Source organism: Lycium barbarum, chromosome 10 (assembly GCF_019175385.1).
Source record: "Lycium barbarum isolate Lr01 chromosome 10, ASM1917538v2, whole genome shotgun sequence".
NCBI classification, from domain to species: Eukaryota; Viridiplantae; Streptophyta; class Magnoliopsida; order Solanales; family Solanaceae; genus Lycium; species Lycium barbarum.
Genome location: NC_083346.1, coordinates 35,465,691 through 35,537,779, shown reverse-complemented (window position 1 = coordinate 35,537,779; position 72,089 = coordinate 35,465,691). Strand labels below are relative to the sequence as shown.

At 38.8% G+C, this 72,089-nt stretch overlaps 1 protein-coding gene across 1 annotated transcript; it reads right to left on the bottom strand.

The window, feature by feature from the left end:
* Nucleotides 1-21,456: 21,456 nt before the first annotated feature.
* LOC132616045 (cytochrome P450 CYP736A12-like) lies at nt 21,457-38,130 on the bottom strand. Its single transcript, XM_060330651.1, has 3 exons — nt 37,861-38,130; nt 25,124-25,653; nt 21,457-22,420 (listed from the first exon to the last, which is right to left on the bottom strand). The coding sequence occupies exons 1-3, from the start codon at nt 38,015-38,017 to the stop codon at nt 21,623-21,625; spliced, it is 1,485 nt and encodes a 494-aa protein (XP_060186634.1). The 5' UTR covers nt 38,018-38,130; the 3' UTR covers nt 21,457-21,622.
* Between the last annotated feature and the right edge of the window lie 33,959 nt (nt 38,131-72,089).

The window sequence follows — 72,089 nt, the reverse complement described above, 5'->3', positions numbered from 1 at the left end:
TTCATGGCAATACTAAAGTATGTATAATTACCGATGATACACAACATATACCATCCTTTATACACATAGGTGTATACAAGTTGGGTATATCTTGTATATCCCATGCATGTACAAGAATACTTATACAATATAAGCTCATAAATGATAAAAGGAACACGAGGGAAACATATATAGACTGGTCATCAAGAAGACTTGTGCATATGGACATGATAGAACACCAACATAGCATATAAAAGTAGTTATTTGGTCTGGATCGTCAATATAGGACTATAGAACATGTATGAACAACTCAAATAAGCATACAAGCTAATCTAAATGATCTAAATTAACACTTGTGTATTTAGAAACACATGGGAATACTAAGTAAACACACAGACCAACATTAACAAAGCACATGATCATTTGTGAGGCACCACACAACATAAGTTCAACTTTTAAGGCAGTCCATGAACTAGTCCTAGCTAGGTCAATATTGTGGGATTCCCAAATCATCATAAGTGTATGTAGTAACTAGACAACGACAACCGTGTAAACAGCAAACTAACAAAACTAACACTTCATCATATTTAACTAAAAAATTCATGATAATTATTCGATTGAGCAGCAAACAGCAACATTAACACTTGTCATTTTCAACTAAACAACTTACCACAACTAGCGATGAATGCAGTAAACGAATAAAGTTAAAGTTAATCGCATTTCAACCAGATAAGTTATCACAGCTATTTAAATAGACAGCAGACTAACAGGATTAATAGCAGGATAACAATTTACCCTTTTTTTGGCGCAGTGAACAGGACGCGGGGCCTCGAATCTACTCTCGTATTGACGGATTCGAAACAACAATAGAGTAAAATAGAGTAAATGTTTTGTATTTTAAAATCGATGTCCAGAAATAAAGTGAAACTGTTTTTTGTATTTCCTTCGAAAAGTTTCAACTGCTCCAGAAAAAGAAACCCGAAACAGACTCGAATTAGAACAAGGCTAAAACTTCAAGTAGTAGTGGAAGGTGGAAATGTCGAATAGGGTAAAGTGTTCCGTGGTTCTCCAAAAAAAAAACCCCTTTTGGCTGAGAACTTAAAGTCATTTTATAGGTGGAAGAAAGTGCTAGGGTTTCTGTTTGGGCGGGATTTGAAGTTGAAATCCTTTCAAATCCGAACGTTAGAGTTTGTACAAAATTGTTTGTTTGTGATCCTTTTCCGTGACCTTCTGAAAAGCAACAGATTTCATGGAAATGGAAAGGCACGGTCTGAGTTGGAGAGAAAAGCTTGGTTTCTCGCTAAAAATAGAAGAAGCGAGCAGCGTTGCACGAAAATGGTGGCACAGATCTGAGATAATGAAAGAGGGTTTGTTTCTTGGTTAGAAATGGCAAGGGAAATAAAGAGAAGAGAGCAGAGGGGTATGGGAAAACTTATTCAAAAATGGAGAAGACCAAAGCTCATTTCGGGTCACATTTTTGACAAGTTCTGAATAAAGGAAATGGAGAAGGAGAGAGATGACATGGAAGAGAGATGAGGCGAAAATGGTGCGGATGGTTGAAGAGGAAAGAGAGAGTAGGTTTCATCCGATGGAGATTTTTTAAGGATAAGTGGGTCAGGTCAGTAATTTCGGTTGGGCTGGTCTGTTGGGTAGTGAAATGGGTAATGGGCTGGTCCGTTTGGGCCATTAATTGGCTGAAACATGTTGATCTTTTCTCCTCTACTTTAATTATTCTTTGGGCTTCTAATTTAATAACTAGTACCATATATACTATGTGAAGAAAATTAATAATTAATATGTAGAAAAATAAGGATTTAACAAAGTGTTGTCTTGTAATTAATTTAACGAGTACAAATCCTAAAATGAAACGATGACGAACCATTTAAAATTTGTAATAAAGTAATACTAGTAATGTTGAAAATGAAAGTAATGATATTAATAGTAGTAGAAATAGAACAAAATATTTAGCCTGTTAATAAATTTAGAAACCCAAGGAAATAAATTGGAATAAAGGAGGGACAAAATTGGGTGTCAACAGATGCCCCTCTTCAACCGGAGACGATGTAAGAGTTTTCGGGCGAAGAAGTTGACATAGTAGCCAATTTTGTTACGACCAACAAGTATGAACTCGGAAGAACTTGAGAAAATATGGATTAGGAAAACTGGTGGAAAATATTATGGGGGCAGAAGGAATTATGGCCGACCCAGTCTCGAGTTGCCTACATATTTCAGGTTCTATGAGAATCAAGTTGTATGAAGTTTGAAAGATGTGGGTCGATACTGACGCTACGCTTTTTGTCCTAGTGTTGAATTATGGTAAGACTGGGATATAGTAAAACTACAAGATTGTGACAGGATTTGATTGAGTAGAGTTTTAGCGGTGGATATGAAAGAGAATTAACCATACGTATACGTGTTTGTGGACGTAGGCGGAATTGAGTTCGAGAGTAGATCCATGACCTTTGCTTGTGAGTTTGATATTCCTCTTCGGCATGTTTGCCCCAGTTCACTGCGTAAGATAAAGTTTCACGTTGCGCTGCGTCTCTGTATGTAGATTGTACTTTCTGTCAAAACTGAAATTCATGTCAAAATTAGTAATAAAGTTGAAAGTGTAAAATTATAAAGAGTGTAAAATGATAGTAAATATTAGTGTGAGAGTGAGGACGAAGCCGTGTGGCTTGTAATGAGGCAGTGGGACCAAATGTTGTCTCTGGTTGTCTTCAGGGACTCGAATGAATGTGTGACGTGTATGCCGAGGATGTAATAATATCTCCAGTTGTATTTGGAGACTTTAATGATAATAATAAGGCCTCCGGTTGTCTTCCGGGACTCGATGATAAACGATGTCTGTGGAATTTTAAGGTAAAGTCGTTAAGGTAGGTAAAGTGGGTGGTAAAGTAAAGTAATAAAGTAGAGAGTAAAGTAAAAGTGTAGCAGTTTGGCTTATGTGATGTCTCCGGTTGTTTTCGGGGACTTGATGAAGATTCCCGTAAAGTCCGGGGTAAAGTCGTAAAGTGAATGATGTTTCCGGTTGTCTTTAATGATAATTCCTGTAAAGTTCAGGGTAAAGTCGTTAAAGTTGGTAAAGTGAATGACAAAGTAGAGAGTAAAGTCATAGTGTAGCCGTCTGGCTTATGCATATAAGGTTGTATAGTCGAATGATGCCCCCGGTTGTCTTCAGAGACTTAATGATAATTCCTGTAAAGTTCAGGATAAAGTCATTAAAGTTGGTAAAGTAAATGATAAAGTAATTGGTAAAGTAAAGTGATAGTGTAGCCGTTTGGCTAATGCGGAAGAGGCTGAATAGCCAAATGATGCCTCCGGTTGTCTTCGGGGACTTAACGCTGATTCCTGTAAAGTTCAGGGTAAAGTGGTTAAAGTAGGTAAAGTGAATGATAAAATAATTGATAAAGTATGGAGTAAAGTGGTAGCATAGTCGTTTGGCTGATGATGTTGACGGTATCGTGACAGGCCAAACTAACGTAATCATGATTTAATTCGTCTTCAATCTCGACAACCTACAGAACAGGCATATTTGTTAATAAAGTCATAAAGTTATTGTGATAAAAATAAAATTAAAGATAAAGTTGGAAATAAAGCCGTTTGGCTTTGAGGCGAGGCCATAATGAGCCAAATGATGCTTTTCGGCCATGATTGATAGACTTGACTGTTGATCTCGCGGTCTTTTGTTCCTGCACTCAAAGAAAGATTCTTAGTTTGGGAGGGGGAAGTTGATTCGTGTTGACTCGAAGCTTGACGTTGTTGGCGCTCCATTTGTCTTGTTTGTTTGGATCTTGTGATCTCCGTTCAAACCTCGGTAGATGAACAGTAGTGAAACAATTGAAAGAAAGTGTTTCATTTGAAAGGTATGTATGTAAGTATATGTATAAGGAAATGTAACTATATGTATATAAGTTGTGAAATATATATATATATATATATATATATGTAAATGTATGTATGTAAGGAAAGAAATATATGTAAATTGTAAAATATTTCTGCCAATTTCAGATTGTGACACTTCTGAAACGATTGAAAAGTCATTTGTCTATGCTATTTCCTGTCTAGTAGCCTTAATCCTATCGATGTCCAACTCTTCTCTTGTCTAGTCTTTCAAAATATGCCCTAATTTTGATGTAGAAGGGTGTACTAAACCTATGTTATGGTGTGACCGAACCTTATATAGGTTGCCTACGTATCCCGTCAAGGGAATCAGGTCAAAACGTAGTTCGGAAGGTACATGAAATGGTTTGAAATTTCTGATAAAGGGACCGAACCCGATGTGGATTGCCTACGTATCCCACCAAGGGAATCAGGTCAGTGTAGTTCTGTTATGTAAATGGTAAAATGTTTGTTGGATTTCTAACTAAATACGACCGTCCCGTATGTTGATAGTCTACGAATCCCACCGAGGGAATCAGGCCCTGTGTAGTTCTCAAATAATAAGGCTTTTTGGATTTTTTGTTATAAATGAAACCGAACCCTATGTGGGCTGCCTACGTATCCCACCACGGGAATCAGGTCAGCGTAGTTCGTACGGTATTTAAAGGAAAGGTTGCAAACTAGGCTGTCTAACCTAATGTCGTCCTTTGTTTTCTCCTTGAATAATAGCTTTCATGTTTGTGTCGTTATCTATTGGCTGTTTCAAATTTTCCGAGGGGAATACTGTCTTGTCCTCTAATTTCTTTTGTTACTCTCTCGAGATGTATGTTGTCTATTCGTTCATTTTATGTCACAGTCATAGAGTTGGCAGATTTGACAATTTATATATTAAATAAAGTAGAAAATAACAAATAATAGACAGTTAAGGAAAATCATAAATGCATTCATAGTTTTTGCAATTTAAGCTTCCAAAATATGAGGCAAGCAACAAAAGTTTTGGGGCACGATTTAAGCCTCAATTTTAAGATCGTGCTATCACAAAAGGTTTACTACATGTTCATCTACCAAGACTCCCGGCGAACCAGGGACGGAGTAAAAGTTCAATTCCTTAAAGTCTCTCCTGGTTCGGCACCCCGGATGGTCGGTGTCTCGGTGTTGCGAGTAGCTGTAGCAGTAATCTTCATTGTTGCTTGTCTTTGGACTGTTTCCACGGGAGTAGTGAAAGTTGATGACATGCCCTTTTTAATTGGCATAATGTCTCTTTTTGAATCCCTATCCTCTTCAACAGTTTTCATGTTCACGTTAGCATTGTCGTGAGTAGGTAAAGGATTGTTGTCCACATTGGGCCGAGCTCCAGTGAGCTGGATCGCTCCTTCTTTAATCAGGGCTTCGATTTTATTTTTGAGCCCGTAGCAATCCTCAGTGTCATGCCCAGCAACTCCAGAATGGTATGCACAACGTTTGGAGCCATCAAACCATCTTGGAATAGGATCGGGAATTTTCCCTTTAATTGGCTGTATCACGCCTGCAGCTTTCAGTCTTTCGAACAATTGAGCCAAGGGTTCAGCGAACCGAGTGTAATTTCGGGTATTTTTGATGTCAGGGTTTGGACGGGCTTTATGTGTGGTATGTGGTCGATTTTGGTGAGTTGGAGCTTGAACGGATTGGTAAGGACGTGGGTTTTGATAGTGAGGTGCTCGGGGATGGTAGTGATTTTCTTGGGCGTTGTAGACAGGGTAAGGAGATAGTGGAGCTTGGTAGGGTTCAGCGTAGTGGTAAGGGTAGAAAGGTTGTTGTGGATGGTTAAAGTATGTAATGGCTTGGCTTGGCTTATGTCCTGGGAAATTCATGACTGCAGCGACGTCTTCTTTCTTCTTTTTAACCCCACTGATAGAACCAGATTGAATAACCTTGTTTACAGCTTGCAAAGCCGTAAGATCCTGGATTTTTCCTGATTTGATTCCTTCTTCTATGGCTTCTCCCATTCTGACAACTTCTGTGAATTTCTGCCCCATCATGCCTATCATTTTCTCATAAAATATGCCAGCTTGACATTCAATGAAGGTGGCAGTCATTTCTCTATCGCTCATCGGGGGTTGAACCCTAGCTGCTTCTGACCTCCAACGCATCGCATATTAGCGGAACGACTCAGTTGACTTCTTGTTTAACTTGGTCATGTAGACCCTGTCTGGTGTGATGTCGGTGTTGAAACTGAATCGATCCATAAAGTCTTGGGCCATGTCACTCCAACCACGCCATTTACGGACGTCCTGTTGTGTATACCAAGTAAGAGCTTCACCAGATAAGCTTCTTATGAACAACTTCATCCTTATGTTCTGATCTCTACCTACTCCAACCAGTTTGTCACAGTAAGCCTTTAAGTGTGTATGGGGGTCGCCGGTTCCATTGAAAGTATCAAATTTCGGCGGTTTGTAGCCTGCGGGTAAGTCAACGTCAGGCTGAACACACAGATCCCCATATTCTACACTCTTGCTTCCTCTGGCAACTTGAAGGTTTCTCATTGCCTCTTTGAGACTGTGGATCTCTTTTAGCAATATGTTATCTGCCCCTGCTTTCGCATCCTTTTCCATTTCCTCGTATTGATCTACCTCGGGTTGGAACCTGACCGTTACTGGGTTGGTATAGGCTTGTGTTTTCGCTGCATATACCGGAGGAACATATTGTGCATTAGGAGTGACAAAATGTACCTCTTGTATATGCTGGGTTGGGTAAGTCTGGACAGTGGGAGTGTTTTGGACTGGAGGTGGTGTGTTATAAGTGGTGTTTGTAGGTAGTTGGTTTGGTGGGTTTAGAAGATTAGTTGTAGGTGGCGGATTACTGTTGGTGGGCTAAGGAATATAAGGAGTATGAACTTGTGATTGGTTTGGTGGGTTGACATGTGGTGGATTAGGAGTAGCGTAGGTGGTGTAGGTGGGTGGTTGACTCTGTTGAGGAGTATAGACGTGTGATGGATTTGGTGGATTTGCGAGGGTGATTGGAGGAAGGTTGTTGTTGGCAGGTGCATTGTTTTGTGGAGGAAAATGTTCAGGAAGGAGATTCGAGTGATGGAAAACGAGGTGGATTTGGTGTGATAGTTCTGGGTTCAGGAGGTGGACTTTGGAGTGTAACAGATAAGTTGGTCAGGTCCCTAACCCGATTTAGTTCGCCACATAGGTCCTCAATCTCTTGAGTCAGGCGGGCGATATGTTCGTCATGTTGAATAGTGGTTCTATGCTCGGAAGTCTGGGGGGATCACTAGAGATTACGATGTTTTCCAATCCAGTGGAAACAGGTGCGGCTGGATCAGACATAATGATTTCCTTTCCTTGAACAGCCCAACTGCGTCGAGGTAATGATGACGTCTTTGACCTTGTGAGGTAAGGGTGATCGGCCAGCTCGAAGGTCAACACGAATCAACTCTTTTGGGAATAAAAATAAAAGAAAAAGGAAACATAAAAAATGCAAATGATATTAGTTTCATTAGCACATCTAGGCAAAGTCATGATCACGTAAAGTCAAGTAAGTCATGTAGCAAATAAGTCATCAAGTAAAGTCAAACAAATTGTCAAACGAGTATATCAAACAATAACGCGTCCTAATATGCATGTGACCTCTTTGTGCCAGAGGTAGGCCTAACGTTTGTTTGAAGGGTAAAATGTGCCATAATATGTCATCCCATTGCTTTTGGCTAATTAAACAAGTTCTAATTCCCGAAATAAAGTACAAAAGTAATGTAATTTTATTACATACCAAACGAATGCAACGTAAAGTATTTCCTAATCTAAGTAAAGTAAATACAATTTCCTATGTCTAAATGTACAGCTCCATTTTGTGGTGTCCTTGGTCTTCGTGGATTTTGTATCACGGACGTACTCCAATGTAGATTCATACCTGTCACAGAAACGTTAGTCATTCCCTCCTCCCTAAAGTTTAATTAGTTAAAGCAAATAGTCCATATTTAGGCACAGTTATCCTTCAAACATGCACATAAAGTATGATTAGTGTCACTCGGGGTCGTGAACCCACTTGGACGTTTGGGTAAAGTCATCTAATGGGTTTAATACACCAAGGGTATTAAACCTCCTAGGTCATGAAATATATGCTCCTAATAAAGGTGTTGGTTTAGCTCTATCTTAGGTTGACTAAGAGTTGGCTTCCTATGACACAAGGTTCCCCCAAGTGGACAACTTGGGAGTGGAAAGTCCGTGGCTGTCGACTGCACCGCCGATCGACTAAATCCACAAGATCAATCCAACTAAAGGGTGATTTTGTAGTGCACGGCCGCGAACCGCGAAACCGCTTTAAGAGTGTGAATTTGTGTGAATTTTTCAGGAGTGGAGGAAAGTGATACGGAATGACAGTTTACCAAAGTAGTAACATTTAAACAGTTTATATCAAACAAACAGTTAATCACGCAAACATGTAAAACAGTTTAGGCAAATAAAGTAACTAAGTTAACACACAAAGCCTAATTAAAAAAAAACTAAGTCTGTTATGGTTAAAACCTAAGTGGTCCCCAGCAGAGTCGCCAAGCTGTTATACCCTATTTTAACCGGGGTCAAAATAGTTTACAACATCCCGATAATTCCGGGGTTTAATTAAAGTCAAGGAGTCGCCACCTAATTATTTACGGTGAATTAGGACACCTAAAGTTTAATTAAAGTAATTATCTAAAGTTGATTTTATTTTAAAGTCTACGAAACCAAAAAGATTCTAGGTACAGGTTCAACTAACCTAGAGGGAAGGTATTAGGCATCCTCTAAATTCCATTAATAATGGTTAACCGACCGGACTCAGGTGAATTAATTAGGCTAAGTGTAAGTGGTAAAAAGTATGTATTAACCTATAAGGTTATTGATTTAAACTAAGAGGAGTGGGAATTAGTGGATTAGTTTTGAATTAAAATATTAAGAATGAAATAATTTTCCTTTTTGAAAATAGAAGAGCGGCCAAAAGCTGAACTCATTTAGTTTTAACTCTGTTGAATCGGGTCATGCTTCGCTCCTTTCTTTTAAGTAGAAAAACAATGAGACTTAGGAACAACTCAAATTCTTGATTTATTTTAAACAACAAGTTCACCAACTAAGCGCTATCCAACGTTGATATTAAAGTAAATGTATCAACCTCTTCTAACAAACAGTAAACATATGGCTGAAAATAAGCAGTTAGTCACAAAGACAAAGAAAGATTAACAAACAAAATCCACGGCAATAACTAGAAGGCCAGCAAATATATAATTATGGATGGATAACCAAAAGGAAGAGTGTGGCTAAATGTTATCATTTCTTTCCCGAATCTTCAGTTCTGTCCGGATGAATTTCGAGGAACCGAGAGGCGTGAAGGAAGATGTGGATGCACATTTCGAGCCTTTGCGGGGTGACGTCGAGTCTTAAAGTAAGACTCTTCGACTCCGGTGTGCCATGCAAAAGAAAAGAAAAGAAAAAGTATCCTTTATACACATAGATGTATACAAGTTGGGTATATCTTGTATATCCCATGCATGTACAAGAATACTTATACAATATAAGCTCATAAATGATAAAAGGAACACGAGGGAAACATATATAGACTGGTCATCAAGAAGACTTGTGCATATGGACATGATAGAACACCAACATAGCATATAAAAGTAGTTATTTGGTCTGGATCGTCAATATAGGACTATAGAACATGTATGAACAGCTCAAATAAGCATACAAGCTAATCTAAATGATCTAAATTAACACTTGTGTATTTAGGAACACATGGGAATACTAAGTAAACACACAGACCAACATTAACAAAGCACATGATCATTTGTGAGGCACTACACAACATAAGTTCAACTTTTAAGGCAGTCCATGAACTAGTCCTAGTTGGGTCAATATTGTGGGATTCCCAAATCCTCATAGGTGTATGTAGTAACTAGACAACGACAACCGTGTAAACAGCAAACTAACAAAACTAACACTTCATCATATTTAACTAAACAATTCATGATAAGTATTCGATTAAGCAGCAAACAGCAACATTAACACTTGTCATATTTCAACTAAACAACTTACCACAACTAGCGATGAATGCAGTAAACGAATAAAGTTAACGTTAATCACATTTCAACCAGATAAGTTATCACAGCTATTTAAATAGACAGCAGACTAACAGGATTAATAGCAGGATAAAAATTTACCCTTTTTTGGCGCAATGAATAGGACGCGGGGCCTCGAATCTACTCTCGTATTGAAGGATTCGAAACAAAAATAGAGTAAAACAGAGTAAATGTTTTGTATTTTAAAATCGATGTCCAGAAATAAAGAGAAACAGTTTTTTGTATTTCCTTCGAAAAGTTTCAACTGCTCCAGAAAAAGAAACCCGAAACAGACTCGAATTAGAACAAGGCTAAAACTTCAAGTAGTAGTGGAAGGTGGAAATGTCGAATAGGGTAAAGTGTTCCGTGGTTCTCCAAAAAAAAAAAAAAACCCTTTTGGCTGAGAACTTAAAGTCATTTTATAGGTGGAAGAAAGTGCTAGGGTTTCTATTTGGGCGGGATTTGAAGTTGAAATCCTTTCAAATCCGAACGTTAGAGTTTGTACAAAATTGTTTGTTTGTGATCCTTTTCCGTGACCTTCTGAAAAGCAACAGATTTCATGGAAATGGAAAGGCACGGTCTGAGTTGGAGAGAAAAGCTTGGTTTCTCGCTTAAAATAGAAGAAGCGAGCAGCGTTGCACGAAAATGGTGGCACAGATCTGAGATAGTGAAAGAGGGTTTGTTTCTTGGCTAGAAATGGCAAGGGAAATAAAGAGAAGAGAGCAGAGGGGTATGGGAAAATTTATTCAAAAATGGAGAAGACCAAAGCTCATTTCGGGTCACATTTTTGACAAGTTCTAAAAAAAGGAAATGGAGAAGGAGAGAGATGACAGGGAAGAGAGATGAGGCGAAAATGGTGCGGCTAGTTGAAGAGGAGAGAGAGAGTAGGTTTCATCCGATGGAGATTTTTTAAGGATAAGTGGGCCGGGTCAGTAATTTCGGTTGGGCTGGTCTGTTGGGTAGTGAAATGGGTAATGGGCTGGTCCGTTTGGGCCATTAATTGGCTGAAACATGTTGATCTTTTCTCCTCTACTTTAATTATTCTTTAGGATTCTAATTTAATAACTAGTACCATATATACTATGTGAAGACAATTAATAATTAATATGTAGAAAAATAAGGATTTAACAAAGTATTGTCTTGTAATTAATTTAACGAGTACAAATCCTAAAATGAAACGACGACGAACCATTTAAAATTTGTAATAAAGTAATACTAGTAATGTTGAAAATGAAAGTAATGAATTAATAGTAGTAGAAATAGAACAAAATATTTAGCCTGTTAATAAATTTAGAAACCCAAGGAAATAAATTGGAATAAAGGAGGGACAAAATTGGGTGTCAACATAACTCACAGGAAGTAATTGGGATTGCTAAGAACAGTGTATACAATGGAAAAAGGAGACATATTCGCATCAGACATGGTGCAGTTAAACAGTTGTTGAAACATGGTGTTATCTTCTTGGAATATGTAAGGTCCAAAAGAAATTTGGCGGATCATTTAACCAAGGGTTTAGCAAGGAAAATGATCCTTGAAATGTCGAGGAGGATGGGGATAAAGCCTATAGATTGAGGTAATATGGTGTATACCCGTTTGTGGTCAAACGAAGCCATATAGGCTATCAATAAACCCTAAATTTCCTATCCCTATGCCATGTAGTAGTGTTTATAAGGTTGAGCATTTTGCTCTTAATGATTCCATAGCCTTAAGGTGGTCTATGAGATAGACTGGATGGAATCACCTACATAAGTGTAAAGACGTGGTCGCCTTTTATGGAAGACTTAGGCCATCTTTCCAAAGCACTCATTAGACCCAAGGTGTGTACATGACCATAAAAGCACTTTTGTGAGTATCGCGGAGTTTGCATAAAACTAAGGATATAGTATGTGTTCAGGGGGACTCAACTCATGTCCATTTAGTTCAAGAGTACTTCACTTTTTGGATATTTGTTGTTGCCTCATTTCACTACGTGTTAATTCAAATCGAAAGATATTGAAACTTAGGTACATGTTCCTTCTTTTGCCCAGAAATTATTCCTATTTTTTATCTTTGCATTAGTGAGGGATTGTGAGAGTTATGTATTGCTATTCTAGTCCATTCTTTGTTGGTAATGCAAAGCCAAAGTTTCTTTGTGGTTCATCTTTTCCTTACTCATCTTTTCTCCTCTATAAAGTGCAAATGTCCCGCATAGGTGGAGGAAAGTCTTTCTTTTCTCCTTATATTGAATGGTGTGTTGTTGGGTTAGTAAATGGGCTAGAACAAGAGATGGGCCTCACGCACATGAGAATTTGGCTCCGTAGGCAAAAGTAATGAATTTACACCCCCCCCCCCCTACGCGTGAGGTAGACGTCAGGCCCAAATTAATTCTGGTTTTGCAAAATATTATTTTTTGATATTTTGGGCTTATCCGAGATTGTCCAAATACATCCTTACCAGAAATTACCCAAATATGTCCAGATTCATTCTATGGAATTTATTGTGCAGATTTGTAACCTATGAATTAAGTGACCCGTTATTCAAAAGTTAACTCCTTTATTCAGATTTATTGGCATAATTATTTTCTGAACATTAACAAACGTTTCTGTTTCTTGACTCTATCTTCATCTAACAATAAAACGAGGTTTATAGATTTCTTGAAAATATACCGATTTCTCTTCTACACAAAAGCCAATATTCTTCTTCGTTTCTGGGCAACTGTTTGTGCAAGCTCTATTCTTCCAACCACCAGTGCAGGTGTTCGGGAGTTGTTGTGGAACCTTGGGGAGCGCACCGGGCTAAACGATTTGCACCGTGATCGGTCTGGAAATCGCTTTCAAGGCAGTGGCTCGCCACCACACAACTGTGGTTTCATAATTGGTTTTCTTGTTTTCCTAGTAAATGATCTATATTGTTCTCTAGTTAGGTCGAATCTTGTGTAACAACCAATTGCAGCTACAGTATGTTGCCATGGTGAACTCATAAGGGCTGAAATGTTAAGGCCAAACGCATCGACAATCCATTGTGGTCTTCAAGATTTTTCACTTAAATACTTCAACTAAATCTTGTTTCATTTAGACACCTGAGGTAAAGCTCGACTGTGCCATTTAAACACTTTTCGCTTACTTAGTCAAATATGTAAAAGTGTGTAACACACTCGCCGATGACGTGGCAAAGTAGCCAATTAACTGATCATGTGGCATTTGGGTTCGAAATAATAGTTAAAAATGAATTATGAGAGAAAGAAAAGAAATATTTTTCAGCAAAAATAAAAAGAATTATTTTCTAAACAAAGTCCACATACCTTTCGCCAGAAAATGAATAGCTTTTTCCATCCGATGAACGTTTTTTAGAATTTTCAAATCTGTTTCTTTTTTAGGCTAAAAATTTTAGATTTATTTTACCTTTTTAGGCTGAAATTTCGAAAATGGGGAGGGGTTAGTGGGAAGAAGATGAGGTGTGTGTGGGGTCGTCGGAGAAGAAGACGAACAGGGAGTGGGTGATTTTTTTTTCTTTTTTGGCTGTTTTTTTTTTCTTTTTTGGCTGATTTTTTTTAAACCTAAAATTCATTTCTGATTTTGATTTTATACAATGTTCTCAGAGAATGGTGGCGGTCTTCATTTTTTCCGGTGAGCAATATAGCAATGGTGGAAGGTTTGTTAGTGGTAGAATATTAAGTGGAGAAGAAAGAGAAAAAGATAAAAGATGAAAAAGAAGGAGGAGGAAATAAAAAGAATTAAAAAAATAAAAAGTTTGTTTTTTTAGCCTTCCCACGCGCCTGTTTTGTGTGAAAATCACGCAACTTGCCAAGTCAGCGAAAAATGTCTAAATGACACAGTCGGACCCTGCCTCATGAGGTGTCTAAATGGAATATGATTTAATTGAGATGTCTAAGTGAAAAATCTTAACGACCACAAGGAGCTGTCTATGGGTTAATTAGGTTTTGTGCATGTGATTATTAAATATCATGAGATCTCGTAAATACCTTTTACTTAATAGTTGGACAGTCCAACTTAGTTTTGTTTGTAATTGTATACCTTTTTTTTTTATATATATATATTATAAAGGTGGTAAGTGGATCAGTTGGTATGCATTTATACTATTCTATCCATTTAGCTACTTCTCATCAGCACAGACATCAAATAATTCTATCACTACTGTAGAGTTGGAATTAGAATTTTTAGTTTATTATGAGTTCTGGACCATAATTTCTTTTACTTATTGGATTTTGAATAGATTATTTGTACATATTAAATAAAATTTTAACTTAAATATAACAGTTGAACCAAAGCTACTGAATTTTATCGAACCCGTAATTAAAATTGTGGCTCCACCACTGCTCACTAGGACTCAGGCAGAAGGAAGAAAATCATATGATTATTTTTGGTCTATGCTTAAATTTAAACCTCGACATCGTTTAATTTTCACTCACTTCAATAATACCTAAAAGGATCCCGTTGAAAACATCTGATGAAACTAAGAAGAAAAAAAAAAGACCTCCCATAGATTACAAAGAAAGAAATGTTGTTCTTACCAAGATTGCGGATCCAATTGGCCCATTTTCACGTTTATGTTCTTCTTGAACACTTACCCTCTGTTTGGATGGTTGTTTCCCATGGTTCATTAATGTATAGTACGGTATGTTACAGTATGGTGTTGTATTGTATTGTACTGTATTAGTGAACACAACGTTTGGATAGACTATATCGTTTGTTGTGGTTTGATAACATTTGTATTGTTTAGTTTGACTGTATGGTACTGTATAATAAGGCCCCGTTTGTCCATAGAAACAAAAAAAAATTCACTTTTTTTGGAATTTTGGAGTTGGAGTTGGAGTTGTGTTTGGCCATAGTTTTTGAAATTGTAGTTTTTGGTGAAATGTAGTTGTAAAAAAGTGAAATTTTTTGAAAAATAAGTTTTTTGAGTTTTTGGTATTCCGGAATACAACTTCAAGTTGTATTCGGAATTCTTATGGCCAAACGCTTAAAAGTGAAAAAAGTGAAAAAAAAATCCAGAATAAAGTGAATAATTCTTATGGCCAAACGCCTACTAACTTGTAAGTTTATTAAAATACCCTTTAACTCTTAATTACAAATTAGTTTATATATATTAATAAAACTCAGGTAAAGAATAAAATAGTAACTTTAAAAAATAAGTAGGTAGTGGGTGGGGTGCGTGGGCGGTAGGGTGGGGGTGAGTGGTTGTGGGGTGGGGTTGGGCGGTGGTGAGAGGTAGTGGGGTTGGTTGGGGTGGTGTGGGGTAGTTGGGGTGGGGGTGGGGGTGAGTGGTAGGGTGGGGTGGGGTGGATGGTGGGGGTTGGGGTGGGGTATAATGGAGAAATGAAATACATAACCACGGAAAAACCACCAAATCCGTAGTTACAAAAATTAGGACTTTTCATTATTATATAACCATGGGATGAACCACGAGTTTACAACATCATACCTCATAATTTTAAAAATAATGGAATCAAACATAGTTTCATAGAAAACCATACATTAATGAACCACGGGAAACCACCATCCAAACGGGGGTTAAAAACAAATCGATTTATCATTGAGGATCCATCTAATCTATTTCTCTCCTTTTTTTTTTTTTCTTCTTCTTCTTCCAGCTATTAATAGAATATAGAAGATTATACTGATAAATACCTGAAATCTTCACCTTAAATTATCTACCAATGTTATATCATCTAAAAGTATGCAGGTTTCATCAAACAATCCAAAATATTATGTAGAGACCAAACTATGAAACAGAAAAACATTTGTCTGGTCATCTATATGCCCAAAGTGGTAATTAGGCTGAATATTTTGGAATATCTAGTACAACAGGTAAATGACTATTAATTTGCTTTAGCTACCGTTTGGGAGAAATTGGTACGGTATGATAAGTGCGTCCAATCATTGACATAAAAAAAGCTCATTTTGGCATACGGTATTTGGAAAACTACGTATATATACATATTAAGGAGAAATATTTACGAAACGTGATGATAATTTTCCTTATTTACAAAACATAAAGAATAATTACAAAACTTGATAGTGTATGAATACTGTATGAAGTCAAGTATATTGAGTCCAAAATTTTTTATTTTTCTGCAGAGTGTATGATTAGTGTATGAATACAGTACGCATATTCATACAACTTTCATACATGATTCACACATATTATTCAAGCTCACCGAAAAATAGTCAGATCTGGCCGGAGCAACGAAGAAGACGAAGGGGACAGTCTGCACTCTGCAGAGAAAAAAAAAATCGCTTGATTAATGTCGCTTTTCAACTGATTACTCTATCCTTGACTTGCTCTTTTTGTTTTACTTGTGTAATGGAAATCACTGATCTCATTGACGTTTTATCTGCTGCAGCAACATGATGAGGCTGTGGTGCTCCGGCGCCGTTTCACCGGTGAAGCAACGCCCTCTTCCCTCCGCCACCAGATCTGGCCGGCGGGAAGACCATTACCGGTTGTTGGAATTGGGTGTTGGAATGGGTTTTTTTTTTTGGTAGAATGTGTATGTGTATAGATATTGTAATGTTATGTTTAGTAAATAAAAAAATATCATCACGTTTCGTAAATATTCTCCCTAAATACGTATATATATGTAAATTACCCGTTGGTATTCGGTCGCGTATAAGTATCTAAAAAGAATGGCGTCCAATAATTAAATTAGTTTTCTTAAAATCTGTAACTAAAGATTTCAACCACAATCTTTTTAGTATCATCTTTGTCTTCCCCTTTCCACCTAAATTGGTTGAAGCACAATCCGGCAAATTCCTTGGTGGAACTTCTTTTGAGTTGTAATTTTAACCGATAACTGAATGTCGATAATCTCTCAATTAAGATTTTACGAAGAAATTTGTCATACCACACGGAGTTGCAAGGCTTCAAGTACATTCTGATAAATTTTACTTCTTTAAGAAAGCAAGATCAATTCTTAAGTGAAGGTTGAGGGTTCGAAAATTAAAATCCAAAAGTGTTATCAAATCGAATGGATGATGTTGCAATAGTTTCTTTTGGGAAGCTAAATCTGAAATTTAAGCTCATTTGGAGAAGATTTGTAGTTATGGTGGTTTTCTATTTGTTTATCTTTTTGTGTATATCAATGTATTTCATATGTATATCAGTGCATGTTCCCTCGTATATCTATATATCTCATGTATATCATGCATATCTTTTCTATATTCATGAAAATCTGTATGATATACATCGATATATGTAATATACCGTATTGCATGTGTTGTCTATTACGAGTGTAACAATGATATACATGGGTATAAACTGATATGCAAGGAGACATACATTCTAAAGTATCAAGTCCATAAACGTCACTCAAATCAACAACTAAAGTATCAAATTCTGCAAAATTGTGAGTTAAAAAGGTATGCTCCAATTTAAAATGGATAAAAGAGGGGCCTTAGTACGGCGATTTCGGAGAAGAAGAAATCATTGAATTCGCCTTGTTATGGATGAGAAAATCAATGATGACAAGTTTGTAGTTGGTCTTTCACCCTGCCACTGTGGAGAAGCTTCAATTTTTTTGTGTGACATTATTTTAGGCAAGGGATCCCCTCGAGTACATTTTCATGCAGTAATGTTTAATAGACTGATGGATAGTAGCCTCTAGCCACATGTACACTAAGAAAACAAAGGTTTGGATTCATTTGCATTAATATTACTCCTCAATTAAGTCTTTTATTGATTTTAATATCCAAAAAAGGAAAAGATTAAAAAACTCCGAGTATTTTCATGGGAAAAGCTCTTTTTTAAGGTTGACTTCGTCTAAAATATTTGGGTTTCAATTAATCATCTCTTAAGCCTAATTTAGGAATATACAAATCAAGAATTACTAAAAAATCACAATTAACAAGGAAGTTAGGTTGACTGGTTAGTGCTTTAGAGGACAAAGAAAAGATAAATAACTATACTACGTGAACAATTAAAGTCTAAAATCTCAAGAATTTATTAATCAGAAGGGTTTAATGGAGTTCTTTAAAATGGAGAATCAAACCATCTATACGTCGATGAGAACATTCAAGCCGTTTAAATGATAAAAAAGAAATCCAATCACCTCACGCTTGAGTAAATATCAGGATTTATTCTTAATGTACGACCTAAATTATCATCTGGATTTAAGTTATATCATATATATATATGTATTAGTAATATGGTCTGAGAATTTGTATAATCAACTTCAACTTATTTGAAATTAAAGCATATTTATTATTATTGGTGTATACTAGTTGTGTAAAGTTTTTATTAAACAGTTAATGTAATTTAACATGTAATTATAAGAAAGTTATCATTTTTATTAAGTTACATATTGACTAAGCCAATATGAAGCCAATATGTATAGGATTTTATGCTCGTACTCTGTCAAATTCTAGTATAGTTTATGATATCATCCCACAGAGATTGGAAAATCTATGCTACAGACTTATAATATTTTGAATACTATTTGAGAGAATCAAATTGATTAAAGTTGAGTTTGGAATTCTAAACTACTTAAATTGAAACAAATTACTTTCGGAAGATTTATATTTTAGAAAGAGTTGGGAATCGTTGAATTCACTTGATAATACTATTATAATAAAATCTTAATTTTCACACATATTTCTCTAAAGAATAATTGCTTATTACTAATACAATTATATTTTTCTCATTAAGAAATAAATACTTAATTAACACTCCGTGAGGTTATGTCAATTAATTGATATATTACTAGTGACAATTAAACTGAAATATTTTCTTGCTTGAATTGTGCTAAGAGGTGTAAAGACCTCTTGCGATTAACCTTTAAATCAATAAACTTATTTGATTCAATCCCTCCGTGAGAATAGGAGTAAAAGAAATAAGACAAAGACCCCTCAAATCGATACAACTATTTGATTTAATCCCTCCGTGAGAATAGGACTGAAAGAAATAAGATAACTATCTCTCAAATCAATAAACTATTTGATTCAATCCCTCCGTGAGAATAGGAGTAAAAGAAATAAGATAAAGACCCCTCAAATCGATACAACTATTTGATTTAATCCCTCCGTGAGAATAGGACTGAAAGAAATAAGATAACTATCTCGCAAATCAATAAACTATTTGATTCAATCCCTCCGTGAGAATATGATTGAAAGAAAGAAGATAAAGATTTGTAATAATAGATAACTAAAATTTACTATCACTCTACTATTCTACTTGTTAGTTATAAATATTAATTTGCTCCGCGAGAATACAAAATTAATATAATTATAACTTAGAGATAAAATATATAGGCGTGATAATAATGATTAATTAAAAACTATCATTCTTGCACAGTTTGAAATATAAATAGAAAATTTCAAGCCAAGGATATATTAAACGGAAAAGGGTCAGATTTGCCCTTGTACTTTCACAAATGAGCTATATTTGCCTTTCGTTATACTTAATCAATATATTTGCCCTTGTCATCCAATTTTAGGGCCATATTTGCCCTTGTACTCTAAAAAAAAGTCATATTTACCGCTACTCCACTAAATCCTCATGTCTCACCTTAATTTTCCAACATGACATATATTTTTTTCAAATTAAATCTGATCACCATTTTAATCCTCATCAAACCCGACCACTTCATTATCCTGCAAAGAGTGACGACCCTTTTTCAGAATAATAAAATGTATCGCATCAACAAACAGAGTGAATAGTCTTCTTAAATTTTGTAACCCTTATATATAAATATAAACATTCTAAACTTCGTGCAATGGAACGATAAGATGTAACTCTTCGCGAACACGATAATCAGCAAAAGTGACATAGAAAAAGATTATAGTCTACGTTTTTTAACTACACATTTTGTCTCCTCTTTTTGCAGATTGCCAACTTTCATTCTAGTTGCTGAAACACATTTACGTTTGAGCTTTAAATATTTTTAATTACTTTACCAATTAAAGTAAATTGTATGTGTTTTCGATTATATTATTACTGATAGTATATTACTTAGCTACATAATATGTTTCAGTTTGGAGTTTAAGGTGGGTCGGGTTTAATCGGGTGGGCGGGTTAAAATAATTAAAATGGTGACCAAATTTAATTTGTAAAAAAATAAGCCACGTAGGCGTCACGTAAGAAAATTAAGATTGGACATGGGGATTTAACGGAATAGAGGTAAATATGCACTTTTCTAAGAGTAGAAGGGCAAATATGACCCTAAAACTGGATGGTAAGGGCAAATATGTTGAAAAAGTATAACTAAGGGTAAATATAGCTTATTTATGAGAGTACAAGGGCAAATCTGACCCTTTTCCGTATATAAATATATATCAAGCTTCATCAATTATCCCAATAAAAAGAGATTACTCCATTATGCAGCAAGAAAACTAAAAAAGGATTTTTAGAAGACTAGAAATATTTAAAAAGACTAAGAAAATATCATTACTATGAGAAAGAGCCTAGAGAGACCAAGACTAGTTCTTGTTCTTCTTACAATTGGATGATCTTTTAAGACAAAAGATGTCTCTATTTATAGCAACAAGAATGCTCCTTTGATTGCTTCTACTTTGCCCAAAGTAAATGTGATTACTTTGATCAGAGTAAATGAGATTATTTTGGGCAAAGTGACTTCATTTCTTTATTTCTTCATTTCCCACAATATTGGCAAGATGGCATCTTCATATTGGCCAAAGTAGCTTTCTTCTTCTTTTCTTTGATTTTTAGCTTTTTCATATATTTTTTTTCCTGCAAGATTTGTTAGAAAAATGCGAAAACAGGATATAATTATTCATGTTTTAATTTGAAAATTTATTTTTATATACCGAAATTACATGAGTAATTTATATTCATTACATATTAATGCTTATTATAAAGCTTTATTTGTAACTACATTACAAGTGACATATACATTTTACTTAGTGGAGGACGTACCTTGTCTTTATTACATAAAGAGAGGCCAAACAGAGGTAAATAAACAAAGGAGAAATAGTGGAACAGGACTCAAATTCTATTCACACTTTTATACTGACTTAACATATGTAAAGTGTTCCAAGAATCATTACTGCATAGTTTAGACAGTCATAGGCTTGAAAGCTGTGTCTTACCATTAAACTCTTCGTTCTTTCAGATTTAATCAACAATATTAGCTTACCTATCTCCAATTAATCCCAATTTTCACACTAGTTTAATGTAAGATGGATTGGTTTAAGGACGAAAAGCTTTTGCATGTAGCGAACATCCCCACAATCCCACCCCGTGACAAATTTAAAAAGAAAAAAAAAAAAAGTGGACATGAGAGTAATGGAGAGAGAAACAATCTACGTGTCTACTTATAATCAATTTATGTGATACTTTTCGCTTTTCGAGAGTCAATTTGACTAAACTTTTGAGCTAAATTGGATTTAACTCAATATTTTAAAATTAAAATTTCTATATTTGGAAATTGCGTGAAAAGTACTACAAGTTGCAACTTTTCTCATATCAATATGATAAAAAAATACATCTTAAAATGTTGATCAAAATTCATGTAGTTTGAACCTCGGGAAGCGAAAAGTATCACATAAATTGGGACAAAGAAAGTAGTAAGTAAATACAACAAGCAGGAGAACCTTAAGCCTAACCTTCGTGATACTTAAACAGAAAATTTGCTTATTATATTACAATCTATGATATTTAAATTAAAAAGAAGGATGTTGCAGCTTTTCCAGTTTAATTAACCCTCTAGAAATAAGCTCAGGTTAATCTCTCTCTTAACTGTTAACGGAGTAGACGGTAAGTGGGAATAACAAGTAAATTCTGAGCTCTTGGAGCTGCCAAGCCAAACTTTTCAGTCATGTCCAAATCACCAGGCAACATCCCATCAGGCAAATCCCAATTGAAGCAATGAACTAATTGTGCAACTATCAACTTCACAATAATCAACCCCAGATTCATTCCTGGACAACTTCTTCTTCCATATCCAAATGGTAGCAAATGAAAATCACGTCCATGAAGATCGATGTTCTTGCCAATAAACCTCTCAGGAACAAATTCCTCAACGTTGTCCGACCATATCTTAGGATCATGCCCTAACGCCCAACAATTTATCATAACTCGTGATCCTCTTGGTATGTAACATTCATTTATGACAACGTCTTCCATTGATTCTCGAGGAACTAAAAGAGTCGCCACAGGATGTAACCTGAAAGTTTCCTTGAGCACCAGTTCTAAGTATTCCAACTTAGGCAAATCTTCCTCCTCAACCATTCTATCCAGTCCTACTATAGATGTTAACTCGTCTTGGAGTCGGTTCATTACTTTTGGATGCTTAACAATTTCTGCAAATACCCATTCTATCCAAGTGTGTGAAGTATCAATGGCTCCAACGATCATGTCAGAAAGGATAGCTATCATGGTTGCACGGTCAATCGAGTGGGCTTTCGAACCATCTTGAGATGACAACATGACATCGACAAGATCCTTGCTGCTCTTGTGAGTGTAATTCCTAGCATCTTGTTCATGCTCATTGATTATGGTATCAAATATTTCTTGAACAGTCTTGCCAGTTTCTTTCAACTGCTTATTTAAGCCTTGCATTATTCATTTTTTCGCAAATCACACATCATGAACAATATACATGACCAATATATTACATAAAACTTAAACTGATCTTCACAAGGTGGATGACACACTAGTAGAAGCAACCAAATCCTCCCTTCATTATCAAAAGGCAATGGCAATCTTGTTTATCTATTATTGAGTATTAATCGCATTACACTTTATTAACTATGAAATATTATACATTCATATATTAATTTGAAAGAAGTTCATCAAATTCTTAAGTATTAGTATTAAAAATCTAAGAACACAGACTTCGAATGACATATGTCAAACTGACCTCAAAGCTAAAAGCATAATAATGGAGAACAAAATTGGGTATGTAAGTAAATGCGGAATATCAAATTTAATACTCCCAGATAAAAAAAAATAAAAAAAAAAGAGTCTACTTAGTCATATGCACACCCCTTAAGAAAATACTAACTCCTGGACAAATATAGGTAATTTGACTAAAGTCTAAACTATCCCTAATGAAATACACATTGCGATTTGATCATATAACACTTAATAGGGGCAAATTTGAAAAAACAGAGTAATTCTTTCTTGATTTGATAAGTGACCACTTTTTTTGATCCAAGAAGAAAAAGGCTAAGTGGACACTTTTTTTTAATCCGGAGGAAGTACTACCTAGCTTGATTTGAAAGCGGAAAGAAGATTCAATTGACCATTAATTGAGCCTCTAGGGCTTGGTCAAGTGGTAAGAGCCAAGCGTGTGATCTGCGAGCTAAGTCCACGTTATGAGTCAAACACTACCGCAAAAACCTACGCTCTTAATTTATGTGACACCTTTTGAATTTCGAGAGTCAAACAAGTTTTTCTTTAACCGCAATATTTTCATGTCTTTTAAATTTTTTAAGTAATCATTTATTGTGACTTATAATACTTTTTACCTAGTTTTCAAAGATGTCAATTTTATTTCAAAAAGCTTAAAGATTCCATATATGAATTCACGATCAAAATAAAAAAAATGGGACTCAAAATCGAAAGAATGCCACGTGACAAGAGGGGGTTGTTCAGATGATAAACACTCTCCACCTCCAACCTGAAAATTGTGGATTCGAGTCACCAAGGGAACAAAAAGGGAAGCTCCTAACAAAGGTTATAAAAAGATGATGTCACATAAATTGGGACAAAAGGAATAATATTTTTAAGTAGAGAAGGATATTATCGGACAGTACACCACCAACTCTCACGAATTCTCGATCATGTAAATCAAATCGACCATTAATTGATACTCCATCTGTTTTACATTCCTTAGGCCTTATACTAAAATAGATTTTTAGTTTTACTTGTTCCTTTTGACAAATATTTATTATTTTCAACCCTCAGGGGTTGGCCTGGTGGTAATTGGCTTGAGCCTTGGGGTGCTCCCTTTCAAGGTCTCAAGTTCGAAACCCACTGGGTGCAAACAATTTCTGAGGGCCATCGGACTGGGGTAAAACCCTGAATTACCCGTGGTGCACTTGCGGGAAACTCCTTGCTGAGGGCCCGTGCACCCCCGGGATTAGTCGGGGCTCAAAGAGACCCGGACACCCGGTGCTTAATCAAAAAAAATATTTATTATTTTCGTCCAATACTATTCTTATCATTAAGTAACTACATTAAGTGCTAGTAGTCAAATTTAAATTTTCAAAACATAATTAGTAAGGTTCCTTTAGTAAAATAAACCCTAATAAATAATTTTCTTGAGGTGAGTGTCAATTGTCAAGGCAACATGGACAAAGTGAAATGAAGCAAGAGTAATAAAGATCTAATTTGAGGCAAAAAATATTGAGGAAACTACACAAACTACCCATCGAAGCATATTTAACTCACCATTTTTGCCCATGCTAAAACTAATACCCTAAACACCCATTTGGTGCTAAATTATTACCTGTGTGCCCTCTACACAGGAGTTGAAGAAGCATTATGAGCAATTGGTAGGACCGAAAGGGAAAATATGGTCACCTAAGCTAGACACTATTTCTGAATATAAGATTAGGTATTCACCTTGCAAGTTGATTGGCTTGGAATGGAAAGAGAGAATAGTGATTTTTTTTTTTTTTTGGTTAAATTGTGATATAAGACTCTTTTGTTCCTTTTTTTTCCTTTTAATTTAGAAGTAAAGGCTGATTTTGCATTGATTTTCAAGCAAAATCTCAAAGTTGTAGATGTCTCTAAGGATGTACAAAGCAATATTTATTCATTCATTTCATATGATGTTCCCAAATCCCAACTATCGATCCAACCAACAAGTTTGCAAGGTGAAACGTATGAGAAAATTAATAACCAAATTATGCATTAGGATTTTAATTCTTGTTGATCATGCCAGTAGGGAATATAGAACTTCTAATACTTTTTTATTTTATTTTGTATAATGTTAACATATATGTGTTAGAGAATCATCGGTCAAGTAAGGATTTTCAAAGGGCTTTAAATAATCGTGGCTACTCTACCCATTGCCTTGAGATTTTGGATCAATGCTCAGATCAATCTTTCACAACCTAAGATTAGTTTAATGGGAAAACATATAGTAATGATTCTGCCTTAATGAAATGATTTACAACCACACAAATATATATAACTTTACAAATGTTAAAAGCTTTTGTTTCTTTCTTAACCTTCGTATCTAGTTAAACTATATCACACAAATTAAGACCGAGGGAATATACGAGAACATACCTGAATATCAAATGGCTCAAGAAAAGGCACATAATCAGCAATATTAAATTGTCCAAACAACCGCACCATCTCATGAACTATACTCTTCAAATCAAATCTATCACTATTCCCATCATCCCCAAATAACATTCTATACGTCATTTTCCCAATCAAATCACCAATCTTTTCACCAATATCCACCACTTCACCACCCACCTTTAAATACTGCACTAAAGACCCAATTTCCTCTTTCCTCATCCCACCAAACAACCCGATTTTCTGAGCTGTGAGCAGTTCTTGTGTGCAGAATTTCCGAGCATTATGCCATTGTGGCCCATAAGGTGCAAAAGCTAACCCCTTATCACCATCACTTATGTAATTCACCGCCTTGAGCTTTTGCCGGCTAGCGAAAACGGCATCGTGTGTCTTCAGTATCAGCCCCGCGGTTTCCGGGGTTGAGACCACCACCGTTGGGACATTCTCGAGCTTCAAGAAAATTATTGGACCATAACGTTTGGATAGATCGTATAAGGTACGATGAGGGAGGGTACCTGTTGAAAAAAATAATTCAAAGTTATATGTGTTTACCCCCGATTTGGTAACCAATTGAATTTGTATGTGGATATAGGATATGTGCTTGGGCCTTAATATTGATTACAAAGATTGGATAAGGACGACTTTTGATACACAAGTAAGGAGCATAAATACCGGCCGCTTACACATATGACAAGTTGATTGAAGAGGTTAAACAAGAATCGGATGTATATATATATATATATATATATTGTGTTACAAATGCTCTTGAAAATAAAAGGAGAATCAACCCCTCTAAGGGAGGTGGGAGTACTCTATTTATAGCAATGAGCCCATGGGCCCTCTCCAATGTGAACCAATAAAATAGTAATAAAAGGGACAGCCCCTGCACGGGTTTGGTGTGATGTGACTGACGGCGCCGTCTGACACACGCATAGTTGGCAGCTGTCCATGATGTGATACCACTGACGCGTCCTAGCAACGGTCGCATCGGACCAACGGACACACGGATACCGGACCAACGATGATGAGATACCGGGTAGAGATCCCGAACCCTCGGTGGCTTAGAGACCGGGCCCGATGGTGCTTATACTCGGCCTCGATTAAAGTGCTCATCCGGAGGTGTGATGTCCCGGTACGAACCCTCGGTCTTTTCTTTCTCCGATCCATAGTTATCCCGGATCTACCCGTATCCGGTTTTTCTACCGTATACAGATAGCCCCACGCTTCCCGGACCAACGATCTATCGGAGTGACGGGAAGTGAATGAGTCATGCATCCGACCGCCCGGACGACCTATCCTTATCTCCTTATTTTGGCGGGAACGGGTGCGTCATGTCTTCCCCTTTGCCGGCCACGTGTCCTATTCCGGGTGGTCCGTTCCTGTCAACTGCCTCTCGCACGTCGTTTCGCGTCACTTCACATTAATGACGTGACACGTGGCGATCCTCGATTGGCCATCCTCGATAACCGTTCCCCTCCTTATGCCTATATAAAGCCCCTTATTCCCTCATTTTTTCACTTTTTTCGATCTGTTCTCTTTTCCTCTTCCCTCTGTGTTCCAGATCCGTCTTTTCTGTTACAAATTTGTTGCCAAATCTTCTTTTGTTTATACGAAAAAAGAAAAGGGGGGATTCAACTTTGTCATCGTTCTTGCCAACTGCTCTTTGCTTCTTCAAATCGTTATTTCCTTCGTTTCCTTTGCGTTGTTGCCTAAAATCCCTTTCCTTCCATTCCTTCAACATGTCTGAAACCACTTCTACCGAAGTTCCTTCAGTTTCATCCCCGAGGGCCGAGGCTGTGTCCCCGACTAAACAAAAGAGTAACCCCGAAACTACGGCCTCGGATGTTATACCGACCAAATTTAACTTCAATAAAGACCTGGAGGCGGAAAAACCCTCTGCCGTCTCGGACCGGGGATATGACGTGAGGAGATATCCTTCCTCCATAACCGAGGATAAACTCAACACGGTCCGGGCAGACTGTGGGTGGCGCACACACCCGGTAGGGGTTTTTGCACCCGGGCCAGACGAATCCGTTACCGACCACCGGGAAGGGTTCTTGTACGTATACACTTATCCCTTTACCCTTAAGCTCGATCCCCTGGTTGATCCGGTCATACTGGATATGTGCCGGACCTACGGCGTGACTTTGGCTCCGATCGGCCCGATTGTTTGGAGGGTCGTTGCTTGCCTCCGGTTGCTAGCCAACAGAGCTAAGAAAGAATTCTCACTGGGCCACCTAATACGCCTGTACTCCCCAAGGATATTCCGGGGCGGTGTCATAAAACTAACCAAGCGCAGCCGGAGCCCGCTTTTCTCAAAGATGGACGAAGATCGGGACAGGGGGTGGTTAGAACGCTACGTCCGAGTAAAAACCGAGGACATAATCCCGGCCGCCCATCTACCTTTTCCGGAGAAGTGGAACGACAAACGTAAGTTCGAACCTTTGAGACACCGCCCTTACCTGTTCAGTCGCTTATGGTATTGTTATCTCACCGCCCTTTCCTTATTTTTGTAGCAAATGGGTTTGTTCCCCCAGTTATCCGAGATCTGAGTGAGTGGGTCACGGCGCTCCTCAACCAGTTTCCCTATGAAGACCGGACTTGGGCCCACTTGTCACGCGGTCGATGGATCGCTCAAAATCATGGTAACTTTCGACTTTCCTTCGATCTTGCTGCATCTTTAGCCATTCGAGGTCGTCGGTTTTCTTAACCTGCCAACGTCTTTTATCGTTCAGGTTTGCCGAAGGGCTCGGTGGCATCTAGATCGGAGTCGGGGGCCGCTTCCCCTACACCGGCGTCCGCGTTTGATACGGCGGGTTCCTCCCGTGTTCTTGCCGAAGCCACCAAAAGAAAACGGCCCTCAGAAAAGGGGGAGCCGTCTAAACGGAAGAAGGCAAGAAGCGTTGTCCGGCCCCAGAGAGAGGAAACGGAGCCCGACATCATAGTTCGGAGGGTCGACCCGGCTCCGTCAGCAGCCCCAACACCCGAGGATACTGCCTCCGAACTGCCCTTGCCTTCTATCAACGAAGGTATCTTGATTCCCGTTCTTCCTTCAGGTGCGGGAGAAATCCTTTCCCCGGCTCTCTTCGGTCGGTTGACTTTGTCGATATTTTAGGTGACACTTCCTCGGAAGATACTCCCCTGCAGAGGAGTAAAGGAGCCGGGGAAACGGTTGTCACTGCAACCGATAAAAGGACCATTCCAGTTTCGGAGACCGAAGCCCCCATTCAGGATCGGCCATCGCCCGGTCACGAACCTGTTTCTACTCCGGAACCCCCGGTACTTGCCCGGAACATCGGGTCTATGCCATGCTCGTCTACCCCTGCCCCAAGGATTGAAGACTTTGAAGATATGTTTTCAACTACTCCTCCTGCTACCAGTGAAGCTGCGGGTTTTGGCCATCTTCCAATTCCTCGGGTCACGAGGTCGGCCCACCGACAGTCAGAATCCGGCTCTAGAGACAACTTGGTGACTATCTTCCCAGCCCCGAGCGTAGAACCAAGAAGGACCAGATCGGCCGTAATCACCGTCCCCGAGGATTGTGGCTTTCTATCGCGTCCGGTAGGAGTAGCCAGTTATTTGCGTCCTCTCGTCTCCGACTCGGACAAGCGAAAAATGACCGGGGTCACCTGGCAGTGCCTTATGAACGAAGGGATGCACGCGGGAAACCGGGTAAGGCTCTCGGCCATCTTTGTATATCAATAGACCTTATGCTTATTTCGTTTGATTCCTTATGTTTGCTTTCTTTGCAGAGTGTAGTACTGGCAAACGAAGCCTTCATTCGTGCCCAACACGAGATGGATGATCTTCGAGGCCAGCTAGATGCCCAAGGCCGAGAAACGGAGAAATACAAGCATCTCCTCCGAGAGAAGGATGAAGAGTTGAGTCGGGCCGTCGTTCTTGCCAACCTTCGTCCCGAGCTTGATGCGGCCAAGGACGAAAATCATCGTTTGAAAAATGAGTTGGCCGCCATGACTGATTATAACCGAAGCCTCGAGGCTGAGAAGATTTGTCTTAGCCGAGACAAAGCTCAATTTTCGTCGAGGCTGGATGAGCTGGAGACCACCGTGTCCCAACTCCGGAGGGAGCTTGATTTGGTGAAATCCGATGCAGCGAGCTTAGCCGGGAGGAACCGGCTACTGGAATCTGATACCGCTTTATATAAAGAACGCATGAAAGTCTTCGAAGAGAAAGCCGAGGAGCGGTCTCGGATTAGTGAGGTCTTAAAAGCCGAGATGGAGGGGGCGGTGAGTGCCAACGATGTCCTTAAAGCCGAGCTAGAAGTTGCTGTCCATATGAGGACTATTGCAGTGGCGGGTCGGTCCGAGCTGGAGACTAAGCTGGCTAAAGTTGAGGCCGATTTGGAGGAAACCTGGAAAGGCGTGGAAACGGCTGAGGCTCATACTGCCATTGTCGCCGAGTATGAGAAGTGGAAGTCTCGGCGACTCACCCTTGAAGAAGCCGATCGCGGATTCTCTGATCTTCCGGCCCTAATAAACCAGGCCAAAGGGATGGAAGAGGAGGCAAACCATGCCATCGGGTCCGACTCGGATGATTCCGAACGAACCAAGTCCGATCATTCTGCCTCTAGCCATGCCGAGTAGCATAGGATTTTTTGATGTAAACGTACTCTTTTGATGTAAATGTACTCTTTATAAAAGTATCCTTTGCGTATATGAAAGTTGCACTCCTCTTGCGTCTTCGCTTGAGTGCTTGTTTTTATTTTACCTTGAATTATTGGTCCGTTTTTTCGGAAGATATTATCCGTAGTCATTGATTAATTCTGCCCGTGGGACTTACCAAATGTTTTGTGGGCTTCGGACCTTTCCGTGCCCGTGATAGGGGCTTCTCTAGGACCGGCGTTTTTCATGGCCGGTTTGTGATGACCTCATTGGCCTTATCTAATATCGGCCATAGTGTCCGGTACAGGGCGTATTAATTGAGCAATGCCGAAAATACGGTCTTTGTAATGGTTTCTATATTGCAAGTGTTTGTACATATGAGAATTTTCATTTCTTGTATCTTTGCCGTAGCAAATACTAAATGGGACACGATTCATTATGATCGCTTGCACATATGAGAATTTTCATTTCTTCTGCCTTGTTGTAGTAAATGAAAAAATGGGACATGATTCATTATGATCGTTTGGTCCTTACATCGGAGGAGGTGGCCAGTGGCCGGCCTCTGTTTTGTCGTAGCAAATGTTGAATGGGACACGATTCATTATGATCGTTTGGTCCTTACATCGGAGGAGGTGGCCAGTGGCCGGCCTCTGTTTTTGCCGTGGCAAATGATGAACTTCTTTCTTTATTACTCTTTATCGTTTCATGCTCCGATGTGGGTACTGTGCCCCCTTAACACTTGTCCGAGCTTCGAGGTCGGGTGAGTGTTACTAAGCCCCCACTCGGAAGATGTAACCTCGGATACCCGAGTTCTGGCCCTTTATCTTCGTCGCGTAGCACGTTGTACTTGTTGCCTCGTTAAAAACCTCGTCGGAAAACCCATTTTGGGACAAAACCGCACTAAGGAAAAGAGTGCAACACGTGCTTTCAGTCCTAAATTCTATTTTTGTGCCGCCCTCGATTTTCTGTAAAAAAGGCAGCATGGTTATCAAAAGGTATACATGAGAGGATCATACCTTAGCAGTAGTATCTTTTTAGGTGGGCTATGTTCCAGTTGTTGCGCAGGCATTGCCCATCCATGGACTCCAGCTGGTATGATCCTTTTCCCGTTACACCGGTCACCTTGTACGGTCCTTCCCAGTTCGGCCCTAGCTTTCCCTCGTTTGGGTTCTTTGTATGCAAAGTAGCTTTTCGAAGTACCAAGTCCCCAACTTGAAAATGCCGAAAGTTGGCTCTCCGATTGTAGTATCTTTCCGTTCTCTGCTTTTGGGACGCAATTCGGACCAGCGTTCTTTCACGCATCTCATCGACGAGGTCGAGTCTTACGGCCATGGCCTCCCCGTTTAATTCCTCGGTTGTATACCTGAACCGGAGAGTTGGTTCGCCAACCTCGACGGGGATAAGGGTTTCGGCCCCGTACACCAATGAGAAAGGGGTCTCGCCCGTGCTTGACTTGGCCGTGGTTCGGTACGCCCACAGCACCTCGGGTAATACTTCTCTCCAATGGTGCTTTGATGCTTCTAGCCTTTTCCTTAGGTTTTAAATTATTGTTTTGTTTATGGATTCCGCTTGTCCGTTTGCACATGGGTGATATGGGGTTGACACAATCTTATTGATCTTCAACCCTTCAAGAAAACTGTTGACTTTGCTACCCACGAACTGAGGACCGTTATCGCAAGTTATTTCGGCCGGAATGCCAAAACGGCAGACGATGTGATCCCAAATGAAGTCGATAACCTCCTTTTCTCTGATTTTTTCAAAGGCCTGTGCTTCGACCCACTTAGAAAAATAGTCAGTCATAAATAAGATAAAGCGTGCCTTACCTGGTGCCCGGGGTAACGGGCCCACGATGTCCATCCCCCACTTCATGAACGGCCATGGTGAGACCACCGAATGCAGCAACTCCCCGGGCCGGTGAACCATCGGGGCATGCCTCTGACACCCGTCACACTTTCGGACAAAATTGCTCGTGTCTTCATCCATCTGATTCCAGTAATACCCGGCTCTGATAAGCTTTCGGACCAGAGCTTCCGCACCGGAGTGGTTTCCACAGGTTCCTTCATGTACTTCTCTCATCACATACTCCGTTTCCCCAGGGCCTAAACATTTAGCCAAAGGTCCGTGGAAAGAGCGTAGGTATAATTGGCCATCCACTAAGCAAAAACGGGCTGCCTTTGTTCGTAACGAACGTGACTCCTTTGGGTCGCTTGGGAGCTTATCATCACGCAAGTAATCAATGTATTTGTTGCGCCAATCCCAAGCCAAACCTGTTGAATATACCTCGGCGTGTCCGCTTTCTATGGCCATGTTTGATAGTAGCACCGTTGACCCGGGGTTGATTTCGGCCCCTTCGACCGCAGATCCCAAATTTGCTAATGCATCGGCTTCGCAGTTCTGTTCTCTTGGTATATGCTGCATGGTCCATTTTTTGAATCGATGAAGCACCACTTGGGTTTTCTCGAGGTACCTCTGCATCCGTTCGTCCTTGACTTCAAATGTGCCATTCACCTGGTTTGCGACCAGAAGCGAGTCGCACTTTGCCTCGATAGTTTCTGCCCCCATGCTCCGAGCCAATTCCAAACCTGCAATCATAGCCTCATACTCGGCTTCATTGTTAGTCAATTTGGCAGTTTTGATGGACTGTCGGATGACATCACCGGCCGGGGCCCTAAGGACAATACCAAGCCCGGAACCTCTAAGGTTCGAGGCCCCGTCCGTATGCAGAGACCAAATTCCCGTGGCCCTTCCTGAGGTTAGTAGGAATTCTTTTTCGACCTCGGGGACCATGGCCGGGGCGAAGTCTGCTACGAAATCGGCCAAGATTTGGGATTTGATGGCCGTTCGGGGTCTGTATTCGAGGTCGTAACCGCTAACCTCTACAGCCCACTTCGTTAGCCTACCCGACAACTCTGGTTTATGCATGATATTTTTCAAAGGATAAGTAGTCACTACACATACGGGATGGCTTTGAAAATAAGGTTTAAGCTTTCGGGAGACGCTCACCAGCGCCAACGCCAGCTTTTCCAGGTGGGGGTAACGGGTCTCCGCGTCCCCCAATGTTCTACTCACATAATAGATAGGGAACTGCGTACCTGATTCTTCTCGGACCAAAATGCCGCTTACCGCCACTTTGGAGACAGCTAGATATAGAAACAGTGTCTCCCCCGCCTTCGGCGTGTGCAGTAGAGGGGGGCTAGACAAGTATTTCTTCAAATCCTGTAGAGCTTCTTGGCACTCGGGTGTCCAGACAAAATCGTTCTTCTTCCTGAGCAAAGAGAAGAATCGGTAACTCCTGTCCGAGGATCTCGATATGAAGCGACTTAGCGCTGCGATTCTCCCAGTGAGTCTCTGAACCCCCTTTATGTTGTTCACCACCTCGATATCTTCGATGGCCTTGATCTTGTCCGGGTTAATTTCGATCCCTCGGTTTGACACCATGAAACCCAGGAATCTGCCAGATCTCACACCGAAGGCACACTTCTCCGGGTTGAGCTTCATGTTGTATTTGCGAAGCACATCGAAGGTTTCCTGCAAATGTTTTAAATGGTCCTCTGTTTCCAGGGACTTAACAACCATATCTTCAACGTAAACTTCCATTGTTTTCCCTATTTGTTCTTCGAACATTCCATTAACTAGGCGTTGGTAAGTTGCACCGGCATTTTTTAATCCAAAAGGCATGACATTATAACAGTAGGTCCCGTACCGGGTGATGAAGGATGTTTTCTCTTGGTCCTCCGGGTACATCCGGATCTGGTTATACCCGGAGTAAGCGTCGAGAAAACTCAACATCTCGTGCCCGGCCGTTGCATCAATCATTCTATCGATGTGGGGCAACGGAAACGAGTCATTCGGACATGCCTTGTTTAAATCTTTGAAATCAACACACATTCGAAATTTGTTACCTTTTTTGGGTACTACCACAACGTTAGCCAGCCACTCGGGGTATTTCACTTCCCGTATGGAGCCTATTTTCAAAAGTTTGGTTACCTCGTCCTTCACGAATGCGTGTTTAGCCTCCGTCATGGGCCTTCTTTTCTGCTTTACCGGAGCAAACCTCCCGTCCAGGCTGAGCTTGGGAGTTGCTATGTCTGGTGATATACCTGTCATATCTATATGCGACCATGCAAAGCAATCGGCATTAGCACGGAGGAATTCAATTAATTGACACCTGAGCTCCGGGGTGAGCCCCGTGCCCAGGTATACCTTTCTTTCTGGGAGATATTCGAACAGGATGACCTGCTCCAGCTCCTCCACTGTCGACTGGGTTGCATCCGAGTCATCCGGCATGACGAACGATCTGGGTACCTCGTAATCTTCCTCTTCATGCACCGGATTAAACCCGGCGCACTTTGATTGCTATTTGGGGCAATCTCCTCCTATTGCACATTTCTCTTCAGGCCCCTTGGTCCGATGTGCCACCTCCTCTACTGCGAACATTTCCCTTGCAGCGGGCTACTCACCTCGGATGGTTTTCACTCCCTCCGGCGTGGGGAATTTCAGCAGCTGGTGTAGTGTTGAAGGCACGGCCCTCATGTTATGTATCCAAGGTCTGCCCAACAGGGCATTATATTTCATGTCACCCTCGATCACGTAGAACACCATTTGCTGAATGGTGCGACCCACATTTACGGGCAGTGAGATTTCCCCCTTAGTGGTTTCGCTTGCCATATTGAACCCACTTAACACCCGGGCTACTGGTACGATCTGCCCGAGCAGTCCCATTTGTTCAACCACCCTCCATCGGATGATGTTGGCCGAGCTACCCGGGTCAACCAAAACGCGTTTGACCTTAGTTTTAAAGACCAGTATAGAGATTACCAACGCATCATTGTGGGGCTGGATGATGCCCTCTGCGTCTTCATCATTAAAGACGATAGATCCCTCGGTCGAATGATCTCGAGTGCGCTTTTCACGGACAATAGAAATCTTTGTCCGCTTCATTACCGGCCCTCGAGGGGCATCAGTGCCTCCCACTATCATGTTGATCGTATGTTGGGGTTCAACAGGCTCGGGCATTTGGTAAGATTCCCTTTCCTTATAGTGATTTTTGGCCCGCTCGCTTAGCAGATCTCGGAGGTGACCATTTTTCAACAGCTGGGCTACCTCCTCTCTCAATTGGCGGCAGTCTTCATTTCGATGACCGTGGGTCCCGTGATATTCGCACACTACACTTGGATCTCGCTGACCCGGGTCCGTCCTCAATGGTTTCGGCCACCTTACATCGGGTATCCGCCCGATAGCCGAGACAAGTCCCGAAGTACTAACGTTGAAGTTGTACTCCGAAATTTTTGGAGAGACTTTATTGCCGGCGGAGCTTCCGGTGTCGCTCCTAAACGAGAGTCCTCGACTGTTAGACGGGCGTTCAACCCGCTTGCTGCCCCGTCCCGAGAAATGGCTCGGACTCTCTATTGCCTTTTTCGACCTGAAATTTTGCTTCTCCGTATAGGGATATGGCCGAAACCTCTCTTTCAATGATTCGGACTTGCCCTCATATCCCTTCCTTGGTGCCTCGAAACCTCTATTTACTTTGGTCCTTACCGGAGGGAGCTAGAATTGATCATCCTCCACCCGTATCTTCGACTCATACCTGTTGTGGACGTCGGCCCAAGTTACGTCCTCGTATTCTAACAAATTCTCTTTTAGTTTGGCCGAGGCCACCGAACTTAGCATGTTGAGTCCTTTTGTGAAGGCCTGTGCGGCCCATTCTTCTGGCACCGGAGGGAGCTCCATCCGTTCCCTCTGGAACCGGGTGACGAATTCCCGTAGCAGCTCATCGTCCCTTTGGGTTATCCGGAAGATATCAGCCTTACGGGCTTGCACCTTTATCGCACCGGCATGTGCCTTTACGAACGCATCAGCGAACATTTCAAAAGAAGTGATCGAATGTTCGGGTAGATGGTCATACCACGTCAATGCCCCCTTCGACAGGGTTTCCCCAAATTTCTTTAACAACACCGACTCGATCTCATCTTCTTCCATATCATTGCCTTTTATGGCACAAGTATATGAGGTCACATGCTCGTGTGGGTCTGTGGTGCCGTCATACTTTTGTATGTCGGGCATTTTGAACCTCTTCGGGATCAGTTTCGGGGCCGCACTTGGCGGGAAAGGCCTTTGGATGTACCTCTTCGAATTCGGCCCTTTCAGTAGAGATGGAGCCCCCGGTATCTGGTCCACGCGAGAATTGTAAGTCTCGACCCTCTTCTCGGTCGAATCCACCCGTTTTGCCAAGGTCTCGAGCATTTTTAGGACCTCAGTTGAGGAGCCGGCTCCGGAGCCGTCGCTCTCGATCATTTGTTCTCCGTTTCTTCCAGTTTCAACCGTACCTTTTGACTTTACCGGCCCTGCTTCACCCTTTCCGCTTTGTAGTTGGGCAATCGCTAGCCCTTGCTCGGCGATTGCCGCCCTTTGTTCCTGGAGCATTTCAAAGATAAAACGCAAGCTAACGCCGTCGTTTGGCGCGTCTGGCTCTCTCCGGACCCTATCCCGGGATAACGTAACGGAATGGTGAGTGTTTAGAGGATCGGTTGCCGGCGGAACGGCATTCTCTTGATCTACGGTGTTTTGCCGGTTAAGTCCTTCCCTTGAATCAACGGGGTTCGGGTCAGCGGGGTTCGACAATGCCCGCAGTCCGCTCCCTTCGTTTTCCGCCACTATCTCGGCATTATTGACATGACCGGATTGTTCGCCGTCAGCCATTTGGACCGTTTTCACAGAGACGGGGAGGGAGTTTTTGGTTTCGATGAAAGTGGTGGAAGTTAAGGCCAAAGACCACTATTATCCTAGCCCCACGGTGGGCGCCAAACTATTTACCCCCGATTTGGTAACCAATTGAATTTGTATGTGGATATAGGATATGTGCTTGGGCCTTAATATTGATTACAAAGATTGGATAAGGACGACTTTTGATACACAAGTAAGGAGCATAAATACCGGCCGCTTACACATATGACAAGTTGATTGAAGAGGTTAAACAAGAATCGGATGTATATATATATATATATATATATATATATATATTGTGTTACAAATGCTCTTGAAAATAAAAGGAGAATCAACCCCTCTAAGGAAGGTGGGAGTACTCTATTTATAGCAATGAGCCCATGGGCCCTCTCCAATGTGAACCAATAAAATAGTAATAAAAGGGACAGCCCCTGCACGGGTTTGGTGTGATGTGACTGACGGCGCCGTCTGACACACGCATAGTTGGCAGCTGTCCATGATGTGATACCACTGACGCGTCCTAACAACAGTCGCATCGGACCAACGGACTCACGGATACCGGACCAACGATGATGAGATACCGGGTAGAGATCCCGAACCCTCGGTGGCTTAGAGACCGGACCCGATGGTGCTTATACTCGGCCTCGATTAAAGTGCTCATCCGGAGGTGTGATGTCCCCGTACGAACCCTCGGTCTTTTCTTTCTCCGATCCATAGTTATCCCGGATCTACCCGTATCCGGTTTTTCTACCGTATACAATATGAAATCAAAATTGGTTAGCATTTGATATTTTAATTCAAGTCTAAGTAGGTTTTATAGGAATTATGTAAGATTAGACTTTCCTGTTTTCACTTAAGTAGATACCGTATTACTCCCTCTTTCGATCCAGTTCAAGTGACTTAGTTTGATTGAACACAAATTTTAAGGAATAAAAATAGATTTTTGAATCTTCTGGAATTAAAGATGTGTAAGGTACTAAAATGTCCTTAGGGGTCGTTTAGTACACGGGATAAGGTGGGATATCCCAACACTAAGTTTGAGATTAATTTTGTACCCTGTTTGATAGAAGGTATACATTTATCCCATGATCAATTTATACCTTCTATCAATATCCCATTAACTTTGAAATTATTTTATTCCACCTCCCAGATGGGATAAATTAGTCCCAGAATAATAATCCTGAAATTGTATAATCCGGGATAAATTAGTCCGCATGCCAAATGACCCCTTACAATCTAGTAAAGGAAAGTAAAACACTTCAATTAGGACTAACGGAGTATTATACATAGCAGTGATGCTAGCTTTTTCATATTACGGAGTAGTAGAACACATTCAAAGATTTGTGAAATTTTAAATAAAATTTGATCCTTCAATACCTAACATGTGGAGATTGCCAATTATAGGAAGGCCACGTGGACCCGGCGGAAGTTTCGGGTGAATTTTATCCGGCGCTGCTCTCCATCGGAAGTGGATTAAGTAAAAGAGAAAACCGGTGAGAATTGAAAGAAAGGCTATGTATACGGAGGAGAACATTTGGGGAGTTTTGGGTTTGGGAATTGGGATAAGTCTAATCAAAATGAATATAAATATCAAAAAAGGATATATAATAATGGTGGATGAGAGAATATGTATGTAGTTCTCCCATTTTATAGAGTACGTAATAAGGTGTAGATTGTGGAGTTACCTTTCCTGAAAAGTTGATTTTTAATGTCTGATTAACTTAACATAAAAAGGAAAATATTTAAAATAAAAGTTCAAAGTCAAATAAAGTTGGAAGAGACTAATATATTATGGAGTTTAAGTTTTGTGTACTATCAGTAGACAAAATTTCTTACACCATCAGGTAATTTTAAAGGTAATTATTCAAAGTAACCTTCTAATTAAAAAAGTATTACCTTTTCTAAACAATTTAATTTAGAAAAGAAAAAAACTTTTAAGGCAAGATGAATCCTACTCATACTGTAACTGAAATATTTCAAATTGTACTTGTAATTATAATTATTTCTCTTTCCAAATTTATGACTTTTCTTCATAGTTCTGTTCAAACTCCATATTGTCAAAATCGATTAAATCACTGATTTAGGTTTCAGTCCTTTAGTTCATGGAAAACATAATTAGGTTTCAAAGACTTTATTTAAATAATTCAAAAAGTCTACAGGTACTGATTATGCAGATTGAATATATACACTTAGAGAAATAAAGCAACCTTAAATAACATTGACTCATTTGCATCTTTGCTGGAAATTGATAATAAAACAAATCGAAAATTCGGGTCATAAGTTGCGTATGTTTCTGTTGCAACACCCTTTCTCTCCTTACTCTTAATTAAATAGTTGAGAGGCCAAAGAGAGAGAAAACCAAAGAGTAACTAAATCACTGTGATTTGAGAGACCATGGAAGACGACGGTTTGAAGAGGTGAGAAAAAAAGAGGAAAAACTAATAAAAAGCTTAAGGAAAATAATTAGGGAATAGTTGGTGACCTGCTATAGTAGGTTAAAATTACCCGATGGAGTAAAAAACGTGTACACCGATAGTGCACAAAACTTAAACTCCTTCATTAGATGAGTTAAGTTTTGTACACTATCGGTGTACACGTTTTTTACACCATCAGGTAATTTTAACTTGATATAGCAGGTCACCAACTATTCCCTAATTATTTTCCTTAAATACTGCTTTTTATTATTTTTTTCCTCTGTTTCTCTCACCTCTTCAAACCGTTGTCTTCCATGGTCTCTCAAATCATAGTGATTTAGTTACTCTTTGGTTTTCTCTCTTTTGCCTCTCAACTATTTAATTAAGAGTAAAGAGAAAGGGTGTTCCAACTAGGGTTGGGCATAAATACCGAAAATCGAAAAATCGAATCGAACCGAACCGAATTTCAAGAAAACAAAATCGAACCGAACTAGTTTGGTTCGGTGTTCGGTGTCCACCTTCAAAAAACCGAAACCGAAATAGCCGAACCGAACTTTGACGAAACCGAACCGAAGAATCGAAATTTAAACCGAAATTTAATACATTACCCAAAAAAATTAAAATAGTCCACGCCCATTAAATTTAAGCAAAAAAAAACCCAATTGTAACAAGCCCTCTTTTGCTTTTGTATCCCTAATTTTCCACTTCAATTGGGAAAATCAAATATCTTTAACAAAGAAATGTGACTAGGATGTGTCTTTAGGATTAATGTATGTCCTTTATATGTTTTCTTAATTATTCTTACTGTATGTATATAACACCTAGTAATCATATATTATTGTTATGGTTTTCTATTCTTGTGTATCCTGTTTGTTTGATTTTGATTTTAATTTGTTAGTTTTATGTTTTGTTGCTTTTGAGAATATGAATTAGTATAAATGGAATCGCTTCTAATATCATATCAAAAAAACCGAATTGAAAAAACCGAAACCGAAAGAACCGAACCGAACTAGTTTGGTTCGGTGTTCGGTGTCCATCTTCAAAAAACCGAAACCGAAATAGTCGAACCGAAGTTCGATAAAACCGAACCGAAGAACCGAAAGCCCACCCCTAGTTACAACAGAAACATACGCAACTGATGACCCGAATTTTCAATTTGTTTTATTATCAATTTCCAGCAAAGATGCAAATGAGTCAATGTTATTTAAGGTTCCTTTATTTCTCTAAGTGTATATATTCAATCTGCATAATCAGTACCTGTAGACTTTTTGAATTACTTAAATAAATTCTTTGAAACCTAATTATGTTTTCCATGAACTAAAAGAACTGAAACCTAAATCAGTGATTTAATCGATTTTGACAATATGGAGTTTGAATAAAACTATGAGGAAAAGTCATAAATTTGGAAAAAGAAATAATTCTAATTACAAGTACAACTTGAAACATTTCAGTTACGGTATAAGTAGGATTCATCTCGCCTTAAAAGTTTTTTTTTTCTTTTCTAAATTAAATTGTTTAGAAAAGGTAATACTTTTATAATTAGAAGGTTACTTTGAATAATTACCTTTAAAATTACCTGATGGTGTAAGAAATTTTGTATACTGACAGTGCACAGAACTTAAACTCTTACAAAAATAATATTTCTTTCGTTCATTTTTATATGTCCACTGTACTAAAATTAAATTTTCATTTTTACTTATCACTTTAGCATATCAAATGAATATATATATATATATATATATATATATATATATATATATATTAAATTTAACCCTTTGCATCAGCTACTTATTCCCAAATTCATTTATCAAGACTTGTTGAAAAGCCAATAGTCAATGGGTATAGTAAAACATGTCCTTCATTTATTATTTCTTAAGGAGTGTGTAAGATTCATTGTGAACAAGTAAAAATGAAAGGAGGAGGTATCAAAATCGATCAGTAAAATACTGAGCTTGGAAACCACGCGTGAAAGAAACTTACGAAATATTAAAAAAAACGCATTAATAATGCGATCAAGGATAACTGTCATTAAGAAAACATGTAAGGATATCCCCCTCGCACACACACCCTCATTTTATCTTTACTTATTATCAAATGATTCTATTTTATCATTTATCCTACCTTTTTATAGTAGCTCCTCATACCCTGCTTTTCCCGTAGGTTTATCCTTCAAAATTGCCCATGTGTGACATTATGTAACGACGGAAAACGATACAATCGACCTATCCAAACATTGTATTCATCAAAACAATACAGTACGATATAATACAACACAATACGATACAATACAATACATTATGAAACAATATGTAACAACCATCCAAAGAGAATGTTAGCCAGGTCAATCGTGGACCAAACAAAAGAAACAAATAAAGCTCAACAAAAGAAAAATCATTATTCAATAAAGGGTAAAGTTGAAGAGAATTTTCTATATGTCCTCTCCTGAGACTCAACTTGCTCCAGTGCTTAAGTTCGATTTTGCTTCGTTTGAGTTGTTTGGTCAAGTCGGATATATGGTGTTTTCTTCCGCTCATATACCAAAATAAAAAATAATGGAATACATTTTTTATTGAGATAATGGTTAAAAAACACCTCAAGTATCACTTTTTTATGAGTTTTCTATCTGAACTATCATGTGTTTGTGTTTCCTACCTGAACTATTACCAACTATTTATCAAAACATACCTAAACTATCAAGTGTTTCATTTCCTACCTAAACTATCACCAGCTATTTATCAAAACACACTTTGACTAGTATCTGATGATGCCGGAGACTAGCAAAAAGTGATATTTTTGATACGTTTTTTACCATTATCTCTTAATTATTTAATTTCCAATTAATTCCTTTAATTATCCCATTTGACACCATTTTAAACAAACAAAAAACAAAGAATACTCACCATGCACTATCAGATACTAGTGGAGGTGTGTTTTGATAAATAATTGACAATAGTTTAGGTAGGAAACGCAAACATCTAATAGTTCATATAGAAAATTCACAAAAAGGTGATACTTGAGATGTGTTTTTGATGATTAATGTATATGAGTAAACCTGTCAATTAGGTTGGGCCGGTCCCAACCCGACCATTAAGGATAAGCCATGTTGGTTCCGATTTGAGGGAGCCCTTAATGGGTCGGGTTGGGGGTCAATCTTTTTGAAAAAAAAAAAAAATGTTCGACCCAACCACCTATTCATTAAAAAATTAGTAGTATTAGTAGTGTTCTAATATTTGAAGTTTTAGTAATATTGTTTAACTTTACCTAAGCATAAGCGATAAAAGTTTGTATAAAATGACCGACACATATAGCCATTCATTGATTTATAATATGCAACCATGAATCTAATTTTTTTTCCTGCTTATATGTGAATACCTGCTAGCACCTATCATTTTTTGTCTTCCCTGAAATGGGAATTTCTTGACAAAAACACAAATAATTGAGCTAGTGATAAATCCTAAATTCATCTAGATGTTTTCGTTGGAATAACATACAGAATAGACTAGTGATCACAATAGATAACATAATCTTCATTGGTTAATTTCATTTTTGAAACTTCATTGCCGCCATACATTCATAAAAAAGAATGAATTAGTGATTGCCATACTTCAAACAAAACCTTAAGTAATTGTTACCTATCATCAAGATTGCTAATGAAATGTTGCGTGTGAAATCAAGTTGAACAAATGATTGGTTTTGGACGTGTCTAATTAATTATCTGTTCAAAATGCATAGATTTTAGAATAGTTTGGAATAATTATTTGCTTTTCATGCGTGTTTGGGGAAACTTCGTTATAGATTAAAATTTTGTAAACAAAATAGCCCCGATTTTTAATTCACCTTATGGCAGCCTATTTGGTTTAATTACTTAACTTGATTTAATCTGAATTTCTTATTAAAATAAGTTTTTATCACACAATCGTGGCTATTTAATTTGAAGAAGAAAATCAGATTTTGAAGCTGATAATTACCTGTTACGTCAATAAAGGGTGTGTTTGGTATGACGGAAAATGTTTTCCAAGAAAAATATTTTCTTTGAAAATAAGTGATTTTCCTATTTATTTTCTTGTGTTTGGTATGCAAATTGAAAAATGTTATTTTAAGAGCATTTTCATATAGTCAAAATATATTTTCTAAGTACCTGGTTCATTTTCTCTCTCCTAAAAAATGCCTCTGTACAACATTAGACCCGTTACCTCTCTAACTAATATTTTCCTTACCTAGAGCGTCTGAGTTCCACGCTCCGTCCCATGGGGACGCCGGAGCCACCGGAAACAGCGCGTACGGGGGAGATAGACAAAGGTAATACTTCCACGGAAGGTACTACACAAGAACTTGAGGCAAAAGCTGACTATGCAAAAGGCAATTCAAGCCCTTGTGATTCAGAACCTTAAAAAGATTAAATTAGGGAATCCTGCAATTAAAGCGACATTTACCAAGCACAATGGAATTGTTGTGCTATATGGTGATATGCCGGAAGAATGCAAGTTTACGCTTGTAGGAAAATTCATTGGAACTCGTCCCCAAATTGAGAAGCTAAGAGCACGATTTGCTGAAAAAATAGCGTTCAGAGGTACGGTTCAAATTGGTGTCTATGATCATCGTATTGTTTTCTTAGAATTCTCGAATGAAGATAATTTCAAATCGGTGTGATATAGGCGATTTATTGAATTTGAAGGCCAAGTAATGTGGCTAGAAAAGTGGTCACCAGACTTCAAGTCGGAGGAGGATTCTCCTATAGTCCCAGTTTGGGTTCTACTACCGGAATTGCCTTTTCATTGCCACACATGGAATTATTTGAAGCAAATTGTTTCCCCTAACGATGGATGCTGCTACTGAAAAAAGATCCAGGCCAAGCATGGATAAAATCAAAATAGAGGTGCATTTTACTAAAAACAAGTTAACCTCTATATTTGTGGGATCTGAAGATTTTTCCTATCCACGCAAAGGGTATTATCAGAAGATTGAGTACGAAAGTGCTCCTAAATTTTCCAGACATTATAGAATATTGGGGCACTCGATTTTGCAATGTAGGAAGGTGAAAGATAAGAAGATGGAGGAAAAGGAGAACAATGAAGGGGTGAATCAAAATCAGAACAAAGAAGAAGATGATGATACTAAAAACCAAGATAAGAAGGGTATTGGTGAAAGCAAGGATGAAACTAAGACTAATAAGGATGGTGCAGTGGAACCTAGCAAATCAGCACCTGAGGAAAACAGTGTTAGCATCAAAGAAAATGTGAAACCCACTGTGACTACTAGGCTGAATAAAAAGAAGAAGAAAAGCAAGAAAAAGAAGATGTACAAGAAAAGAATCAAAGTTAGTTTCAAACCTCTTATGCCTATGGAGACAACTAACAAAAAGTCCAAAAGGAAAAAGCTTGAGAAAGCATCACCTGAGGAAGAAGAAAGGATAAATCAGGGGTTGAAATAAGAACATAATCAAAGGAACACTTTGAAGGTTGACAATGCTGAACTACTTCAACAGGACAAGGCTAATTTTGGAGAGTCCTTCTCTGGGGATCTTGAACAACAACCAAACAGGGTGGACGATGAACAAGAACAACATGGAGAGGCAAATGAGAACATTATATTTGAGTAGGAAAGATCTGAAAGCCTACCCACTGAGATAAAGAATCATAGAGGTATCTAACTATTGGTAGAGTTGAATGGTGAACTAGGTGGGACACAATATGAGGAACAAGTTGCACAATCTAGTGAAGAAACTACTGATCAAAGCCAGAACACTATTGAGCTTATCAGGCTTAATGAGGAAAGGGAAGATGATCATGTACAAACTCACCTCAAGGAAGTTTTAGACAAAAATGGTTTATCACCCACTAGGGGTAGAAGCAAACAAAGGAAAAAGGAGAAAAAAAGAAAAGAAAAGGAAGCACTGTTCCCGCTGATAAGGAACATAAAGATTATACTCAAACTAAGGAGAGAAATAAGGAACAACATGGAGGAACAGAGAAGGACAACAACACAAATAAGGCAATATCCACAAATATCCTTGATGAAGAACAATGCAATGAGGGAGTGAATGATGATACGTATACTAATCAGAGGGAAGAATATGAACTATTATCAGAAGGGGATACAACTGGACAAAATTATAATAACCAAGAGATCAACAAAATGTCAGGTGACTGATGAAGAAGATACTGGCCAATGTCATCTCAAAGGGGATGCAACTATTACTGAAAGAGGTAGAGGCAGACAAAGGATACAAGGAAAGAAACACAAAGAGAAGATAGTTACATCTTACAAAGGAAGAAACTCAAAGCAACTAACCTCCTCAAGTTTCCAATGATCAGTTCCATTTTTTTGGAATATTAGAGGAGTAAGGTCAAAAAAAGCTATCACAGGTTAAAGTATTTGATCAACTTAAGCAAAGCTGTTTTTGTTGCCACTATGGAGCCTTTAGTGAACAAAAATAAAATAGAAGGATATAAGAGGTTCTTGGGGTTTCAGAATTGTATGTCAAATGATAATGGCAAAATATGGCTCTTCTAGTCCTTCATGGATCAAGCAAATACTATTAGCAATGAAGCACAATAGGTCACTATGAAGTTCAGGCATAATGTCACGACCTAACCGGAGGGCCATGACGGGCACCTGGTGCTAACCCACCCGGGCACCTCTTATCGTACATTTATATTCACATCTATGTCAGCCACATGGCCTATGCATGATTTCTATACATCAATGATACTAATATCATTGGGCAATTACACATTTATATCATCATCAACAACTATGCCCATATCCGTACAAACAAGCCGATGAGGCTAGCAAAATCATATACAAAATATGAGCCGATGAGTCTAAAAGACATTTAACTATACACAACTGTCTACAAGCCTGTAAAGTAACATCATATAGACGGGAAGGACCCCGCCATGCCCATATATACACAGAAGAATAGTACCCACGGCTGCAGCTCCAGATCAAATGGAGCTCCTCTAAGCAGCCTAAGGATCGAGTTTATCTCTCTGTCCACCTGCGGGCATGATGCAGCGTCCACAAACAAAAGGACGTCAGTACGAATAATGTACTGAGTATGTAAAGCATAATCAACATCATAATAGAAGCACAAGAAATAACATAAGGTAGAAGAGTCATAGGAGGATAGAGCCATTTTTATCTCTAGCGACGTTCATCATATTTACTTACCCTCTTTCTAATGGTAAACTTCCATTTCATACATTTATACATATAGTAGTATCATACCCGACCATAGAGGCTCGGTGTCTTACATACTCGACCATGATAAGGTTCGGTGTTATACATACCTGGCCCTACCAAGGCTCAGTGTCATCCGTACCCTACTGCCGTGGTGCGTGCGCGATTGGTATCATACGCGGCCATCTAAGCTCGGTGTTCTTAATAGTCATACTTAGATATATATATGTATGTGTGTGTGTGTCTATATATATATATATATATATATATATATATATATACACACACACATAAGTATCCTTAACGTCTTCGTCATCATAATCATTTTCATTATATCCTTCCTTGGAGGATCAACTATCATAGAATGAGACTAATGGTATCGTGATAATATCAAGAATCATGAGCTTTAGTGACTCTAGGAATGAATTCATCTTGAAAGACAATATGAAAGAAGGGTTAGCCTTACATACCTCTTTGTCTTCTTAACTACTTAGCGTTCACCTGGCGAAGCTTGGACAATCTACATTTAGAAGGATTCATACCATAGTTAAGCCTTAATGATACTCTTAAATTCAAACTAGAACAATTCATGATCTAACAAAAATTGGGCAGCATTTCCCCTATTTCATCAACTTCCAAACATCCATAATAACATCGACAATATCATAATCAAGTAATCACATTCCATTAGGTCTTCAATATTCATTCTCATATTCAACTCTTACTAGCAACTGCATACCAACTTTTACACATTTTCATACAACACTTCCTCATCATCATTATTATCTTCCTTAACGAGATTATATCCATATCATACTAAAAATCATGGCTCAAATTATTTTACTACTCATAAACATCATGAAATCCACATTTAGAACTCATCCTCTACATTTCTCCTTTCATCCAAGTTTTGTTACAACCAAGCATTCTTAATAACATGAAATAAACATGAAAACTAACCTTTTTATCTCATAGGAACAAGCTTTGGAGTAGCTATCAACTTATATGAAAACCCTAGCTTCAATACCCAAGAATTTCTTGTAGTCTACTAACCCTAGCAAGACTTCTATCACATGGATATCTTGATTCTTGCCTCTTGATCTTTGTTATCTCTTGGGTTTGAGTAAAATATGTTGGGAGAAGGGTTTTGGGAGCTCTCAAGACTTGGAGAGAAGGTGGGAAATTAAATAAGAACAAGGGGGCCATATATAACGAAATAAAAATTCTGGCCCGACCCGGATATACGGCCAATTATACGGGCCGTATAATTTATAAGGTTCGTATAATTGGACCGTATAATCTCACCAGGGATCACCCTTCTCTGGAAGTAATCTACGGACCATTATACGGGCCGTATAATTTGTACGGTCCGTACAAATGGCCGTACAACTGGAAATTCCCGATTTTCATTCTCGTCGACTCGTTTGACTTCCAATCCTCGTGGAACGTTCTTAGCACTTATATAACACTTCATTAACCATACAATAGGCCCTATAGAAGCCCCTCAAGACATTACCAAATAAATATTAGCTGAATTATAGCGACAACCTTTCCGAACGCGACTTACATTTCACTTCCTTCAACAAACTAAATTTCACCTATTCATATAACTTCAAAATCATATAGTATGTACCTTAAGATATCTAATACTTTCCTTAATCTCGTATGGACTTCTTATTCACCTTAAGCTCACGTTAGCCTACTCACAAGGCAACAGATCCAAATTTTTATCCGAGGTGTAACACATAGCAACAACACAGAGGATTTACATGTCACTGCAGTGTATGCTAAATGTACCACTGCTGAGAGAAAGATCTTTGAAACAACTTTGAATCCTTGAACCTCACTATCAAAGGGCCATGGTACATTGGGGGAGACTTTTATGTCATCATGGACTTAAAGGAAAAAGTGGGTGGTATACCTCACAGAGCCTACAAAAGCTTAGATTACATTAGCTGTATGAATAGCTATGGTATGGTTATCTAGGTTTTTGTGGGTCCAAGTTCACATGGTGTAATAATAGGAGACCAAGTAAAAGAATCCGGAAAAGTCATTAATGCTGATTGGGATCAATTGTGTCATAACAACAATATCAAGCATCTGGTAAGAAGTGATTCTGATCTGTCACGACCTAACTCGTGAGTCGAGCGGGCACCCACGCTAAACTCTCCGGTGGGCGAACCTTTCCCTTAATCAACATTCACATATCAATGAGAAACAGAAATATCAAAGCAGTCTCAATATATACATAACTACTAAGTGCAGAATAATACTACAAATGCCCCAAAATCTGGTCTAAGTACAGTACAAGAGCCACTAAATATACATAAGTATGGAAATGTCAAATAACAAAGTCTGAAATACTGTCTCGGAACAACTGACAGATATCATAAAGAAGAGTTTTCCGGGCTGGTGATCAGGAACACGGCTCACCCTGGAAACTCGTACTAAAATCCTCGGAAAGATCACTCACGAGGTGCTAAAGTGGAACATGTAGCAAACTCTTCACTCATAAAATAGTACAACAAGGTAACATCAGTACAAACACTATGTACTGGTAGGTATCATAGGCCGACAACAATTAGTTCACATATATGAAGAAAGAATCAAAAAGTAGACATGTAAGCAAACAATCAACAATGAAATCATGTCAACATCAATAACAAGTACAAATCATCACTGAATAATGGATGTAAGAGTAAATGCATATACAATGCACTGGCCAAATACCTCGAAACCTATACATACTTGCTACAGAAGAAAACCTCCACGTCTCGATAGTCATGATCCATAGGGGACCCGCGAAGTCCATGTACTCACTCATTCTGACAAGAAACCTCAGGCAGCGAGTATATCACATCCGCTCCGGTCACAACCTCGGATCACGAATTCTCATCTTTTTCATATACAATCCGGCAAAGACCTGGGATGTTCCTTTGTCTCACTTATCATCATCAGTACCAAGTCATAGTTCATATCAATGTATCATATGAAATGATAGTGTATGCAATGCAAGATATCATAATCAAAGTCTCATTAGTGTCTTATCATAAGCAGACATCAGAGTTCAAGCCTAATCTCATGATTCTTTTCCTGTTCGATGATAAGTGGCATAAGCAAAGAGAGATGAATGCATATACGAGTCACATCATAGACAAAAGGCGACAAGCCCAAATCACACAACAAGGCGACAAGCCCAGAACTAACAACAACCAACCTAATAGAATACCATCCCGACTTCATACCCGAAGGCTTAGCATGCTTTCCCCATCAATATATAACTCCTACATATGCTTCTCTAATTGAAGTGTTACACCCCAGAAAATTTCGCGTTTCCAAGATTGCAGACGACTTAGTATGGGCTCAGGGGAAAGTAAAGATAGGCAAGGATTAGGGATGAAGATTCTATTATATATGTATAAGAATAACATATAGATGACATTGGAGGCCACATGGTGTAAGTTGGTTAATACGTTACCTGATAAATAACCCTTATAACCATAAGTTAAGATAGGGCCCACATGTCGGGATTTTATAAAGGTCATATGATAATTTATATGAATAGTACATGGGAAGTTAAGCAAGTCTTAATAAGGACACTTAAGCCAAATATGAGCATAAGCACTCCAAAAGGATGATTTAAGGATACGTTTTCCGGTGATCTAGCTTTACGAGGCCAGCACGCCATTATAAGTTTAGAATTTGTAATTGAAATACCTTTCCAACCATAAGTTGTGGGCCTTCACACGACATAGGGATAAAAAAGTTATAGACATTTTAAGACAGAAGGTGGACTTGTAAGTTGTTGATTTCGTGGTTGTTGACCATTAAAGATATGTTTCAGTTGTTTATCACGTTATTAACTTGATTTTCGATTGATCTGATGGATTAAAGTGCTGAAAATATTGTTATAATTACCGCATAAATTGTATTAAGGTGTTGGGGTTTAGGAGTTGTTTTGGATGGAATATTATGATGGATTTAGATATATTATTGATGGAATATCATTGGGTTTGTTGTTGCTGATGTTATTATTGGTATATTAGCTAAATTTGGAATTGTTGGGTTGGTAGGATTATAGAGGAGATGCTGTTCCAAATCCCGTTAGGCGAAAGAATAAATGATTAGTAAGAATAATCTTGCTGGACTAGTCTTAATCCCTATGTTGTTGATTGTGTTCTAGTTGACTAAGCTCGGGAGAGGACTCGAGGATTAGCTTGAGGTGTAAATAAGGTATGTAAGGCAAACCTTTCTCCTTTTGCATGATTCTTGTTATTATTCATTCTATATGTACTCCACATGATTCCATTCTTAGACGAGTAGGGTCTAAATGTTTCTTGTGATGACTTATTGATATTCTACTCCTATTCTGTTCCGAAGGGAACACCCATAAGGTGCCAAGTTGAGTTGTGTATATGGTTTTACTAATGATTTCGAGAAAATGAGTTTTATACTAAAGGAAACATAAAGTTTGATTTTCAAAACCACTCCGAAGGGGGTGCGAGATTTTACTACTTCATTTCTTTTACTATTTATGTTTACATTTCACAGTATCATCCCTTTGTATTGATATGATCATTTATTCTTTGGGTAGGGCAATAAGATGAAATTGAGTAGAATATAAGCAGTAAAAATTTCATAACAATTCTACCCTCAAACCTGGAAGTATGTCCTCCTAAGTCTAGTGAGATACAAATTTGATAACTTCTTATGAAAGACTAAGGCTAATAACAGGATTGTAATGAATTGATTAGTGACTTATGATATGAATTGAAATTGATATTTGTGAATTGAGTTTGTGTTGATATGAAGGCCGATGCATGTAACACCGAATCAGATTATTAAGCTAGGCTTCACCTGAGGATTATAGTGGGAGAAACTTTCACGTCACTATAAGCTAGCCTTAATGACCTCGGCGATATCTCGAGAAAAGAGATTAGAAGAGATGTGTTCACAAAAGCTCCTTGCCTAGCATTTGGTTGACCTTATGATCGCAGTTGTGTTCCGTGATATAGTTTAAGTTGTGCATCCAGGAATTTGCTTGAACGGTTATATAAAAGGAGTTGTTATTATTGATATGAAGGGAAGCGAAACCAAAATAAGGTGGATCAATGAAACAAAAGAACGATAAATGACGAATCCCGGTATGTGTGATGCGTGTAGTAGAAAAAAAAAAGAAGAGAAGAAAGAGAGACGTGTTGGAAATAGAGAAGGAAGGGCAAAAAAAAAATGAGGCAAACAGAAGAAAGGTCTACTAGAGCAGAAACCCGATAAACAGAGGGTGGAAGAGAACCACACCCTGTGGAGATTCTAACACTAAGTGGGAATGTAACAAGGAGTTAGGAAGTGATTGAAATTTTGAATCGTGCGGCACGAACGGTGTGGTTAATTATGTTATGACGGGAATTATGGAACTATTTATTGAGCAAGATATGTTATGCATGAGGAGCGAGTTACGCGACATCTATATAAAGAATTTTAAAAGGGCCAAGTGTTACCCTGTTATTAAAATGTTGAGATGGCAGGGGACAATGCTCCTATAGTGGTGTGAACTGATCAGAGAAGAGGAGGGGTAGTCTATGGTACTCTGAAATATGCTTAAAACGATTGTCCTGTGGATGAAATCATCTAAGGAAGGGATGAGAGGTAAGACGGCAGAAGAAAAAAGGTTTGATTGTGAACGATTAATTGACTGACTTCATATGTATCTCCAAACAGTAACAAATGGAATTGCACCCCCGGTAAGTTACACGGTAAAGGTCCCTGGGAGGGATTATTGAGGAAAGTGAGCCAAGAGAGGGAGAGTTTATGAACGATGCAGTATAGGGAGTATAGAGCGAATATGAGATATATTAGTGGAAATGGTGAACATACAAGATGGTCTACGGGTATTGATAGAGGTAATGGAAGAAATATTGGGGTAAAGACAATTCCCTTATGGTTTGATAGTTGTGGCAACTACACGGTAACCAAAAGAGACCATCAAAGGAGTAGTCTTCGACTTTTTGAGGAAACGTGCCCGCCGGAGGTGTAAGAATGAGATAATACAAGATATGGTCCATAGAATGTAAGACGGAGGGAGAATTCCACATGGTAGTCGTACAACTATAAAGTGGATTATGAGCTAGAGTTAAAGGATAGGCATAAAAATGGAAGAGTAGTATTAACTTTAAAAAGATATCTCACGTGAGTATTAGGGCCTCTGGTCAGACATAAGATGGACAAGAATAAAACGGTATTTCTATACAACAAGGGCTCATGCGAATGATTTCATAGTGAGAAGATACAGGCGATGGGTGTAAGACTTGGATTAGATAGAGAAGTGAATAATGGGCTAAGATGCGGAGTCAAGTGAAACAACCACTGTGAGCTAGTTTTATGGATGCAAGGTTCCAAAGTTTCATACCGATGGAGATAGCATTGTACAGGGAAAGCCTCAAAGGCAATACTTGACTCAGAATTTGATAATGTCTTTGTTAATAGAAGGATGCAGAGTTAACAATAGAAGTGGATTAAAATGAAAATGAAACATTTAGAAACATGTAAATACTTGATGGTAGCAACCTACATTGAAAAAGAAAAGATGTGTATGATCATTTAGAAGAGGTAGTTTATGGATTATGCGAGCATTTCAAGCATAGAGTACTCAAACGTAAAGGAACTAAAGGTGAAAGGCGATAGTGTAGGAGATAATAAGGAGTAAACTTGTGTAAGACAATTCCGTGGTATTAGCCAACAATGGGGATGAATCTAGAGCAGAAATAGGCGTGGTAATTGTAAAGAATCATAAGCTATCTAGGAAATATTTGTCAAAATGCTTGGTTCTCTACCAATGTCTGAAGATTGATATATTTCGAGAGATTTGGGGGAAAATGGGCCATTCTAGTAAACCTCCATTTTGGAATAAATAAGAGGATATAACTCATTTTCTAACTTCCCAAGGTATGTTAAGGACACGTACGTTAAGCCTTTAAGAAATATGAAAAGACCTGTAAGATGGCTTGGAATTGATATATATCAGTGGTCGCATAAAGCATGAAAGAATGAGAGGGTATTAAATCATTAGAGTGCGGAAATTTCATTTCGAAAAGATTTAGGGAAGATTATTAAAAGATTTTATGAGAATTTCTTGCTGCCCTCTCAAAGGGTTTTGAAGTAGTGAAGGAAGAACTGATGAAAGCTTGATGAAGATATTAGGAAAGAATGTGGAAGTAGAAGAGATGCATTGGGAAGTGAAATAGGGCACGAAGTCCAAGTATACGCATTTATCTCCACTCCCAGAAGAGGTTTAAGATGAAACGCCATTGCCCCCAGGTATGCAATGCAATGCTTTACTTTTAATGCTTTTGGTCGTGTATGGCCATATTGTATGTTGTAATATTGTAGCCCTGAGTGGCAGTGTTATTTTGGGCTGATGTGACAGGATGGTAGCTCCATATTACAGGGAAAATCCTGGCGAAACTTCTGTAGGATTCCCGAGAACTTAATATTCGAGGACGAATGTTTGTAAAGGGGGGGGGGGGGGGGGGGAAGAGTGTTACACCTCGAAAAATTTCATGTCATCATGTGGTAGAAAGACTAACGCAGGGTAAGATGTATATGATGTCCCTACAAGTAGCAAGGGGTACTTAACGATTCTAATTAAGATTCCAAAGACATTCGAGGCAAGAGAAGAAAGTTCGTTGAGGAATGTAAAGTATGAGTCGTGTTTTGAAAAGGGTTTGCAAAGTACCGAGCTAATGTTGATTTAATAATGTGTTGAGGAAAAGTTATAACACTCCTTAGATGGTTAATGAAGTATTAAACAAGTGCTAAGAAGGTTCCATAAGGATTGGAGATCAAACGAATCGACGAGATTAACTTCAGAAAAAAAATGGAGTTACACGACCACTTATATGGTCCGTATAACTTTATACGGTCCGTATAAGGGTCTGAATAACCCAACAGAAAAGATGTTTTCCCTGATGGTGAAATACAGTCACTTATTCGGAGCGTATAAGGGTCCGTATAACACCCGACGGGCTGAGTGTTTTCCAAGTATAAAAATGTGTTCCCACTTCTAATTTTTCATTCTTTCAACTTCATCACTTCTCTCAAGCCCTCTAGAAGGTTCTACAAATTTCATTTACAAGAATTCAAGGGAAATCAAGGATCAACATCATTAATCCAAGGAAATCAAGTACAAGGAAGCTCTTTATGCTTGCAAGAAGTCAAGAATTTCTTTGGAAGTGGAGTTAGGGTTTCTTCAAGTGAACCATTTCAATCCAAAACCCGTTCCTACACAATCAAAGGTTAGTTTTATGATCATTTCATGTTATTAAGGATGTTGAATGGTTGAAAGACTTAGATTATGGAAGAAAGTAGAATATGGAGCTCAATTGTGAAATAATGGTATTCTTGAATAGTAGTTTGACATAAATCATAATTCTTGAGATGTTTTGAGTATGATTTGGTTATAAATGATATTAAGAATATTGAAGGAGCATTAAATGGAGATTAATGTGGTGTTGTATTATGGCCATGGTTATGGATGATCTTGAGAGGAAATGGTGGGAATTAGATAATGTCGAACTTGACAAAGTTATTGATTATAATGTTATGAATGTTGTTATTGATGTTGGGAGTTATTATATTATATGGTGAAAGTTATAGAATCAAAGGAGATGCTGCCCAATTTTCATTAGCTTTAGCTCAAGCTTAAGTATGTTTCCGATCATCTAATTCCAGTACGAATTCTCTTGAATGTAGAATCGTGAACATTGGAGGAAAGCGCTTAAATTGATAAGTTAGAGTGACATCAAGGTATGTAAGGCTAAGTCCCTTCTTTTTCTAAGGCGTGATCCTTACAATATGACTTCTTTATCTTTCCATGATTTTCTCATACTCCGGAAACTGTGAGTCCATGATTATTAAGAGCTTCTTATGAAATAAAGATAAGTGATGCGTTATGAATATAACGATGGTGATGATGAGCCTAAGTCTAGAGATTCCAAAGCCTATGATATGATATTCTTATGAAGCTAATGATCCTTATACAATTCTTTGATGTTATTCATTATTGTTACACTCACCGTATTATGCTAGTTCTTTCAAGGTGGGACATGATGATCATGACTACTCCATAATGGAATCGGGGGTTCTCGACCTTACGTCACCCCGATAAAGTTGTAGATTTAATTGATTCCTAATGCATGCTTTATGATAAGTATAAATTGATGAGGTTACACTGTGCCTATTTGGCCGGACATGACACCGCTAAGGCGGGATGCTTATGATTACACCATGCCTATTTGGCCGGACATGACACTGCTAAGGAGGGCTGCTTATGATTACACCGTGCCTATTTGGCTGGACATGACACCTCTAAGACGGGCTGCTTATGATTACACCGTGCCTATTTGGCCGGACATGACACCGCTAAGGCGGGCTGCTTATGATTACACCGTGCCTATTTGGCCGGTTATGACATCGCTAAGGCAGACTGCTTATGATTACACCGTGCCTATTTGGCCGGACATGACACCGCTAAGGCGGGCTGCTTATGATTACACCGTGCCTAGAGGGCCGGACATGACACTACTAGTGGACAGCATGTGATGATTACCCGGACGCGGGTTAAAGATGATGGTATATTTGATATATATAACATGTGTTTTGTTTTAAAAGTTAAGCAGGCATAGTATTCACCCTAAGAGGCAATTGACGTACAAGTTATATCTGCGCCTCATGGTTCATTATTTCTTTATTATGCTAGTATTATTCATGCTTTACATACTCAGTACATTTTTTGTACTAACGTCCTTCTTCTTTGGACGCTGTGTTCATGCCCACAGGTAGACAGGGAGATGTACCAGATTCCTCGGAGCCTATTCAACATATATATACCGGATGGAAATCACAAATGGACCCATGAAGTCAATCCCCTACACATCGAATAACTCAACCTCAAGAATAAGTGTCATTTGTAACTCATGCCTTCTTGGATGCCCCTTTGTCTTTGACATTGATCATAAGCCTTTACAAAATCATGGGCATGTTGGTAGATGGTTGGCCAATAGAAGCCACTTTGAAGAATTTTCGCCACTGTCCTTAAGCTACTATGGCGTCCCCAATAGGTGAGGAGTGACAAGCCTCCATGATAGGCATCATTTCAACTTCAGGAATGCACCGCCTTATTTTCACGACCCAACTAGGGGCCATGACGGGTACCCGGAGCTACCCTACAGAGCACCACCCATCATAAACTCTTCCTGAATATGCATTTCTCTCAGCACAGAACTTGTCACAATACAATCGTTATCATTGCCAAAATACATCTACCTTTGTGCACATAAGCCTACGAGGCTATCAAAATGATATACAAATATACACCGTAGTAATCATGAGACATCTACTACCCACACATAAGTATCTACGAGCCTCTACAAGAATACTGAGACAAAAAGGCGGGACAGGGCCCGGCATACCCAATACATGTACACAAAAGGATATACCCAAAATCTGTAACTCCGAAACAACTAATCTATAAGACACATCCTTTGTATGTCCTTTGAGTTCACAAAAGTCACATATCAAGGTCCAATTCTTCTTGGATCTTTGATAAGAGTCTCCTCTTCCAACCATTAAGGCTGTTAATTCAATTCATTTTCCTGACATAGATGAACTTCCATCCATCTCTGACTTTCCCTTTCAACAAGCATTTTATATGCTTTGTTGAGACTTGGAGTTGGACTCAACATTAGAATCTGACTTCTAGCTTGTTCATAAATCTCGTTCAATCCTATCAGGAACTGCATCATCTCTTGTTTCTGCATATGTGCACATAAATCCTTAGCTTCACACAATTACATAGCGGTGGCACCATGGAGTCAAATCCAACCCACAAACTTTTGAGTTTTGAGGAATACACAGAGATGCTATCTGTTCCGGGAACTAATGGCACAATTTACTTGTGGAATTGATAGATCCTAAAAACATTAACATTATCGAATCGCTCCTTTAATCTTTCTGCATAGTTTTCGCATCATTTGCATACATTATCTCCGTATGAAGCTCCTTCGCAACTGAGCTCATTATCCAACCCTGACCAATTGTGTTGCATTTGTTCCATTGATGACCTAGATCTGTTCCAAAATCGTCCTTTTTTCATGTGCCATCAACCAACCCTAAATTGTTCTTGCCAAGTAGTTGAATCCGTATAACCCTGCTCCAAATGAAGTAATTTTCAGATCCTGTCAATTACATAGGAATGATCGAAGCTCCAATAGTGTCTAATGGATGAAGAAAAAGTGTGTGATTATGATCGAACTTAGTCATCACCATTGTTTAACTTTCACTCTCAACAAATCAATAAGCGATCGTTCACGATACTCGATCGAACAACTCACATTTGTCGTTAAAGCTCTGATACCATATCACATTTTATACACTGTAACCCTAAATCTCCATGTTCAACATTTATAGAGAATAGGAAGTCGTACGGGCACCTACCTTTCCCACCTCGGTAGGCGAACCCTTAACCCAACAGTCACAAATAATATAAAATAGCGAAAGAATGCAAAATAACGTAAGTCTCACGATATATTATAAATAAGTGCGGAAGTAAATGAAATTCACCCCAGTAACTGGTCTGGTCATGCAAGAGCATCCAACTAAATACTAAAAGTCTGAATAATTATAATACATAAATAGTCTCAAAGATCATGTCTCATAATGGAAATAAAGATATAATAATATGAAGAGTCTTAGGGCAGTGAACGTCCTCATGCTCACCCTGAAACACTCGAATCAACAATCCTCAAATATCAGCCACGAGGAGTAGAAGTAGATGTCACCTGGTACTCCGCATTCATAGAAAAATATAGCAAGTGCGGGCTAGTACAAACAACAAGTACTGGTAGGTATCATAGGCCGACTAAGACTAGCTAACATATATAAAGACAACAAAGCAAGATAAACGCGTAAACCAACAAAGTACAAGTCAACACGAATCCATATCCATGGTGCAAGTCATTACCTATGTTATAAAGTCTAAACCCAACTATGCCAAGTCTCAGTACAATCAATCTGAAGCAGTACATCACAATCATATCACAATAAGTCACTACCTATGTTATAGCATCTAAGCCCAACTATGCCAAGTCTCAGTATAATTATTCTGAACCAATTTATCACAATTGTATCACAACATATCACATGAAGACAAAAGGTACAATAGAATGCAATAATGTATGTATGATGAATGCAATGCATATGCACCGTACACATGTACTCCGACAATGGAACATCACATCTCGGCAGCACAATCCATGGGGGATCCGCGAAGTCCATGTACCACTCGCTCCAGAAAATGACATCGGATCACGAGCACTCTCTTGATCCCGACAAAGACCTCGGGCATCGTACACTCAGTTGTTCCCGACAAGAAACCTCGGGCAACATACACTCATTTCGCTCCAGTAAATGACCTCGGATCACGGGACTCTCAACTTTCTTTTATGCTCTCCGGTAGAGACCTCGGAGGCTACACTTTCTCACTGATCATCATCAGTACCATAACCATGCAATATCAATGTATCACGGAAATGAGTATGAATACGATGCAACGTAATATCAACAACCAATTCAATCCCAAATAGTACCACACAAAGGCACACAAGTAATATCAATAATAAGGCTACATAATAAGCTACAATGAAATCACAATCTCATCTCAATATCAATCAAGTAAAGTACTGCAACATCATAGTCATGATATATCAATAGTCACAAATGCCCAATTTCTCAACGTGGCAACAAGCCAATAAATAAATAGATCAAGATAAGTCAATGACACAACGTGGTGGCTAGCTCCCAAATTATACAACAAGGCCCAACCTAAGACAATATCCAACCCAACTTGATACCCCAAGGTTTACATGCATTCTCCGACAATATCATCTAAACATATGCTTCGCTAATCGAATTGAAGTCTCACCGTAAGGTAAACCATAACCTACCTGGAGAGCTGAGCAGTAATGTCTCCGATAGTCAAACCTTACTTCTATTCAAGACTGAAATCTCAACCTATGGAATGGGGTTTATGAACTAGAAAGATTGAATAAGGAATTTATAGGTCTCAACATGAAATTAATGTGCTAGGCGATCAATTCCCATCAATTATAAGCTAGGAAAGCTAACAAATCACTTAAATTTGGATTCTAGGCAAAACCCCCAAATTTGGATATGAGCCCTAACTTCCAATTCCATAAATTAGCCACTAATTAGGGCGAAATCATGCAATAATAGATTCTAAACATCAATTACATGCTTAATGAAGCAAACCCAATCAATAAATCAAGATTTAATAGCCTAGAATGAAGAACCAATTGAACCCTCTTTTAATCCTCAAGCTCTTAATGAAACTAGCATGATTAATGGATTCCTAAGGTGATTAATGGAATATGGAATAGCAATGAAGATAGAAGGACTTACCACAATGATTTTTCCCCAAGAAATGCTCCCAATAGCTCTATTTTCGGAATGATAATGAATGAGGGACTTAGGACTTTTAACACTCATTTAATGAATCTAACTGTCCATCACCCGCTTCCACACCCTCTTCACCACTTCAGTGGTGCCGCTTCAATGGCCCCATGATCGCTTGGGCAGTCTTGCCCAAATTACACATGGCCGCTACAGTGGCAGGGCCACTGCTTCCTGGTGTCGCCATAGCGGGCACCAGACATCAGAATTTCCCAAGTTTTATAATTTCAACTTGAACTCGACTATCACCCGAGGCCATCTGCTCATATACCATATATGCAGACATAGGTAAAAACACGCTACAAACGCACTCGTGGCCTCAGAATTTCCAACGGAGGTCTTGTTGACCAAGTCAATCCCCGATACCTCAAAAACCAAATCCGCAATCCAAGTCCAAAAATGCACCCGAGTGCATTGGGAACCGAACTGAATATGCACGCAAGTTCAAAAAGACCATCCAGACCTCTCGAAATTGATAGATTCTTGAAAAAGATCCATTTACCCAAAAGTCAACTTTGAGTCAACTTTTTTTCACTTTAAGCCCAAACTTCCCAAAAAGTCACCTTCTTTCAACCCGCTTTTCCATCACTGTCTTGCCCTTTTGGGGTGCCATAGCTTTTTTCTTTACAGGCATTTCTGAAATACATAATACAGGGTTAAGGGAAGAGAAATCCTTATATCATGGCTCTATCGCACGATCAAGGGAGAAAGAATGTCATTCATTCCTAAAATGCCCGCAGCCTCCTGTTTATAAGTGTGGCGCGCAACACACCCATAAAAAAGACTCTACTGGACACGACTTGTAGACACACCCTAGGACAGAACTGCTCTGATACCACTTTTGTCACGACCCAACCGGAGGGCCATGACGGGCACCCAGTGCTAACCCACCCGGACACCTCTTATCGTACGTTCATATTCACATCTAGGTGAGCCACATGGCCTACGCATGATTTCTATACATCAATAATATTAATCTCATTGCGCAACTACACATTTATATCATCATAAAAAACTATTCCCATATCCATATACACAAGCCGACGAGGCTAACAAAATCATATACAAAATGCGAGCCGATAAGGCGAAAAGACATCTAACTATACACAACTATCTACGAGCCTCTAAAGAGAGTATGTAACATCATATAGACGGGACAGGGCCTCACCATGCCCATATATATGTACACAAAAGAATAATACCAATAGCTGCAGCTCCGGATCAAATGGAGCTCCTCTAAGCAGTCCCTGAACAAGTAATCTATGGATCAAGTCTGTCTCCCTGTCCACCTGCGGGCGTGATGCAACATCCACAAACAAAAGGACGTCAGTACAAATAATGTACTGAGTATGTAGCATAATCAACATCATAATAGAAATAACATAATATAGGAGAGTCAAGAGATAATAGAGCCATCTGTACCTCTAGTGGCAATCATCATGTTTTCTTACCCTTTTTCTAATAGGAACCTTCCATTTCTAATGCTTACTTATATATTAGTACTGTACCCGACCATAAGGTTCGGTGTCTCACATATACGACCATGACGGGGCTCGGTGTTATGCATACCTGGCCCTACCAAGGCTCAGTGTCATCCATACCCAACTGTAGTGGTGTGCGCACGATAGACGTCATACCCGGCCATAGAAGCTCGGTATTACATAATAGCCATACATACTTATACACGTATACATAAGAGTCCATAAGTATTATCAACATCATCATCGTCATTTTCGTTACATATTTCCTTAGAGGATCAACTATCACATAAGGGAGGTAATAGCATCGTGAAAATATCGAGAATCACGATCTTTAGTAATTCTAGGGATGGAGTCATTTGAAAGACATTATGGAACCCATGAGAAGGTATATAGCAAAGGAATCATGCCTTGATGAAAGAAGGGTTAGCCTTACATACCTCTTTGTCTTCTTAACTACTTAACGTTCACCGTCGAAGCTTGGAAAATCTACATTTAAAGGATTCACACCTTAGTTAAACCTTAAAGATACTCTTAAATTCAAACTAGAACAATTCATGAGTTAACGAAAATTGGGCAGCATTTCCCCTATTTCATCGACTTCCACCATATTACAAAATAACTCCCAAATAACCATAATAACATCCATAACATCATAATCAAGTATTCACATTCCATTAAGTCTTCAAAATTCATTCTCATATTCATCTTATACTAACAAATCCACATCAACCCTTAGCACATTCTTATACAATGCTTCCTCATCATCATCATTACCTTTGATGACAAGATTATATCCATATCATACTAATAATCATAACTTAAGTTAGCTTACTACTCAAAAACATCATAAAAGCTACATTTAGATCTCATTTTCTACTTTCTTCTTCTACCCAAGTAGTTCAATAACCAAGCATTCTTGATAACATGAAATAAGCATGAAGACTAACCTTTTATCTCATAGGAATGAGCTTTGGAGCAAGATATCAACTTGTGCAAAACCCTAGCAATAATACCCAAGTAAATCTTGAAGTCCACTAACCCTAGTAAGCCTTCTAACACATGAACACTTCAATTCTTGATATTTGATCTTTGTTTTCTCTTGGGTTGGAGTGGAATATGCTTGGAGAAGGGTTTTGGAGCTCTCAAGACCTTTGGAAATGAAATAAAAGAACAAGGGTCATCTATTTATATAAAAATAAAAAAATCTGCCCGATGGACTTACACGGACCACTTATACGGTCCGTATAATATTATACGGTCCGTATAATATTATACGGTCCGTATAAGTGGACCGTATAATACCACCCTGAAACGACCCTTCTCTATAAGGGTCATGTTATACGGATCCCCCTTATACGGACCGTGTAAGTTGTCGTATAACCCATAATTTCCGAAGTTGCTCTCGGTGATTCGTTAGACTTCCAATCCTCGTGGAACCTTCTTGGCACTTATATAACACTTCATTAACCATACAATAGGTCCTATCGCAGCCCCTCAAGACATTACCAAATAAATATTAGCTCACCTATAGCAAACACCTTTCCGAACACGACTTACATTTTACTTCCTTCAATGAGCTTAGGCTCATATATTCATATAACTTTGAAATCTTATGGTGCGCACTTTAAGCTATCTAATACTTCCCTTAATCTCATAAGGATTTCATATTCACTTTAAGCTCACATTAGCCTACTCACATGGCAACAAATCCGAAATTTTCGAGATGTAACATAAACTAATCATTTCTCTGAGCCGAACGAACCACAAACAATATCAATACCTCTCCCCAAATCGAAGTGTAGCGACCAGTAACTCCTCAAGTCGTTAACATCATGAGCTTATATCAAGAATGACCCTGAGCACCCATCGCAACATTATTCTGACAACCGTGTCAGATACCAATGTTTTTCCCAATCTCATGAAAGTACTCATATCCAAGATATTCTAAAAAGTCTTGCTTCGATACACACTTTCCAAAAAAACTTAGTCACGACCCAAACTAATGGGCCGTGACGAGTGCCCGACCACTACTGACCAAGCACCCCTAAACTCGTACTTTGCATATGCAGAATAACCTGAAGGCCCATTTCTAACTTATATCTGAATGATAGCATCTGCTAAAAAATTTATACAATAAACACTACCTGAACAACTCATAAACAGTCCACATGGATATATATATATATATATATATATATATATATATATATATATATATATATATATATATATATATATATATATATATATATATATATATATATATATATATATATATATATAGGCATGTGTGCAAAGGATGACAACGCAGTCCGGCATGTCCACTATATGTACTGTACATAAACTAAGAGACAACAAAGATATATAATGCTCCCACTATATACAACTGTCTACAGACCTCTATGGAATATAAGCTGTAGAAAAGACAGGACAAGGCCCTGCCATACCCATATATCTACATAGCAAAATAGCATCTTAAAAAGGGCTGCAGCTCCGGACCAATGGAGCGCACTGACTGCGGCTGAGGGGAGATCCTACTGGTCGGGATCGTTTCGCTAGCTACTTAATCCTACAGGCATGAGCACAACATCCACAAGAAAGGACATCAGTACGAACAGTGTACTGAGTATTTAAGGCATGAATAACAATATAACAAGAAGTATGGAACATAACATCAGATGAAGAGATAACCTGTACATATGATTGCCTCATAAGGCGGATATCATGCATGCTTAGCTTTCAAAAGAAAACATTTCTCATATACATATATCATAATAGAGTTGCGGAACGTGCAGGCCGATCCATAAATATATTATATTGCTGCGGAACGTGCAGCCCGATCCATTTATATATATATATATATATATATATATATATATATATATATATATATATATATATATATATATATACGGAATGTGCAACCCGATCAATACCCGTATATCCCGCGTCCGGGATGACGTGATGATATAACAACTGATCAAGTAGCTATGCGTATATAATGCCTTGCCCTTTTCCTATATCCCCTATATACATATATAATATAAGCAACATGCATGAGAGCCCAAATAAATGTTACCACTTTATCTGAGTGACGTAAGGTCGGTAACCTCCAATTTATATTATGGAATAATCATCATCGCTATATCTTACCTTGAAGGAACAATGATTCTATGGTGAGATCAACAACAATGAACAAAATCAAGGGAATCATGAAATAAACTCAATGATACCATCATTGCATTTAAAATCATAAACTTTGAAACTTCTAGAAATAGGATCATCATCATCATTATTATCTGGAAAACATAATCATCTTTAGCGTCATAAGAAACTTTAAGAATTACGAATCTCCAGCTTGTGGAAAATAGGACATCATGGAAAATATTTATGAGTTCACAAGAAAGGAGTCATTATTGTCACCACGGTTATCATAGAAAACATCTTATCTTTGTCATCATAAAAACCTTGAGAACAGGGAACTTCTAGCTTTTCAGGACAAAGATGTTATGGAAGACATGTATGGAGTCATAATATAGGAATCATGCCTTTAGAAAGAAAGGGACTAGCCTTAACATACCTTTTGGTCTCCTTGGCGATTCAACGTTTATCCTTCCAAGCTCGTAAGTGTACATATAAACTATTCGTACTATTGTTAGGCTAAATTCATATGCCCATTTCAAATCTTTAATTTAATTCTTTTTAGAATATGCCGAAATTTGGGCAGCATCTCCCCGGCTTATATGCCTAGCCCGAAATCACAGTTCGGCAACAAACAAAAACAACAACAATACCAACATCAACAACATCATTACCAACACCATTATTCTCCATAAAACATCCCACACGATGTTTTTCAAAATTCCTCAACTAAACAACTTGTTATACGACTATTTAGTAGTTTTATCTTCGTAAATAAACCAAAATCAATATTAATAGGGAGAGATTCATACCTTACTCCCGCTATAACCGCAATATCCTCACTTTCCACCTTGAACTTGAGCCAAGACTCGTCGCTATATGATTTTGTAATCACAACTATACGCTGTCTGGACCAGAATATGAGAATTATACTTGATTTGCGTTACAATTTGATAGGTGGAAGTTGTGGGAAAATTCCAAAAGTTTTGGGATGATTTTGAGGGGTGGTTTTAAGAAAATAAGGGGGTAAACCCCTTTTTATAAGTTGTCAGGGTTGGGTTGCACCGACCTAAAAATTGCTCAGCGCATTTGTGCCTAGAAGTGGCGCGTTCGAGTTGAGTTGGCTGCCCTCCTTCTGCTCGTTCGCGCCTGGTGGTGGCGCGTTCGCGCTGACCAAATTTCTGGCCTGCCAGCCCGACTTGTAACGTCCATATATCCTTACTCCGATGCCGCACCGATGAGCAGTTTGTTGCGTTGGAAACTAGAGTTCATGAACTTCACTTTAGGCTTTTGCTTTTCCTCAAAACTCATCATATTCTAAAAGATATTCTTCCTCCAAATTGGACCAACAAACATAGTTTCTGCAACTCACCTGCTCTCCAATCCTCGCACAACTTACTCTATGAACTAAGCCTTCATAACCATAGGATAAACACATGCTATCATATATACCCTTGAAGGCAACTCCAAAGTCCATTCTTGAAATGACCAGCACTTACGAACTTCAACGTACAAAACTACGGGGTGTAACATCCTTCCCCCCTTAAAACATTCGTCCTCGAATGTTGTAGTTGCAAATCCACGACATTTTCATTGATTTATTGAAGTGATTGCCCTTCTCTTAGACTTCAATCACCTTATCTTTAGAACATAAGTTGGTTTGCCACTTCTCGTTCCGTCTTAGCTCTTTATTGCACTTTTTCATAAATTCTGTAGCCTTCTGTTCTTATGTATACAATCAGGAATCAACTAATACTTGTTTAGCGTTCTCCTTCCATTAAGGTGGTATGGTCGCAACTGCTATGGCTACCCATTGACTTGTAAGTATCTCTTCTTACTTTCTGATAGACAATTCTCTTATTCAACTATGGCACCTTCCTTTGCTTGCTTCTTTGGTACTAATTAGGGCCATCCCTTTTCATACTCGTCGATCTCGCATACCCACCACATCATCTCTTTGTGGTCCATTGATCAGACCCCTTGATTCCTCACAATCTCATCACAGTTACTTTCACAATAGTATTTTTATTGCCGACGAATCCCTAATGTTAACAGTTGTTTACCTCAACTATCCATTCCAATTCCTTTCCAAGATTAACTATAACAATACTCTCACACAATCTCTTAAATACGTACATACACAATGTTCCCTCACCATATTTATTATTCCTTGTAGCAGGGTTAAACTTATGATAAGCTAATAATCATAGTTCAAACTAATTCACGACTTAAAATATCCTCGAACTCATATTGGAACTTTTCCTTTACTTTCTTCTCCTCAATTTTTGCAATGTAGACCTATAAGTATAAAATAAGGTAAACTCTTACTTTACGACAACTTCCTCCCAACATGGGCACGCTTATTCTTGATTCCCTCATACCAGTGATCAATCAATTAGCCTTTATTCTTCGTTGACGTTCTATTGCTTCCCTTACATCATTTTTATTGGCCATTTCTTCGCGATGATTGTTCATATAGTTCTATAATACATGCTCTCGTATTCGGCATCGCTGACGACTTGTAAGATACTCTCTAATTCCTGGCAGTACTACTATCTTGCTACCCATAAGCACACTACCTTCCTCCTCTTTGGAGAGCGCTGCACTGCCTAAAATTATCATTTTTCTTAAGGTTCTCACTTCTTCTGGCACTAAGATTCCCTTTTTCTATAACCCAATCGTCCTTTGTATTCATTTCATTCATTTTATTTTATTTTTTATTTTGGAAAATGTCATAATTCACTTTGGGACTAAATATGCTCTTCGCCCCTTTTTAAGGATATTCTTATACACCAGCAACCTTTGTATAGTACTCATCTTTGATAATCACCTGGTCGACCTTAATGATCCTGGGACCTGTGGGTTATGGGTCCACCTCTCAATTTTGTATAATGCCAGAACTCCTTTCGTTGCATGGTTTGACTTATTTCCCTTTCTGCTAGTTGAAGTCTGGTATCAAATCAAATGCCCGTACATATCCGATCCAAAGCAGGTGCCTCCTTTATTGTCTTTCCACTTCTACCTTTAATGACTAGTAATTCCCTGGACTAATGGATTAATGGGGACAGCGGAATTCATTAAGCCCTTTTATGGAGTGTCCAATTATACCTCGCTCCTTCAGCCCTAGTCTTTTTCCATAACCATCTTCTTGACACCCTTGAAATTCTTGTTGCTCTGGGTTCCCGATTCTGATTTACGTCTGTATTGTACCTTTAAAAGTTAATATCCCATACCATCCATTTCCATGACTCATCCCTTCATTCGCTTAGCTCATTTGTCCGTAATTCTCCTTAACTACTTATCTGCATCATAGCTATATATCGTAGTACTTCTAGTGTCCTACCGCTTCTTGCTCTTATCATTAAATCCTTACAAAATATACTCTGTCCTTTCTCCTTTTGGTCAAGTCTTCATCTTCTGCCGCTACGGCTAGTTCATATTTATAAATATTCCCCGTGTATCATTATTTTCTTTATAATTGAATCTCTATACTCTTTACAGTGGTTCTTATCCCATGTCCCTGATATATTGCCTCTTGGTTAGCTTTGTTAACTTATTATCCTCTCTCTTGTCCTTGGTGATTGCTCAACTTCCTTTAACCAATCCGTTAGTGTACCCTTCTTACTTTCATCCTCAGGGGTTTTGAGTTCCTTTACTCCTAAATGCTCTTCTCCACTTGCCATTTTATAACATTGGCCCTGGAGTTCGTAGAATATCCTTTCAGACGTGCAAATCCGTTCTATCTCTAAGTCATCTTTTTAGAAGGGCTTCTTCGTTTCCGAGGTAATTGTGGCGTGTTATTATGACTATGCATTCACCTCTTCAGATGCCCCTCAAAAGTCAGAAACTCTTTAGCATCTTCGCAAAATCCTGCTTATTCTTTCCCAATTCACATCCCTATTCGTTGTTACTGCCCTTCAATCCCACTTATCAATTTTTTTTCGGGCCCTATACATTCGTCCTTTCGTTCCACACTATCATGCTCCATTCTTTCCGTATAGTTGCTTTCGAGGTTCATCCGAATGGTTCTATGGTGCTATCATCATCCTGAATTTTTCTCTCGGAAGCTTTACTTGGCTCTCTTTAGCAACATGCCTCCGTTGCTTACATTTTTCATTTTCTCAGGGATCCTAATCTTTTTTTACTCTTGTATACTCATTTTCTTCTTTTCCCTGATGTTATTGCATCAGGATTATCCAACTCTAACCTTTAGAGAAAATAATGTCAACTTGCCCTGTAGCACTTGCCACTTGAACTTCAATACCCTGTTCAATCAGTACCCCTAACATATCGCAACGTCGATTATTGGGGCACACATGCTGGGTTATGTAACCACACATCAGATATCGCATATGCCTTTACTAACACCTTACTTACAAAGTATCCCCCAATACTATTTAAACTCGTCCCAATTCTGTAGCTGTAATACGTCTTCTCTCTCTTTGCCAAGCCGGTAAGCCTTATCTCTCGCAATCATTTAGAGTTTCCAACCATGAGTTTCACACGCTTCTAATTTCCCTCAAGCTATTCTAGTTCCTCATCCTTCTCTTATGTCTGGATCTGTAAGACTTTTTAGCACACTTCCTAAATCCTTTTTTATGAATTTCTGACAATATAGGCTTAGTAATTGACCCCCCTACTCGAACACCTATTCTCTTTTCATAAGTCGAAATCACTCTATTTTTGTCTTATGTTGTTTTCTGCTGCCAAATAACCTTTATCACCTTGGTCTAACAACTCAAGGTGCCCCTACTGATAAGAATCGCATCCGTCCTGCTGCATGGCCTTTATCACATGACCTAAAACAATTTGAAGTTCTAACAGATCCCAATAAAATTCCTGTAATACATCTCCTTCCGGATTGGAAAGGTCCCTTACTCTTCTGACCGAGCAAATGCTGGTTTAGCCTTCGGAACTCCCAATAATAACCATCAATAAACACACACGACTGTCTTCCATTCCTAAATTTAAGATTCTTAGTGGTGGCCAAAAACATCTTAGTCGCAGTTACCTATAAGTACTTTGGTTATCGGTTCCTTTAAAACTCCTATTTGTCAACTATTAATGATATCCTGCAATAATTGTACACACATAAGAAATTTCAATAAAAGACCCATATACCTGTAGCCGGCCTATCCTGCTATTGGTCTGGAGGGCTGTAAAGTGAAGTATCCTCCTCATCGTCCTTCTGCCATCTACTGATCTGGCCCTCTTCATCTCCCCCATCCGAATCCGAGGGGTACAAATATCCCGAGAACTCCTGATTTACTGAAGGCTAAGATAAAAGGCTAGAATAATCGGTAACACTCACAAGCGTGGCTTTTCTAACATAATGCTCCACCATAGGAGAAGCTGGAGGGGTCAACTCTGGTATAACCTCGGGAGCCTCCTCCGCCGACGTCTCATACGAACCCTCAGACGGGTCCGTCTCATAACTATCTTCCGACAGGTCCTCCTCCATGGAAGTCACGAACTATGGGGGGATCGTCTCAATGTCCTCAGAAAGGCCTGTCTTCATAGAATAGCTAGGACTCCTCTCACTCGGTCCTGGGGCCTGGGGTCCTGAATCTATCCTGGGGGCCTTCCTGGCACCCCCACTATCTGAAGCCGATCTGTTCATCTCTTATCAAGTTACACCTACCAACAGGGAAAGAGGGTCAGAAACGATCTTTCCTAGACTCTGCCTCTATCGCACGATTTACGATAGAAGGAAAGGTCAATGATTCCTAAATGCCCCGCAGCCTCCTGTTTATAAGTGTGGCCGACTTCACACCTATAAACAGGACTCTACCGGACACGGTGTGTAGACAACCCTAGGATGAGCTGCTCTGATACAACTTTGGTCACAACCCAAACCAATGGGCCGTGACGAGTTCCCGACCACTACTGACCAAGCACCCCTAAACTCGTACTAGCCATATGCAGAATAACCTGGCGGCCCATTTCTAACTTGTATCTGAATGATAGCATCTGCAGAAAAATTTATACAATAAACTCTACCTCAACAACTCATAAACAGTCCATATATATATATATATATATATATATATATATATATATATATATATATATATATATAGGCATGCGTGTTGTCACACCCCAACCTTACTAGGGTGTGATGGGCACCCGACCCCATATTCGGAGCCGAGCGAACCCGCTGACTCGTATTACATACTTAATCTCTTTAGATTCTTACATCAATAAGAAGTGAAAAACATAGTTAAGCCTCCAGAATCTTTCTTTCGTTGTTCTCAAGTCAAACAAAATTTGTGGTCATGTGGAGTCTGTCACATAAAATATAAAGACACATCGGCTGGTGAAGCCGTTTTCAAGACTGACATACTACACCCATGACTCTGTCTGCAAAGTCTCTAACTTCGAACAATACATCATAGCATAGTACTCTGACCCGACAACACTCCGGAGCAAATGGAGCTTTCCAACTCTGCTGGAACATCTTCTATAATAGCTTCTACTCATCTGGGTGTACCTGCGCGGCATGAAACGCAGCCCCCGAAGAAGAGGGGGTCAGTACGAGTAATGTACTGAGTATGTAAGGCATGAATAGTAACATAGTAAGGGATGTAAATATGAATAATAACAGAATGGAAATATAGAGCATATCATGAGGTAAAACAATAACCTGTACATCTGAGTGCCTCTTAGGGCAGATGCCATGCATGCTTAGCTTTCTTTGAAAAACATTTCTTGTTCATATATATAGAACATAGAACATAGAACATATCATAGCGCCGAACAACGTCGGCTCCCCCACATATGTCCCGCGTCCGGGCATCCCGCGTCCGGGATGATAAGTTACGCCAACTGACCAGGTGGCAATGCGTCTATAGCGCAACATATGTCCCTTTTTCCCCATATTCCCCATATGCATATACATATATCGTATACATATATCATATAAGCAGCATGCATGCGAGCCCAAAGAAAGTCATGTATCTATCGGAGTGACGTAAGGTCGGTAACCTCCGATTATATTATGGAATAATCATCCCGACTTTGTCTCACCTTGAAGGAACAATTATTATAAGGGGAGACTATCAACGAAGGATAACATTAAGAGAACGTAGAATAAGATCACAAGTCTCGTAGGGCACCAAATCACATACGTATGCATATAGAACAAATTTTCAAGACTCGATGGGTACGTACGTAGATCGACACCTGAAGGCTCAGAAACAAGTTTCGGGTCAATCCGACTTAGTATAAGAAAGTTATGAGCGTTTGAAGTACAGAACCTTCTACAAACGTTTCAGAAGCTATTTTTGGAAAAATCAAAGCAATAATCATATCAAGTACCTTTAAACATGAAATCATTCTTATCATAGTCATCATAAAAATATTCTCATCCTCGACATCATCAATGTCACTGTAAGACATATCCATCGTTATTGTCATAAGATCTTACAAAATCACAACCTCTATTTTGGTAGAATACAGACACTTTGGAAAAACATTTACGAGTTATCGGGAAGAGAATGGTGCCTTGGAATCATAAACATCTAACTTTCGAAAACAAGGAAGATATGAAAACATTTATGAAGTCATAACATCGGAATCATGCCTTTGAAAGAAAGGGACGAGCCTTAACATACCTGCTCCACGTCCTATGAGCTACGCTTAATTGTCCAAGCTCGCTATCGCTAGTCTACATTCAAGAAGATTGACACAATCATTAGACTCATCATCATATACTTGTCTTAATCCTTCAAATAAATTCACTTATGATCTGCCGAAATTTCGGCAGCATCTCCCCTGTAACTACACCATCCCCGAGAATCTAACTCGACCAAATTATCAATCAACAATCCGAGAATTCAACTCGGCCAAACTATCAATCAACAAT

What these genes read in the sequence shown, in the direction of transcription:
- LOC132616045 (XM_060330651.1), bottom strand. Translation starts at nt 38,017, where the DNA reads ATGTTCTCCTCCGTATACATAGCCTTTCTTTCAATTCTCACCGGTTTT. An exon ending in TGGCAATCTCCACATGTTAG is followed by an intron (nt 25,654 to 37,860) that starts GTATTGAAGGAT and finishes TTTTTTCAACAG; the next exon opens with GTACCCTCCCTCATCGTACC. An exon ending in TTGAGCCATTTGATATTCAG is followed by an intron (nt 22,421 to 25,123) that starts GTATGTTCTCGT and finishes TTAAATAAGCAG; the next exon opens with TTGAAAGAAACTGGCAAGAC.